Source organism: Diceros bicornis, chromosome 19, assembly GCF_020826845.1.
Source record: "Diceros bicornis minor isolate mBicDic1 chromosome 19, mDicBic1.mat.cur, whole genome shotgun sequence".
Taxonomy (NCBI): Eukaryota; Metazoa; Chordata; class Mammalia; order Perissodactyla; family Rhinocerotidae; genus Diceros; species Diceros bicornis.
Genome location: NC_080758.1, coordinates 49781442 through 49833638, shown reverse-complemented (window position 1 = coordinate 49833638; position 52197 = coordinate 49781442). Strand labels below are relative to the sequence as shown.

Sequence of the window (52197 nt, the reverse complement as noted above, 5' to 3'; positions counted from 1 at the left end):
AAGCCCTTATCAGAAGTATGGTTTGCAAATATCTTCTCCCAATTGTTAGGTTGTCTTCGTTTTGTTGATGGTTTCCTTTGCTGTGCAGAAGCTTTTTAGTTTGATGTAGTCTCATTTGTTTATTTTTTCTATTGTTTCTCTTGCCTGGTCAGACGTGGTGTTTGAAAAGATGTTGCTAAGACCGATGTCAAAGAGCGTACTGCCTATGTTTTCTTCTAGAAGTTTCACAGTTTCAGGTCTTACATTTAAGTCTTTAATCCATTTGGAGTTAATTTTTGTGTATGGTTTAAGGTAAGGGTCTACTTTCATTTTTTTGCATATGGCTATCCAGTTTTCCCAACACCATTTGTTGAAGAGACTTTCTTTTCCCCATTGTATGTTCTTGGCTCCTTTGTCAAAGATTAGCTGTCCATAGATGTGTGGGTTTATTTCTGGGCTTTCGATTCTATTCCATTGATCTGTGTGTCTGTTTTGTGCATTTTGGCTTACTATACTTACTATACTTACATGCTGTTTTGGTTACTATAGCTTTGTAGCATATTTTTAAATCGGGGAGTGTGATACCTCCAGCTTTGTTCTTTTTTCTCAGGATTCCTTTAGCTATTCGGGGTCTTTTGTTGTTCCATATAAATTTTAGGATTCTTTGTTCTATTTCTGTGAAAAATGTTGTTGGAACTTTGATAGGGATTGCATTGAATCTATAGATGGCTTTAGGAAGTATGGACATCTTAACTATGTTAATTCTTCCAATCCAAGAGCATGGAATATCTTTCCATTTCTTTGTGTCTTCTTCGATTTCTTTCAGAAATGTTTTATAGTTTTCGGTGTACAGATCTTTCACCTCTTTGGCTAAGTTTATTCCTAGGTATTTTATTCTTTTTGTTGCAATTGTAAATGGGATGGTATTCTTAATTTCTCTTTCTGCTACTTCATTGTTAGTGTACAGAAATGCAACTGATTTTTGTATGTTGATTTTGTATCCTGCAACTTTACCATGTTCGTTTATTACTTCTAAAAGTTTTCTGGTGGATTCTTTAGGGTTTTCTATATAGAAAATCATGTCATCTGCAAATAGTGACAATTTCACTTCTTCCTTTCCAATTTGGATCCCTTTTATTTCTTTCTCTTGCCTGATTGCTCTGGCTAGGACTTCCAGTACTATGTTAAATAGGAGTGGTGACAGTGGGCATCCTTGTCTGGTTCCTGTTCTTAGAGGGATACTGTTCAGTTTTTCACCATTGAGGATGATATTAGCTGTGGGTTTCTCATATATGGTCTTTATTATGTTGAGGTACTTTCCTTCCATACCCATTTTATTCAGAGTTTTTATCATAAATGGATGCTGTATCTTGTCAAACGCTTTCCGGGCATCTATTGAGATGATCATGTGATTTTTATTCTTCATTTTATTAATGTGGTGTATTACGTTGATTGATTTGCGAATGTTAAACCATCCCTGTATCCCTGGAATAAATCCCACTTGATCATGGTGTATAATCTTTTTAACGTATTGTTGTATGCGATTTGCTAGTATTTTGTTGAGGATTTTTGCATCGATGTTCATCAGTGACATTGGCCTGTAATTTTCTTTTTGTGTGTTGTCCTTGTCTGGTTTTGGTATCAGGGTAATGTCAGCTTCATAGAATGAGTTAGGGAGCTTCCCCCCCTCCTCAATTTTTTGGAAGAGTTTGAGAAGGATAGATATTAAGCCTTCTTTGAATGTTTGGTAGAATTCACCAGGGAAGCCATCTGGTCCTGGACTTTTATTCTTGGGGAGGTTTGTGATTACTGTTTCGATCTCCTTACTGGTGATTGGTCTATTCAAATTCTCTACTTCTTCTTGATCCAGTTTTGGAAGGTTGTATGATTCTAAGAATTTATCCATTTCTTCCAGATTGTCCAATTGGTTGGCATATAGCTTTTCATAGTATTCTCTTATAATCTTTTGTATTTCCGAGATGTCTGTTGTAACCTCTCCTCTTTCATTTCTGATTTTACTTATTTGTGCCTTCTCTCTTTTTTTCTTGGTGAGTCTAGCTAAAGGATTGTCAATTTTGTTGATCTTTTCAAAGAACCAGCTCTTGGTTTTATTAATTTTTTCTATTGTTTTTTTGGTCTCTATTTCATTTATTTCTGCTCTGATTTTTATTATTTCCCTTCTTCTACTGATTTGGGCTTTGTTTGTTCTTCTTTTTCCAGTTCCTTTAGGTGCATTGTTAGATTGTTTATTTGAGATTTTTCTTGTTTGTTGAGATAGGCCTGCATCGCTATAAACTTCCCTCTTAGAACCACTTTTGCTGTATCCCATAAATTCTGGTGTGTCATATTTTCATTTTCATGTCTCCAGGTATTTTTTGATTTCTTCTTTGATTTCTTCGTTAACCCAGTTGTTGTTCAGTAGCATTTTGTTTAATCTCCACGTATTTGTAGGTTTTCTGATTTTCTTCCTATAGTTGATTTCTAGTATCATACCGTTGTGGTCAGAAAAGATGCTTGGTATTATTTCAATCTTCTTAAATTTATGGAGACTTGTTTTGTGGCCTAATATGTGATCAATCCTGGAGAATGTTGCATGTGCATTTGAAAAGAACGTGTATTCTTCGGTTTTTGGATGGAACGCTCTGTATATATCTACTAGGTCCATCTGTTCTAGTGTGTCGTTTAAGGCCAATGTTTCCTTATTGATCTTCTGTTTGGATGATCTATCCGTTGGTGTAAGTGGAGTGTTAAAGTCCCCTACTATTATTGTGTTACTGTCTATTTCTGTTTTTATGTCTGTTAATAATTACTTTATATATTTAGGTGCACCTACATTGGGTGCGTAGATATTTACAAGTGTTATATCCTCTTGTTGGATTGTTCCCTTGATCATTATGTAATGCCCTTCTTTGTCTCTTGTTACAGTTTTTGTTTTAAAGTCTATTTTCTCTGATATGAGTACTGCTACCCCAGCTTTCTTTTCATTGCCATTTGCGTGGAGTATCTTTTTCCATCCCTTCACTTTCAGTTTGTGAGTGTCTTTAGGTCTGAAGTGTGTCTCTTGTATGCAGCATATATATGGGTCTTGTTTTTTTATCCAGTCAGCCACCCTATGCCTTTTAATGGGAGCATTTAGTCCATTGACGTTTAAAGTAGCTATTGATAAGTATGTACTTACTGCCATTTTTTAACTTTTTTTTTTCTCAGGGTTTTAGTAGTCCTTCTCTGTTCCTTTCTTCTTCTACACAGAATTGATAGTCACTTTAGTTTGACCTCTGTCTGAAAGCTGTACTCTTTAACTCCCCTCCTCCCTCCTTTTATGTTTTTGATATCATATCTAACCTCTTTGTTGTGCATTTGTATCCATTACCCTCTTATCATGGAAATTGGTAATTTTTCCTATTTGTGGTCTTCCCTTTTCCCCTTAAATCAGTCCCTTTAACATTTCTTGTAGCACTGGTTTCTTGGTGACAAACTCCTTTAATTTTTGCTTATCTGGGAAAATTTTGATCTCTCCTTCCATTTTGAATGATAACCTTGCTGGGTAGAGTATTCTTGGCTGTAAGTTTTTTCCTTTTAGCACTTTAAATATATCGTGCCATTCTCTTCTAGCCTGTAAGGTTTCTGTTGAGAAGTCAGCTGATAGCCTTATGGGGTTTCCTTTGTATGTAACTTGACATTCTCTTGCGGCTTTTAGGATTCTCTCTTTATCTTTAATTCTGGACATTTTGATTATGATGTGTCTTGGTGTGGGCCTCTTTGGGTTTATCTTGTTTGGGGCTCTCTGTGCTTCCTGTACCTGGATGTCTGTTTCCTTCCTTAGGTTAGGGAAGTTTTCATCTATTATTTCTTGAAATAGATTCTCTGCCCCCTTGTCTCACTCTTCTCCTTCCGGGACACATATAACACGGATGTTAGTGTGCTTGATGTTGTCCCAGAGGTCCCTTAGACTGTCCTCACTCTTTTTAATTCTTTTCTCTTTTACCTGTTCACCTTGGGTAATTTCTTCTAGTCTTTCGTCCAGCTCACAGATCTGTTCTTCTGTATCCTCTACTCTGCTTTTGAGTTCCTCTAATGAATTTTTCATTTCCAGTATTGTATTCTTCATTTCTGATTGGTTCTTTTTTATATCTTCCATTTCTTTGTTGACATTCTCACTGAGTTCATCTATTCTTAGTTTGAACTCTCTGTTGGGTAGGTTGCTCATTTCTGTTTCACTTAGTTCCTTTTCTGGCGTTTTGTCCTGTTCCCTTACTTGGAATGTATTCTTTTGCCTCCTCATGTTGCCTCTTTCCCTGTGCTTATGTCTACGTATTAGGTAGGTCAGCTATGTCTCCTGCTCTTGGATAGGTGACGTTATGTAAGTGATGCCTTAGGAGGCTTCCAGTGTGCTTCCCTCAGTTCTCAATGTTCCAGGGTTGACCCCTATGGGGGCTACGTGTGTCCTTCTGTTGTGGCCTATTTGCTCTCCCTGTAGGCGCCCAGGGAGGCTGAGTTATGCTCCTGGCCAGCTGTTGTAATGCTCAGCTGCTTGTAGTTGTTGTGGGCCCTTCAGTCTCTTTATCAGGTGTGGGGAGCCCCAGCACAATTGGCTGCAAGTTCCAATACCACATTTGTGTTGCAGTATTTCTTTTAAGTGAGTAGGCCCCCAGCATGGCAGGTTGTTAGGCTCAGCACCTTACAATTGCTGTAAGCCTCTAGTCTATTAGGTCTCCTTTTCAGCTCTCTGAGGATTGCAGCTAGGTGGGGCTGGCCTCAGGCACAGGAACACCCAATTGTTTCAGGCTTTGGAAGGTGGGGCAAACCTCCTATGTGGGTCTTTGAGAAGCACAAGTCTTCTGCAGCTGACAAGCCCTGCCGCCCACAGGTCCACACACACAGTCAACACAGTCCTGCCCCGTGTGCGCGCCCTGACCTCCCCAAGAGGACCCAGTCTCTCCACGGCGGGAGCCCCACACACTCCGCCACCGCCCCACACTCTCCACCCGCTCCTTGTGCACACCCTGCCCTGCTCAAGTTGGCTCAGTTGCCAGGCTGCAGAGAATCCGGTCACCAATCTATGCAGGCCCACAAGTTGCCTGAGGGCTTGTTGTTGGGTGGGGCCAGTCTCTAGGGTGGGCTGCCTGCCCTGGCTGAGCTGGATTAAATCGGTGCTCTAGCGGGTGGGGCAGACCCTGGGCTAGCAGGCCTCATGGAGAACTCCAATGGCGTCTGTGTTAGCACGCTCACACCAGGCCACAACAATGGCCGCCGCCAATGTCCCAGTCCCTGGAGAGGTCTCACCCCTCACCGAGATGCACACAGGGCCTGTCAGGTGAGTCTCTTGTCACCAAAGCACTGTGCACCTTTCTTTCTGGTGATTTTAGGATGCTTTCTGAAACAGGTGAGTTTGCGCGTGGGCCCATTAAGAGCCAGTTTTAGTTTCTTTGTGAACGGGGTTTTCTGGGGGTACTCCCCAATGCTTTAGTAGCAGGCAAAGTCAGATATTATGCCGCTGGTCTCGATTGTGCTGGGTCCACAAAATGCCCACAGCGGGGGCGCTCCCCGGCTCAGGGCCCCGCGCCTCCAGGGAGGGCTGTGGACCTGTGCGCTGCTCCCGGCGGCCGTGAAGCTGGTGGCTTGTGAAGGCGGCGTTTTTCCTCTCCGGAAGGGGGTCTCTGCCTCTTCCACCTCAGTTAGGATTGTCCGTTGTTGCAGGAGTTCCTCTTACCCAGTTTTCAGTTCTGTCTCAGGGGTAATTTTTCCACTAGTAGTTGTAAATTGGCTGTGTCCAGGGGAGGAGGTGAGTTCCGAGTCTGCTTACGCCGCCATCTTGACTCTGCCTCCCAGCTCCTCTTGTTTTCATCTTCTTGTTTATTCCCTCCATATCATTTATCATCATCTGCAGTCATTTATTCACGAATTTCTTTATTGTTTGTCTTTCCCCTCAAGAAATAAAATGGGCTTTCTAAGGACAGGGAATCTTTCAATTGCTCATCACTATGCCACCAGAGCCTGGAACAAGGCCAAGCATGGAGTATATGTTAACATTTGTTGAGTGAATGAACAATGATTTTGCCTTGATGAAAGAAAAAAATATTAATTTCTGATTTTTCTTTATATTTATATTTTTTCAAATTTTCTATATTTTATATGCATTACTTCAATAATTAGGGAAAAATAACCTTAGCATGGATATGATGGTATGTAAATAAAAACGGGGTTACATTAAAGAGCAGTTCATGTGCTTAAGACAGAAGGTTGAGGAGGAGCTCGGGGTGTGAGGGCCGTATATGGGCTGCACATTACTTTGATCATTTGTCACCTGTACAGAGTCAGCCGCATGGGCTCCTCTGTCCCTTTTCCTCCCACTCCTTCTGCCCCTGGGGTCAGGATGCCTCAGGCACCATCCACACAATGCCTGACTCAGGGGAGATGCTGCTTCCTGGGAGCACATCAAGCTCTAGAGACTGCAGCAGCCTCTTCCGTGGGGCCTGTGTTGCCACAGAGATCAGAGCATCTAGAGCCCTGTTCCCATTCTATCATAGCTGAAGGTGGCCCTTAAGCCAGGGACCTAATCTCTTGGAGAGCCAGCATCCATATCTGTAAAATGGAGACAAGCCTTCTCCTACCCCCAATGGTTCCCATGACTCAGCAAAATGGGGGTGAGTGGGGAGCCCCATGTAGGTTGGGACACGACTTGAGGCCCTCACTGAGCTCTGTTATACAAGTGCCATTCATTGCCCCTCAGGCCAAGAGGGTCATCAAGGACAAGCCCCAAGACACAGCCCAGCAGACACGGAGCTCACTTCAGAGGGTCTTCAGTGCCGGGAGTCCCACCACCCCGGGGCCCACCGAGCCCAGACTGCTGGAGTAACTCCACCACCGGCCCCTTAGCCCTTTCCTAGTTAACTACCAAGATCAAACCACCTGCTGGACTTTCTCTGACTATAGGGTGCATTTGAGTCTTTTGCTTGCTTACTTTTTTCTTTTCTTGTGAACACTAGTTTCCCAGAGTTTGACTTAAATGTCATCCTTTCCTTTGTTCATGCCTTTCCTTGCCTTTTCCAGCTTTTAGAGGCTGCCTAAATTCCTTGGCTCATTGTCCCTTCCTCCATCTTCAAAGCAAGACATGAAGCATCTTCAAATCTCTCTCTCTCCCTCTCTCTCTCAATCTATCTCTCCTCTGCTGCTTCCATCATCACATCTCTGTCTCTGACTCTGATTCTGACCCTCCTGCCTCACCCTTATAAGGACCTTTGTGGTTAGATTGGACCTACCCAGATAACCCAGGATAATCTCCCCATTTCAAGATCCTCAATCACATTTGCAAAGTCCTACATGCAAAATGCGTTCACCCCACCTCAACATTCCCAATAGTCTCAACCCATTACACCACCATACCAGGAGATTTGGGTGGGCTATGTAGCTGCCTGAAAGTAGATCCTTGATCCCACTGGTTTTCATCAACTCCTCTTGCTGGAAGGAATTTTGCACTGCCCTGTTACTACCCCAGGGCCCTGGTACCTAGAGCCTTGGAGGTTGCTGCCAGTTTCTGCGATGAAAAGGTAAATAATAATTGCCACAAAACAAGAGACACCCCAGGAGACTCATATGGTTTTTGTCTTGTTGTACTTTGCTGGTTACTGGAATTTAAGTTTCTCTCTCCTTTCTATAGTCTCTCTAGCACTGGTCCTGGGAGGGAGCCAGCAGCCTATGCTAATTCACCATCTTGACAGGAACCGGGAGCCCCATGGGTGAATAAGCATGAAAATGGCTCTCAAGTTGAAGGAACAATAACCCACAGAACAGATACAGAATGGAGCCAGGGAAGAAACTTCAATTTACCCATTGAAAAGCAGATTAGGAGGGCAAAAACATAAAATGAGAAAACACAGGAAATGAGATGTACTGAAAATGGCAGAGAAGACATCTAGTATAACAGTAATAAAAGTAACTCACTAAACAAAATGTTGAGACACAGATTAGATTTTTTAAAAAGACCTACAGCATGGTGTCTATGAAAGATACACTGAAAACAAAAAGACACAAAGAAGATAAAAATAAAAGGATGGAAAAATATTTAGGTAAATATGAAACAGAAAGAAAATTGGAGCATCAATCATAATAGATGACAAAATAAGGTTTAAGGCAAAAAAAAGCCATAAGGAACTATGGTGGGCAGAATTCTAACATGAACCCCAAGATATACCCCCTGGCATACACACGCTGTATCATCCCCTCCCATAGGTTGCGGGTGGGACATGGGAACACGATGGGATATTATTCTCATGATATGGTTGGGTTATAAGGCAAAGAGGAAGATATTTGCAGAAGTAATTAACATCCCTAATCAGCAAACTTTGAAATAATGTAAAGGGAAATTATCCTGGGTAGACCGGACCTAATCAAAAGAGTCCTTTAAAAGAAGGTCTAGAGAAGAGTTTCAGTGCCAAGACGGCAAAGTGAGGAGCTCCAAGGGCCCATTTACCAAGGAAATGCAAGGAACCCAGACTAGCCAAAACAATCTTGCAAAAGAAGAACAAAGTTGGAGAACTCACACTTTCTAATTTCAACATTTATTCCAAAATACATACAAAATTACTCCACAGTAACCATAACAGTGCGGTACTGACATAAGCATAGATATATAGATCAGTGGAATAGAATTGAGAGTCCAGAAATAAACTCACGTATTTATAGTCAACTGACTTTTGACAAGGGCCCCAAGGCAATTCAATAGGGAAAGAAGAGTTATTTCAATAAGTGGTGATGGGCAACACAACATCACATGACAAATAATGAAGTTGGACACCTACTTCACACCATATATAAAATTTAACTCAAAATGGATTAAAGACCTAAATGTAGGAGCTAAAACAATAAAACTCTCAGAAGAAAACATAGGCGTAAATCTTTGTGAGCTTCAATTAGGCAATGCTTTCTGGAGTACAATACCAAAAGCATAAGCAGCCAAAGAAAACATAGATGAACTGGGCATAATCAAAATGAAAAACTTTTGTGTTTCAGGGGACGCTATCAAGAAAGTGAATAGATAACCCACATAATGGTAGAAAATTTTTGAAAACTGTATATGACTCATGGGATTTGAATCTAGAATATATAAAAAACTGCTATAATTCAATAATAAAAAGACAAATAACCCAGTTAAAAGATGGGCAAAATATCTGAAGGGACATTTCTTCAAAGAAGATATGCAAATGGCCAATAAACACATGGAAAGATGTTCACCTTCATTAGTCGTCAGGGAAATGCAAATCAAAACCACAATGAGCGGCCAGCCCCGTCACGTAGTGCTTAAGTTTGGCGCGCTCCACTTCTGCAGCCCAGGTTTGGATCCCAGGTGCAAACCTATGCCAATTGTCAGCCATGAGGCAGCGACCCACATACAAAATATAGGAAGATTGGCACAGATGTTAGCTCAGGGTGAGTCTTCCTTGCAGAAAAAAAGAAAAAAAAAAAAAAAAAACACAATGAGCTACCACTTCATACCACTAGGATGACTAGAATCAAAAAGATGAATTATAACAAGTGTTGGCAAACATGTGGAGAAATTGGAACTCTCGTACACCCCTAGTGGGAATAGAAAGTGGTTGCACACTTTGGAAAACAGTCTGGTAGTTCTTGAAGTGGTTAAACATAGAATTACCATATGTTCCAGCCATATCACTCCTAAAGTGTATACCCAAGAGAAATGAAAAATTGTGTCCACACAAAAACCTATACACAAATGTTCACAGCAGCATTATTTATAATTGCTGAAAAGGGGACCCAACCCACATGTCCATCAACTGAGGAATGGATAACTACAATGTGGTATATCCATACAGTAGAATATTATTGGGCAATGAGAAGGAGTGAAATCCTGATACATGCGACAGCGTGAATGAACCTTGGAAGCATTATGCTAATTGAAAGATGCTGTCATTAACATCGTATGATTCCATTTATATGAAATGTCCACAATAGGCAAATCTGTATGACAGAAAGTTATTTGCTTGTAGGACTGGGGCAGGGAGAGATAGGGAATTAAAGAGTGATAGCTAAAAGGTGTTGCATTTCTTTTTGAGATAATGAAAATGTTCTAAGATTTATTCTGGTGATAGATACACAACTTTGTGAATATAGGGAAAGCCATTGAATTGTACGTGTTAAATAGGTGAATTGAATGGTATGTAAATTATATCTCAATAAAACTGTTTTGTTAAAAAAAGGATGGTCTAGAAGCAAGAGACAAGAAGCAGCAGAGACACTTGCTAGTTGGCCTTGAAGAAGCAAGCTGCCATGTTGCACAGAAGGCCCTGTGGCAGGGAACAGCAGCTGGCCTCTAGGGGCTGAGAGCCTCAGTCCTACAACCACAGGAACTGAATCCTGCCAACTACTACATGAGCTCAGATGAGGACCTCAGCCTCAGATGAGTCCCCAGTCTTGGCCAACATTTTGATTGCAGCCTGGAGAGACCCTAGTCAAAGGACCCAGATAAGTCTGAACCACAGACACTGTGAGATAATAAATGGGTGTTGTTTTAAGCTGCTAAATTTGTGGTTATTTGTTATGTAGCACAGAAAACTAATATAGGAATGAAAATAGACAAAAGGAAAAATAAGACAAGAAGATACAGTCATCAAAATATTTATAGGCCTAGCACTGCAGCCTAACACACACTAGCAAGAAATGAGAGGATTACAGGGGAAAATAGAGAAGTGGTTGGCTTTTTATCTGATAGATCTGAAGCCAAAACTTGATAGATCAAGAAGCCAAAAAGCAAGCAGAGATGCAACGGCCTGACGAGCACACTGACAATCTCCAGCATAAATGCCACACCCAGCATTAACACTCACAAACTCAAGGACGTCTGTTCAACAAAAGACACCGTTAACAAAAGTCGACAGACAGATTGCAATATAGATGAAGACATTTGCCATTTCTGAAACTAATAAGGAATTAATATCTAGAACAGAAAACAATGTGGAGATGAACCTAATCATCAATAGAACTTCCTGTGCTTCTCAAAATCTCTGTTGTGAAGGACCAGTTCTTTTTTTAATTATTATCATTATTCCTGTACTTATCTCAGAGCAGGCTGGTAACAAACAGGTGGGCACCAGTCCACAGACCATACTTTGATAGCAGTCACTTAGAAAACTTAAGAAAGGCAAAGACATTATCAGGAAAAAAAGAGCAATCTGAAAAAAGGAATTAAGGTTATAAGCCAGGAATTCTTGGAGGGGGCACATAAGAGACCGAGCACATCAAAAGATGTTCACACCCCTTAGTAACCAAAGTGCAAATAGGCATCATCAGTGATAGGCTACTCCTTTTCACCTACTAGACTATTAAAAATGAGAAAGCTCAATGAGACTGGCCATGGGGCTTGGGAAACCTGTGCTGCTAGTGGGGATGAGGACCGGTGCCCCCATTCTGGAGGGCAAATTGAGGGTTTGCAAACCCCGAGACACAATAAGTCCATTCCTGAGTACCAGTCCCAAGAATTTCTCCAGACATCCATAAGGGACCTAAAGAAAAAAGTTCACTGCAGCAAATTTGGCAGCAGAGAGTCAGAAACAATTTGTGGATAGAAGAAATGGTGGGTAAAATGGGCAGGCACTCCCCCACAGAGCGCTGTGCAGGAGCTCGAAGCTAGACTGGATGGACACAGAGAAACAAGAAGGGATCTTTTAAAAGATAATGTTAGCTGGAAAAAGTAAAATTTAAGAGACATAACATGACATAATTACATAAATATCATGCACGCAAAATAACACTACCCATTCTTCAAGAGCACCGACATAAAGCTACACATAAAAGGCGTAAGAATGGTTGTCTAAGAAGACTGGAGTCTGAAAAAGAGAATGAATGAATGAATGAATGGGAAGCAAATAAACCAGAGAGGACCCTGGGGCCCTGGGGAGGACGAGGGGGAGGGGGAGTGAGAAAGTACTGAGAACTGAGTCGGAGTGGAGAAAAGTGTCTCCGAGTGCCCCTCCTCCTTAGAAGGTCCCCCCTAAGCAGTGTGTCCGTGGAGCACCTGCCCCATGAGAGGGAAGGGTGCGTGAGTCCGTGCTGGCAGCCCTCTCCAGAGGATGCAAAATGTGTGCACAAGTCTCATGTGGGGGGTAGATTCGCCCATGAAGCCGGCCAGGCAGAGCCTTTGTTTTTACCCGTGGTCAGGCCTGAAAGTTTACACATGAGATTTTGCCCTGGAACAGGAGAGAGCCCTCAACAGTATCTCTCTCTTAGCAGCACATCCTCCAACTCCATCCCGCTTAATCTTGGGCTCCCTGCAAGGAGGGAGCCAACTCCAGGGATGGAAAAGCTCTGCAGGAACGCATGAGGGAAGCCTCTTCTAAGCTCAGGAAGTCTCTAACATTTTATTATTGATTTCTAGCTTAATTTCACTGTGGCTATAGAACAGTCTGCATGGTATCAGGTCTGTGAATTTTGTTGAGAATTATTTTTTGGTACACAATTGATCAATTCTGAAAATGTTTCCTGTGCACTTGAAAAGAGCACGTGTTCGCGTTCAGTGTTTCAGTGATGTTCCATATAAGTCAAAAAGGACAATTCGATATTGTGTCATTCAGAACTTCTGTATCAGAATTTTGGAACTTGACTGATTTGTTGTGTCGGGTTCATTTTTTCAGTCTGTGGAGTTGTGTTTTAGTCTCTCCCTATGATTGTGGATTTCATTATTTCTCCTTTTTATTCTTTCTTTTGTGCTTTAAATATTTTGAGACCGGTGTCTACACACTTAGAGTTGTTATATGTTCTTAGTAGATGGACATTTTCGTGAGTAAAATACCCATCTTTATTTCAGGCAGTGCTTCTTGTCTGAGTTTACTTTATTGGATATTATACTGGTCCATTGACATTTTTTGGTTAGCGTTGGCATAGTATACCTTAATCCAGCCTTATTTTTCCAAAATCTCTATGTTCTTGTATCTAACATGTGTTTCCTTTTTTGTGTGTGTTCTTTTACTTTTCCAACAGTCAACTAAATTTGTCTTTTAATTAGAGCATTCAGTCCATTTACATCATTCTAGCTACGTTTACTCCTCTCCCAGCTTTGTGCTGTTATTTTCATCTATACTAATTCCATATATACTTTACAATCTTCAACACAATATCATTTTTTATAGTCAATGTATCATCTAGGTTTATCTGCATATTTACTCTTTGGGGTGTTCTTTCTGTCTTCCTATCATACTATTTTTCCATCTGGGATTGTTTCCCTTCTGCCCAGAGAATTCCCTTTAGCATTTATTTTAGAACGATTATACTGGCAACAAAAACACCCCATTTTGTTTGTTTAAAATAACTTTGGTTTGTACGCGTATTTGAGAGAGAGTTTTGCTACCTGAGGAAGTCTAGGTGCGTGGTTAATTTCCTTCAGCACTTAGAAGATGCACGACAGTACCTTCTGACGTTCCTTCTGTCCCGCCTGAGCTCGGCTGAAAGCTTGATGGTTGCTTATTTGAAGATAAAATATCTTTTTATCTCTGGCTGATTTCAAGATTTTTATCCTAAAATTTGATTTTGAACTCTTTCATGCTCAGCTGTGGGTCTCTTTTATTATATCCAGCCTGTAGTTTGTGACACTGCTTAAATCAATGGCTTGATGTCTTTGGTTAGTTCTAGAAAACTCAGGCTTTACATTTTCAAGCCCTGCTTCTGCCGCCTTCTCTCCCTCTTGACCCTGCAGGCAGATCTCGCAGTGCCCTTCTCACGCTTTCCCTCCCGCACCATCTCCTCTGGACTGCCTCCTGGCGGCCCATTCTCCCCTCAGCTGTTCCTAACCTGAGGCCAACCTGCCTGTTGCATTCTTCATTTCATTTACGTATTTTTCAGTCCTAGGACTTTCTTTTCATTCTTTTTTGATACTTTCTACTCCTTTGCCAGTATTATCTATCTTTTAATTCTTTGAATCTATTCATCCTGAGTACGTTAAAGTCCATATCTAATTACTACAGTGTCTAAATATTTTTTGATATTTGTTTCTATTGTCTATTTTTGCTCTTGATTTATCCATCAAATCTTGTCTTTTTTTCTGACTGTTTCTGATTGAGTGCTGAACATTCTGTGTTTTAAAAATATAGAACTGATTTGAGGCTTTGCATGATTGGATAATATTTTATATTTATCTGACAGCTCTGCACAGGCTAGAAGCCACAGGAAAGAGCCTCATAAAATATAGACCATTTGGGAGATCACAGGTGTCATCATTTAAAGAAAAGCAGAGTCTGAAAGTGAGGTGCAGCAAAGAGACTGGGAGAGGAAGGAGAGGAGATTGTACAGGGTCTGTGGGGTGCTGGGAGAGACTGGGCCGATGCTGAGGGACGGCGCCCTAGTGTGGGGCACTTGGAGACAGAGGTGAGGGGCTCGTCCTGATGAATGTGATGGCTTGGGACACTGGTTTGCTGGTTTTGACCTGCTGATGCTATTCCTGGGCGGACAACGTGACTTCAGAAGAGAGGACAGGAAAGCCGATGAACAACAGCAGTTTCTGTAGCAGCTGATTCTGTTCTGAAAATGATGTTTGGAAAGCATCACAGAAATAACAAGTGGCCAGTTACAAGTGTTTCTTAGCCTTCGTTTCTTTGCTAATGCCTGTGGATGTTTGTGTTTGGAAACCAAAGAGTTAAAGGGAAATGGGTGATGGGGTGCTGGACTCGATCTTTGAGCTCACCTCCAGAAAATCACAGTAAGGAACCCTGAGACTTAGCTGCCAGTGCCCTGACATGGAAATGGGAAAGGGAGCTGGTGGGGAGGATTGGCAGAGATAATCGCATCACAACGGTTTTACCACAGACACCCCGCAGGGAGCACGGCTCTCCTCTTCCTCCTCCACCTTCTTCCCTCCCCCTTTGAAGCTTCTCCTGAGGAGCCCAGCGCTTTTGGGTTAAGCCCCAATTTCAGGAGGGGTCTCAGCAAATATATTCCAAAGAATCTTGCTCCTTCAAACCAAGTAATCCCATAAAACATTCTGGGTTTCGTGGAAATCAATGATTCCTGAAATACGTGTCAGTTTTTCTATTGTGTGATTGTATTATAACTTTCAAGTATATTTTCACTCCCTACTGATTTGGGACAACTAGTGACGGGGTTAATCTGGAGAGATCTCTCTAGAACACAATGACACAAGACAGGCTGCTCTTGGTTCTGACTGCCTTTAGAGAGTGATGCATCATTCAAAAACTACTAATGTGGGTTCATCAATGACAATAGTGGCAGGCACAAAATTTACCAACCCTACCGAAGACCCTTACACAGCCCATGCCCTGTGAGCATCAACTCAGTGAATGGGCCGTGTTTTTAATCCCATATTCTGTGAGAGCAGGAACCAGAGGAAAGACACAGGCCACAAACAAAATACACTAACTGCAATTTACACAATTTCTAAATATTGGAGCTCCCTAGAGAACCATTTCCAAACTGTGGCTACAAGTGCTAATCATCCGGGACTTCACGCATTTCTGACATTGGGTCACGGAGATTCTTCTGTAGTAGAGATGCCGTCAGGTAGGGCCTGATCTCTAGATTTGTAAAATGACACCAATGGGGTTTCAAGTGGATGAAGGTAGACAACAACTGACATATGGTGAAAAGAGCAGGACCTCCAGCCTTCCTGATGTGAAATAGGAGGTGGCAGTGACAGTGCTGCCACCTGCGAGGAATGCCACTTAGTGCTCAGGGAGGGCTGGCTGTCCTTGACCCATGAACAATGGCTCGACCCCTTGGAACCTGAGTGCTCTCATAGCCAAGGTGGGCAATAGGCCGGCTTTGCTGACCACACAGACAAACCCTTGTAAGTTTATACACACCCCTATCAATGTGTGGGGAGTTGTTACAAACTCTACACGCAGGTCGGTCAAAAGAACCAAAGCTGATCCAGGCCACTGTCTTTCTGCAGTGCCCAATGGAGCTGTCCCCAGCTGTCTTGGGAAACCCTGTCCCATCAGAGCATATGACCACTTCATGAGAACGGGTTGATCAGGAAAGGGGCAGACTTTCAACCAGGAATACTCAAATCAGGTCCCCAGTAACCCAGTGGGGAAGAGGGAAGACCCCTCAGCCCTCCATTCTGAAGTGTACCCCCAGATGGCATTGCCACTGCCTCTCTCTCCCAGTCATGCCCCCGTACGCTCCACGCCCTCCATCCCTCTGTCCCTCCAGGGCTGCTCCTCACCAGGACCCTACAAGAGAGACTTGCTCATTAGGGTGGGTGTCTGTCTCCACGGTGCCTGTCACAGGGGGAGTGATTGATGTTGACAGCCATGGAGGCCAGGCTGGCCCTGATGGGCGAATAAAGACCTCAGGGAGCATGTGGGGACATGGTGACTGGAGCTGCCACATCCTGAGCCATCCCCAGAGACCCTGGAGAAGACAATCTCGTCAGTCAGGCAGCTCCTGGTACAGATGCCCCTGATGGGCATCCAAGGAGGGCAGAGCCTCCATCAGCTTCAGTCACCCCCTCCCACCCCTGTGTCCGGGCATGGCTCAGCTGCAGAAGCACCTCCTCTGTGAGCCGGGCCCCGGAGATGGGAGCAGAGGGGAGGCAGGTGGCTGCTGCCTGGCAAAAGTGTCTGCATTCTTTTTGAGTGGAATGGATGAGGGGCAGGGAGGGATTGCAGAATGAATGAATGAACAAACGGAAGAGTGAATGAAGGAATGAGTCCACAAACCATCCAGCGGGGGCCCTACCAGAACCAGTAGGGGCAGGCTCGCATGAACTGGGGAGCTTGATTACTCAACACTCTGCACCTGCAGCCCAGGTAAGAGCTATAATGACAAATTCTCCACCACTTGTCACTGGCAGCGACATTCATGGAAAATAAACGATCCAGGAGAGTGCAAAACCGACAGGGACACAGAAAGTGCTCTGAGATGCCTTTATTTCCCCTGTTGCTGCACAGACCTGTGACTGCAGGCCGACTCTCACCCTCTAGCAGAAAAGGAACTTCTGCTGTGAGAAGCCACAGCTCCTGCCCCGTCTATTTCACACACAGGTGCTGTTCAGGAGGGTGAACTGGGAAAACCAGGGTCGAGTATCCACAACAAAAGTGCAGTCCACCTGAAAAACAGTAATCACAGGACATAAATCAGGACAATACAACACAGTGAGAGCACTTAGCATGAAGAACTGACCAGAGCTTGAGATGCATTAAAAACTACAAGAGGAAAGAAAAGCAAAAACAGTCATCTGGGGCAGGGTTGAGAAGCTCAAGTCTCCACCAGGATGATGGGCAGGGGTGGCTGGATCCACCCACCTAGGATGGGGGCTCCTGAGAGGGCGCCTGGTGGAGCCATCACCCGACCCTCAGGGTCCTCCCCGGTGTGCAAGATACTGCATGGATAGTCCCCGCACTGTGAGTGCTGAAGGAGCCAGCACACTGCCCAGGAGATGGTCCAGCTGGGCACCCCCCACTCAATGACAGCTGCAAACCCACCCAAGGGGAGGCTGCCCCAAGGCTGGGCTTGTGGGGAGACCAGTCCCACTGAGGGTGTCTCAGGCCCATCACACGTTGCCAGTCCTGTGGACCAGATGTCAGCTCATAGGATGTGACAGGAGAACTCAGACTGACAGGGACATGACCTTGAGAGACAGAGAGCATCCTCTGCCTGAGCCCTGAGCTCTCAGGAAGCTTCGAGGCTGGGACCTGGGGGACGGCACCATCCAGGCAGGAAGGTCATGTGGGTGTCTGCAGGATATCTCTGGTTGACCACCTGGGCTGTGAGCACAGGCTCAGCTCACTGCTCTGCTAGAAGCAGCTCTGTCTGCTTAGAATGACCTCCTTCTCCCTCCAGCGGGGAGCCTGGGACCTGGTGGGAGAGTGGCCAGGACCTTCATTCTGCCCCAGGAGCATCCCTGATGACTCTCCTAGCGTCCCCCGACAGATGCTCCTTGATATTATTTTTCATTCCCAGAATATTTGTGATGCTTTGGGTTGATTTTATTCTCCAACCTGTTTCTCGCCTGGGCCTTCTTGCAAGGGGCAGTTGTCGATGTCTTCATCGTGTTTTTTACAGACTGTGCGGCCCATCTCCAATTCCATTAAATATATCCAAGAATACTGCTGTCGAGAAGAAATTGGAGAGATTTCTGGGAAATACTTTGCAATAATGAGAAAAAGACAGAGAACCAAATAGAAAAGTGGGCAAAATATGTGAATGTGCATATGCATATAAATAGGGATAAACATATATGCAATTTCTCTTGTTTTTATTTGTTAATTGATTTATTATTTTGCTTTTTCCTCTTAATTCTCCATTTCTCTTACAAAACCATGTCCATATGTGCACCTAGAGCATGCACTGGAATCTTCTTTGCCACTCTCCTCCCGTGGCCTACACCTGGCGGTCACAGGGACAGTGCCATGAACACACAGGGTGGCACGTTCACAGGATTTCAGCTCCACAGCAGTGAGCCCACACACACTGCAGCAACACCTGACAGCATGCCCAGTCTCTCAGTCGACGCTTGAGCAGCATCAGCCAGACACAGCGCGCACGCAGAACGACGCCTTCTATAGAGAAGAGGATAACGAGTGGGTTGGCCCACTGATTAGCCCCCAGACCTGGGCTATCCCTTTCAGGGGAAGCATCTACGTGGGGATAGAGGGGGTCCCGGGGGCTAGGAGCACTCGGTCTCTTCGCGTGGGAAACGGCTGCACTCAAGGGCTCCTCTTGCAGACGTTCACTGAGGCGCAGATTTATGAATCAGGTGCTGTTCTGGGTGCTCATTAGGCCTCTATAAGAAGTTATTAAGAGGTGTGATTTCATTTCCCTAAATAGAAGTTCATAAAAATTTGGGAAGAACTCAAACATGGAGAGAAATCACCATGAGGAGGAACCCACCTCTACTGGACTGACCTGGACTTGTCTAGAAAGCTGATTTCGTTTGGGACTCAGGAATTCCTGCAGCTGACACCTGATACCCACTCGTGCCCCAACACACACACACACACACACACTCACACACGCCCAGCTCCCCTGCAGCTAGGACGGGGGCTCAGGGGCTGGGGCAGCAGCAGTAGCAGCAGTGCTCGAGGGTCTCCTGGGACCTCCCCAGGTCCAGGGCTGAGATGCAGCCCAAGGAAGAGGCAGAGGGTCAGGAAACAGGAAAGCCTGAAGGAAGCTGGTGCGCTGTGTGCAGAGAGGCGGTGATCCTCCAGTCTCCTCAGGAGTGTGGTGCAGAGGTGGGACCCCCCACATCAGAGCCCTGCTGACATGACACCTGCCTCAGGGCTGTCCATCCCAGGACCAGAATCCAGGCACGGACAGAATGACTCGTGGTCAATAGTCTTTATTCCATTCAAGGGAAGCAGGAAGTGGTCAGAATAAGCATCAGTGGGAAAGGTTGGCATAACCAGATGATAACGACACCTACATTTACATCAGGCCCAGTCTCTTCTCTACTCTTAAGACTCTATAACCCACTGCCTTCTGGACCATGGCTGTTTCAGGAATCCTAAATGTGGTGTGGCCTGCCCAGATCCTTTCATGTCCCCCCCTTACTCTATTGTCTTTTCAGTTGATAGAGTCACCATTCACCCATGTGCTCGGGGCAAACACCTGTGGCCCGTCCGTGACTCTGCTCTTCTCTCACACCCCACATCAGTGCACCCCACATCGACCTCCAAGCAGACTCAGAAGCCAGCATTTCTTATACCTCCTGATGACCAGGGGACCATCCCCTGCACCCTGGCCTCTGCTTGCCAGGAGGTTGTGGAGCCCACTGAGCCCACAGGGTCCAGAGAGATGCTTGCTAAAGCACCTGAGTGACTTCCCCCCATTGATCCCCATCACTCTAAGACTTTCAGGCCATCCTCCTGGGCACTCGTGGCTTTCCTGGTCCAGGGGCCTCTCTGTGGCTGCCTGTCCTTCTCCTCCCCAAACCTCCATGTGGCTGGGTCCTTCCAGGAGTGTCTGTCATACAGAGGCCTTCTGTGACCACTCCCCACGTTACTCACCTCCTCTCAGCCCTGGGTCCCTTCACTGACTGCTGTTGTCCCTGCCTTACACTATTTCACTCATGAACTTGGGGTCTGTTTGCCTCTTGTCACCAGCATAACAGTCCCATGAGAACACGTCTGTCGTCTCTGCCGCCTCCCACCCAGGCCCGGACCCACAGTGGCTGCGCAGCCAAGGCAAACGGCTTCATGCAGGAGCATCACCTCAGCATCGGGCCTCGCTGATGGGCCCCACAAGGCTCCCTGGAGCCCCGCGGAGGGCTGTGGTCAGCTATCCTCTGGGATGCTTTTCCTCCTCAGGTTTCTGTTTCGGCTACTGCTTCTCTGTCTTTCTCGTTACCGGTCTCTCTCTCTGTTCTCATTCTTTCCACCATCTCATAAGGGGCGCTGTTTTTCTCCCCACACACCACACCCGAATCTCTGACTTGAATGCTTTCCTTTCTGCTGACCTGCCTTCCTCTCTACCCTGTTTTTCAAGGACTCCACTCATTAAGGAAACAAAAGGAAACTTGGAACACATCTGATGATATCTTGTATTCTTAAAAAATATTTACCAAGTTAGAACATCCACTGTTGTTTCCTGCAGACCAAGGATTTGAACCCCCCCAGGCCTGGTTTTGGCGTGAATGTGGAGCCTAGGGAGGGGAGATGAGCCACTCACCTTGCGCTGGCTTCGCCGCACCCACAGCAGCTTGTAGGCATACTCATCCGGCTGGGCTTGGTTGAACTGAAACTTAGCAAACTCCACACACATGCGGAAGAAATCTGTGCTCTTGCTGATGTCCACAAAGCCCCAGCTGTCGACATGAGGCCCCAGCACAATGAGCCCCAGGAGCAGAGGCACCTGCAGGAGCATGGTGTCCAGCGTCAGCACCAGAGGCCAGCAGCACAAGGGCAGGCGGGGGTGGCGGCTGCTGCTGGGCCGCCCTCCACTGCTCCACGTCCCACTCCGCCCTGCCCCGCAGAGGCCTGGAGCTGCTGACCTGCGCCTCTGACCAGCTCCTCCTCTCCGCTCCCTGCCTTGTCCCTCCCATCGTCACCAAACGGAAGGCAGAACATGACTCACATTTTCCACCCCCTTGTCACATAAGCCTTGGACCCAGGGACATGCAAGCAACACACGCTGTTCCTTGAACATTTCCAGGGCTGCCTCCTCGTGCCCCAGCCCAACCCTGATGGGGCCTGGCTGGGGGTCTTGAGCCCATTTGCTTGCCCTCGTGGCAGTGCATCCCAAGACTGGCAGAGCCACAGAAATTCTTAGGAACACTGGTGAGCCCTGAGTCCTGGGGAGTTGAGGTAAAAACCAGGTCTACCTCTGACCTTGGCTGCAACCCACAACCTCAGCAGCATCAGGAGGGTACCAGGGCGGGGGGGGGGCGGGCACCATCTACCACCTCTGGCACCTGCTCACCTACTTGTCATGAGGCCTGGCTGTGCTTGGCAGAGGGGAGAGGGGTTTCTAACATCCTGAGGTGGGCAGAGAGACCAAAGGGAAGCTAGTCTGGGGCAAGCCTCTGCTGGAATGGAGGTGAATGGCAGCCACGGGCATGAGAAGGTGTCAGGGCAGGGAAAGGGAAGCCCTGCCTAGCCCAGCTGTTGTGCATTCTCACGCAGCTCTGTCACTTTGTGCTCCTGTGGCCTTTGCCATGTCGCCATGTCAAGTTCTCCTCAGAGGGACCGTGGTACCGATGCGTGCCCTGCCTGGTTCATGAACAAGGCAAGGGGAGCCAGTGGGCCGGGAATGCCTGACGTGTCATCCACGTGCGTGAGGGCGCTCTACTCTGCAACAGTTTTCCTGCCTCCAGCCTGGGGAAAACGGACACCTGTACTTTGGTGGAGGTCCCAGAAGGAGTACAGAGCCTGGGCCACGGTGGTGGGGAAGGACAGGACTGGGGCTAGCACGGGAAGAGAAGGGAGTGTAGACCGAATAGAGGACACCCTTGTGACCACCTTCGCGGTCACACATCAATGGATGGTGGTGGTGTGGGGTCTAAGGAACGCAGTGGACCCCTTCAGGGAGATCACCATGAGGATGCAGCAACCTGCTTCAAAGTGTGTCGCAGCCTAGGTGTTTGCTCCCACCCCAGAGGCTGCAGGCGCCCAGGGCTTGCTGCTCTTCACTGGGCCAGCAGCAGCTGGGCTATGGTGTTCACTGTCATCTTTCCAGATCTGCAGGACCTGTAATGAGGCTCCTTTTTCATTCCTGATGTGGGCTATGACTACCTTCTCCATTTCTAGAACTCTCTTTCCAGGGGTTAGCTATTTTATTAGACTTTCTAAAGGATCAACTGTTGGATTTCTTGATCCTCTATCAACTTCTGTTTCCTCTTTCACTCATTTACACTTTTTTTGTTATAATTTCCTTCCATTCTTGAAAGGAGAGACTTAGATTATGGGTCATCATCCTGTCCCTCCTCAGGCACGTGAGTGTCCAGGCACGTGTGCAGCCCTCGGAGCTGGACGTCAGCCATATCTCATGTGTTTGTTACACCACAAGATTTTAATGATTTACTTTAAAAATATACCCTAATCTGCAACGAGATTGCTTCTCCAGCCCACGTGTTATTTAGAGGTGTGTGGCTGAGTTTTCAAACATTTGTCTCCTTAATTTCTACCTAAACTTCACTGTGGCTGGAGAACCTGTTCTATGTGATATCAGTTCTTTGGAATTCGTTGAGATTTGCCTTATGGATCAGAATATACTCAATTTGGATAAATGTTCTATCAGCTCAAAATAATGCATGTAGTGCAGTTTTGGTAAATGTTCTATTTAGCTCTTATGAATTTGTCAAATTAACGCTTGTTAAGTGGCACAGAGTGCCTGATGGTGAGTCTGGGTTCAACAATGGACCACAGGAGAAACTGAAATAGAGAAGGTTGTTGCTCACAGGCCCTGGAGGAAGTACATGGCACACCTCCAGGAGCCACACGGGAAAGTCAAGACACAGTGCAGACAGGGAGAGGCAGGACCTGAGGCCCACGCCTTTATTAGTGTCCATGGGTGGGGTTCCCAGGTTAAGGCCAGATTGGTCAATTCAAACCAAAAAAGGAGAGCAGGATTTGATAAGCTCCACAACAATGATAAGCTCCCTTTTCTACTGTCACAAAGGGAAGCCCTGGGAGGCTGCTGCTCACAGGGCTGCTGGGAAGCCATACAGGAACTTACATTTGCTGTGACTGCCGGCTGCTTTCCAGGGCACGTGCTTGTACGAGGGGCCTGTGTCAGTTTCAGGCTGCTGCGGGCCACTTGGCCACACCAGGTGGTTGCTGAGGCAGCAACACCGTGGAGTAGCTTAGCTCAACTCCTGACGGTAACCAAAAATCAAATTTGTTAAATGGACTCCTAACTACTGTGTGTATCTGCTCATTTTTACCTGCAGGGTCTATCAGTTACTGACTACTGCTCTAAGCTCCCCCAGGGTCAGGGCTTTGACTGCTCTCCCACAGGCCCTGAGAAGTGTTGTTCCCCTTATCTTGACACCATGAGAAGAGGCGGCACCGTGAGTAGAACTATTGTAACTTCCGTAAAGAAGCAAAGCAGTGGCCTTCAGTTCGCAAAAGGCTATGTTTCTAATGCCACATTTGTTGAGAGCTGCAACCAGTGACAGACCACTGTCAGAATCTGGCACCTTCATTTATACCCTGGTGCCCAACAGGAGGCTCCCTGGGATCAGCAGTGGAGGATTTCAAATCGTCCAGCGTCTGGGTCCTAACGCTGAGAGTCATGGCGTGAACACAGGGAACATTTGTAAAGACCCCTGGTGCACTTAAGGTACATCTGAGCTCAAACCATGACAAATTGGAAAGAGTAAGACCCCAGGCCTGCCCGATGGAAGTGGGAGTTGAGGTATAGATGTCCACCTGTGAGCAGCACAGACTAGCACTCAGGGAGGGTCTGGCTGTCCTTGGCTAGCATGGGATCCGTGAACAACGGCTTGACCCCACTGAGCTCAAGTGTTCTCAAGTCAAGGGCAGGAAATAGGCCAGCTTTGCTGACAACACACCTACCCTTGTAAGTTTGTATATGCCCCTATCAAATTGTGGGGAGATGTTAGAAATCCTATTCACAGGTCAGTCAAAGGACCAAAGCTGGCTCAGGCCACCATCTGTGTGCTGGGCCCAAAGGTGTTGCCCACAGCTGTGTAGGGAAATCTATTGCATTAATGCTTACAGCAACATCATGGGAATATATCAGCCAGGAAAGGGACAGACTTTCAACCAGGGTCACTCAAATCAGGTCCCCAGTAACCCAGTGGGGAAGAGGGAAGACCCCTCAGCCCTCCATTCTGAAGTGTTCCCCCAGATGGCATTGCCACTGCCTCTCTCTCCCAGTCATGCCCCCATACGCTCCACGCCCTCCATCCCTCTGTCCCTCCAGGGCTGCTCCTCACCAGGACCCTACAAGAGAGACTTGCTCATTAGGGTGGGTGTCTGTCCCCACGGTGCCTGTCACAGGGGGAGTGATTGATGTTGACAGCCATGGAGGCCAGGCTGGCCCTGATGGGCGAATAAAGACCTCAGGGAGCATGTGGGGACATGGTGACTGGAGCTGCCACATCCTGAGCCATCCCCAGAGACCCTGGAGAAGACAATCTCATCAGTCAGGCAGCTCCTGGTACAGATGCCCCTGATGGGCATCCAAGGAGGGCAGAGCCTCCATCAGCTTCAGTCACCCCCTCCCACCCCTGTGTCCGGGCATGGCCCAGCTGCAGAAGCACCTCCTCTGTGAGCCGGGCCCCGGAGATGGGAGCAGAGGGGAGGCAGGTGGCTGCTGCCTGGCAAAAGTGTCTGCATTCTTTTTGAGTGGAATGGATGAGGGGCAGGGAGGGATTGCAGAATGAATGAATGAACAAACGGAAGAGTGAATGAAGGAATGAGTCCACAAACCATCCAGCGGGGGCCCTACCAGAACCAGTAGGGGCAGGCTCGCATGAACTGGGGAGCTTGATTACTCAACACTCTGCACCTGCAGCCCAGGTAAGAGCTATAATGACAAATTCTCCACCACTTGTCACTGGCAGCAACATTCATGGAAAATAAACGATCCAGGAGAGTGCAAAACCGACAGGGACATAGAAAGTGCTCTGAGATGCCTTTATTTCCCCTGTTGCTGCACAGACCTGTGACTGCAGGCCGACTCTCACCCTCTAGCAGAAAAGGAACTTCTGCTGTGAGAAGCCACAGCTCCTGCCCCGTCTATTTCTACACACAGGTGCTGTTCAGGAGGGTGAACTGGGAAAACCAGGGTCGAGCATCCACAATAAAAGTGCAGTCCACCTGAAAAACAGTAATCACAGGACATAAATCAGGACAGTACAACACAGTGAGAGCACTTAGCATGAAGAACTGACCAGAGCTTGAGATGCATTAAAAACTACAAGAGGAAAGAAAAGCAAAAACAGTCATCTGGGGCAGGGTTGAGAAGCTCAAGTCTCCACCAGGATGATGGGCAGGGGTGGCTGGATCCACCCACCTAGGACAGGGGCTCCTGGGAGGGCGCATAGTGGGGCCATCACCCGACCCTCAGGGTCCTCCCCGGTGTGCAAGATACTGCATGGATAGTCCCCGCACTGTGAGTGCTGAGGGAGCCAGCACACTGCCCAGGAGATGGTCCAGCTGGGCAGCCCCCCACTCAACAACAGCTGCAAACCCACCCAAGGGGAGGCTGCCCCAAGGCTGGGCTTGTGGGGAGACCAGTCCCACTGAGGGTGTCTCCCTGACTAAGGCCCATCCCACGTTGCCAGTCCTGTGGACCAGATGTCAGTTCATAGGATGTGACACGAGAACTCGAACTGACAGGGACATGACTTTGCAGTCCAGGAGACTAGAGGGAGAGGTGGGATGTCCAGACAAACTAAACAGTCCTCCCAACCCAAAATACAGGAGGAAAGGAGGAGGGCAGACCACAGGGAAATCATCCTCTGCCTGAGCCCTGAGCTCTCAGGAAGCTTCGAGGCTGGGACCTGGGGGAGGGCACCATCCAGGCAGGAAGGTCATGTGGGTGTCTGCAGGGTATCTCTGGTTGACCAGCTGGGCTGTGAGCACAGGCTCAGCTCACTGCTCTGCCAAAAGCAGCTCTGTCTGCTTAGAATGACCTCCTTCTCCCTCCAGCAGGGAGCCTGGGACCTGGTGGGAGAGTGGCCAGGACCTTCATTTTGCCCCAGGAGCATCCCTGATGACTCTCCTAGCCTCCTCCCTTAGACCTGATGTGAGAATATAAAAAATATATACATTGGTCTCTGCCCCCAGTTCCTGGCACAGAGCTCCTAAAACCCTTGTAAATCCCAAGTAATAAGAACACTAGGAGCATGTCTTGTTCTAATGAGGTGACTCTGGGTGGGCTCCTGGGTGGCTCCTGGATGGGGGCTGGTCACCAGAAAGACTAAGCCAAGATTAGAACTTGGAATTTTCGGCCTCCCCTCTCATCCTCCAGAGAGAGGAGAGGGGCTGGAAATGGAGTTAATAATTGATCATGCCTACATGAGGAAGCCTCCATAAAAATCCCAATAGCAGGGGTTTCGGGGAGCTTCCAGGTGGGTGAACACATCCACACAGCGAGGGTGACACACCCCCAGCTGCATAGGAACCGAAGCCCCTGTGCCTGGTGCCCTCCCAGACCTCGCCCTTTGCATCTCTTCATCTGGTCGTTCATTGGTCTCCTTTATCACAGCCTTTAATAAACTGGTAAACATTATAAATGTTTCCCTGAGTTCTGTGAGCTGCTCTCACAAATTAATCGAACCTGAGGTGGGGTCATGGGAACCTCTGTTTTGTAGCCAAGTTAGACAGATGTTGTGGGTAACCTGGGGACCCGCTACTTGAGATTGGTATCTGAATGGGGGGGGCGAGTTTTGTGGGACTGACCCCTTAACCTGTGGGATCTGACGCTATCTCCAGGTAGAGAGCTGGTGTCACAGATAATGACTTGGTGGGGGAAAAATCCCACGTATTTGGAGACGCGAAGTGTCCTGTATGAGGAGTAAAGGAGACACACAGGAGGACTGTAGGTTTTTCTAAGACACCTTCCTTGATATTATATTTCATTCCCAGAAGATTCGTGATGCTTTGGGTTGATTTTATTCTCAAACCTGTTTCTCCTCTGGGCCTTCTTTGAAGGGGCAGTTGTCAATGTCTTTACTGTGTTTCTTACAAATTGTGCGGCCGATCTCCAAGTCCATTAAAAATATCATTGTCCACCTCTGTCAAGAAGAAATTATAAAACAGCTGCTAAATATTTGCTTTTCATGAATGAGAAACAGGCAGAAAATCAAGTAGAAAAGTGGGCAAAAGACTAGAACATGCGTATACATAGCATGTACAAATCATGTGCAATTTCTCTATAAGCACATAATCAACAGAAAGGTGTCCCTACATGCACCTAGAGCATGCACTGGAATCTTCCTTGCCACTCTCCTCCCGTGGCCTACACCTGGCGGTCACAGGGACAGTGCCATGAACACACAGGGTGGCACGTTCACAGGATTTCAGCTCCACAGCAGTGAGCCCACACACACTGCAGCAACACCTGACAGCATGCCCAGTCTCTCAGTCGACGCTTGAGCAGCATCAGCCAGACACAGCGCGCACGCAGAACGACGCCTTCTATAGAGAAGAAGATAACGAGTGGGTTGGCCCACTGATTAGCCCCCAGACCTGGGCTATCCCTTTCAGGGGAAGCATCTACGTGGGGATAGAGGGGGTCCCGGGGGCTGGGAGCACTCGGTCTCTTCGCGTGGGAAACGGCTGCACTCAAGGGCTCCTCTTGCAGACGTTCACTGAGGCGCAGATTTATGAATCAGGTGCTGTTCTGGGTGCTCATTAGGCCTCTATAAGAAGTTATTAAGAGGTGTGATTTCGTTTCCCTAAATAGAAGTTCATAAAAATTTGGGAAGAACTCAAACATGAAGAGAAATCACCATGAGGAGGAACCCACCTCTACTGGACTGACCTGGAATTGTCTAGAAAGCTGATTTCATTTGGGACTCAGGAATTTCTGCAGCTGACACCTGATACCCACTCGTGCCCCAACACACACACACACACACACACTCACACACGCCCAGCTCCCCTGCAGCTAGGACGGGGGCTCAGGGGCTGGGGCAGCAGCAGTAGCAGCAGTGCTTGAGGGTCTCCTGGGACCTCCCCGGGTCCAGGGCTGAGATGCAGCCCAAGGAAGAGGCAGAGGGTCAGGAAATAGGAAAGCCTGAAGGAAGCTGGTGCGCTGTGTGCAGAGAGGCGGTGATCCTCCAGTCTCCTCAGGAGTGTGGTGCAGAGGTGGGACCCCCCACATCAGAGCCCTGCTGACATCACACCTGCCTCAGGGCTGTTCATCCCGGGACCAGAATCCGGGCATGGACATAATTACTGCCACTTACCTTTTGCTGGGCTCGCCCGACCTCCAGCAACCTGTATGCATTCTCTTCCATATTGTCATCATTGAACCGAGCCACAGCAAACTCCACAGATGCCACAAAATAATCGTGGTTCTTATTAACATTTACAAATTCCTTTTGAATGGTCCAGACGTGAGTGCCCAGCACAGCGAGCCCTAGAAGCAGCAGCACCTTCAGGAGCATGCTGTCCAGCGTCGGCAGAGAAGGCTGGCCACGCACGGGGGAAGGGGGCGGTAGCTGCTGCTGGGCCGCCCTCCATGGCTCCACATCCCACACAGCCCTGCCCCGCGGAGGCCCTCAGCTGCTGACCTCTCGTCTTAGACTGGTGCCTCTGTCCAGCCCCTCCTCTCCATCACCCTGCCTTGTCCCTTCCATTATCACCAAACAGAAGGCAGTACAGGGGGGTCGCATTTTCCACCCTCTTGTCACAAAAATCTTGGACTCAAGGTAATGCATGCAACATGCTCTGTTCCCTGCACATTTCCAGGGCTGCTTGCCTGAGCTTCATCCGGAGGGGTTCCCTCCCGCTGCTGCAGCCCCACTCCTGCAGGGCCTTGCGAACCCCTCGCTTGCCCTCATGACAGTGTAGGCAAGGACTGCCAGAATCACACCAATTCCTGGGAACGCTGGTGAGCCTGTGCCTGGGAAGTGGAGGCCACGGCCGAACCTGACTGTGACCTTGGCTGGAGCCCACAGCCCCAGCCAGGCCCAGGGGAGTACAAGGTGTGTGGCCAGCAATGCGGCAGCAGGGATGGCTATCCAATTCACCATCGCCCTGACCCTCCTCTGCCAGAAGGTACATCTGGCCTCATCCTCCCAGTCTGACGTGCCTATTATTAGTTTCCCTCACTTTAAACCATGCTCTCTTTTCCACTGTGACTTCATTCTTGACCTGTGGGCTATTATAGCTGTATTGTTTAATTTCTAACCATAGCCAATTTTCTAATTATTTTTTCCCTTATTGACTACCTGCTCAGGTCCACTATGGTCAGAGAACATCTTTTCTATTATTTGTCTTCTTTGAAATTTGTTGAGATTTCTTCTATTGCCCAGAATATGGCCAATATTCTATATGTTCTTGAAAAGAATGTGTATTCCGCATTTTTAGGTGCAGAGTTAGATGTCTACGTATCTCAGTACACCATTTTGTTCAAATCCTCCACGTATTTACTCTTTTTACTTTTTTTGTTTTATCAAATTTGGTTTGGTTGGGTTTGGGTTTGGGTTTGGGTCTTGTTCTCTGTCAGTTACTGGGAGATGTGTTAAAATCTTTCACCATGATTATGATTGTGAATTTGCCTGTTCCTTTTTTTCTCACAATTCTTGCTTTACGTATTTTGAGACTCTGTCATTAAGTGCTTATACGAATAGAACTGTTACACCTTTTTGGTGGTCAACCATTTTTACCATTATGAGTTGTACCTTTCTATCCCAAGGAATGCTTCTTTCTCTAAAGTCCACTTTGTCCAATGTCAGACTAGCTGCATCAGCTTTGTTCGCATGAGACATCTTCATCCATCTTTTTACCTGCAGATGGTAGCTTACTAATTCAGATGGCTTTGAAGCACCAAATAGTGTTTTAAATCAATCTAACAGTCTTTCACTTGAAGTATTTATTCCATTTACAAAGACTCATATTACTGATCACTGATAATTAGTATTACCATAACTGGTATGTCAGTGTTCAAATCCACAGTACTACTATTTGTTTTCTATTCATTTCATTTGTCTCTGTTCCTTCTTTTCTCCTTTCTTGCAATCTTTCGGATTATTCAAGATCTTTTACTATTCCGTTTCTTCCTCTCAATGGCTTTATTTACCATTCCTTTTACTCTTCTTTTAGTGGTAATTCTAGTGATTGTAACGAACATCATTGACTTAATTGAGTCTACAGTAAATTAGTACCATTACCATTTCAAGGATGATGGGAAGACCTTAGAACACTATTACTCCTAACCCCCCTCTGCCTGGGTGTTATTGTTGTCATGTGTTAAATTCTACATATTTGAAAGCCCATAAAACAATATGATTGCTGTTTTATACTTTCATTATTCGATTGAATTTAGCAACATATTTACCCTTCTGCTGGGCATCATTCCTTCAACACTACCTTGCTTCCACTGGGATCATTTCCCTTCCCCCTAAAGAACTCTCTTAAGGATTTATTTTGGGCTGGATCTTGTTGATACTTCTTTTAGTTTTTTTTAAAAAACTGCCTGCTTACTAAACAGTGCTACTTCCATGGGTGCCCTTGTCCTAGGGGTTCAGCCAAGTCTCCATCCTCTCTCTTCTCAGTGTTCTGCAATCATTCTAACATATGGATTTAAGACTATGAATTTTTCTCTAAAGCCCTGCTTTGGCTGCATCTCAGAAGTTTTGCTACATCATATGTTAATTATCTTTTAATTCAAAGTATTTTCTTATTTCCTATATGATTTCATCTTTGATCTTAGATTGTTTGGAAATATACTATTAAATTTACAGGCAGCTAGACGTTTTCAAATTAAATTTTTGTTGCAGTCATCTACCATGAACAGAGAACATACTCTGAACCATTTTAATTTTTTGAAATTTATGAGAGTTCTCTCCTTTTTGATTGTTTGAAAATATTTTTATTTTGCCTTCATTTTTGAAGAATATTTTTGCTAGTTATAGAATACTAGGTTGTTAATTATTTTATTTCAGTTCTTTGAAGATTTGAAGCAGAGCTTCTGAAAGTGGTCTGTTTCCAGGTGACTTTTACTCATGGATGTAGCCCTTCATGGTCTCAACTGACATCCTGGGATATTTACCACAGCCCTTCTTCTTGGCAGATGCTGAACGCCAGTGTTTGTCCCCCGAGTTGGAGCAAAGAAAATGCCTTTTCTCCAGTGGTAATGAATGTGACCTCCTCTCACTCCTCCATCACACCACCAGTGCCCTCTCACTCTCTCCTCTCTCCCCTCTGGGTCTTGCTCTGAGTCAGGCAGGATGGGGATGAGACAGTTCCACACCAGGTGAGTGTCCATCCCCACACATCTCTCCCAGGGGCAGTGAGTAGTGCCTGCAGCCCAAGTCCTCACCATGGAGACTGGGCTGGGTCCACGTGGGGGAATTTAAGCATCAAGGAGCAGGTAGGGACATGCTGAGTTGAGTTGGGGCCTTCTGAGATCATCTGCAGTCTTGGTGAAGGGTTTCTTTCAATCCAGTGGCCCCCTGTGCAGTGCCCCCGGTGGATATCTACAGATGGACAGAACTACCCTTGGCCACCCTCTCCATCCTCTCAGGCCTGGGTGTTGCTCATTTAGAGGAGACCTGGGTCCTGTGAGCTCAGTGGCCTGAGCCTGAAGCAAAAGTGACATGTTCCTTGCTTCCTGAGAAACTCTTCCACAATCTTTGAATTTCAGGAGCTTTATGTTGAAAGGAAGAAAATTTGGGTTCCACTTGAAACAGCATTGAATTTTGTGACCTGGCTCTGCCTTAAAGCGTTCTTCAGTCTGTCCATGACCTCTGGTCCATGGTCCAGCACTGCCCCTGGAAGAGTCAGCAGGGCCATTTCCCCTCTTCCCTGTGGAGGTCAGGCCCCCAGAGACAGGGCCGTGTGGTTATAACCACTGGAGGCTCATGGACAAAGCAAAGAGCTACCCAGGTGGTCAGGGCCCCTGGGAGTTCTGCTGGAGCCCAGCAGTTACTGCCCCAGGGTGGGGCTTAGGACTGAACAGATACATTCACACCCATGTTCACAGTGGCATTAGTCATAGAAGCCAAAAGGCAGAAGCAATTTGTGGCCATCAACGGACACATGGATAAACAAAATATTATATATACATACAATGGAATACTATTTAGCCTTAAAAAAGGAAAGCGGTGCTGGCCTGGTGGCATAGTGGTTAAGTTCATGAGCTCTGCTTCGACAGCCCAGGGTTCACAGGTTTGGATCCTGGGCACAGACCTACGCACCGCTCATCAAGCCATGCTGTGGCGGTGTCCCACATATAAAGTAGAGAAAGATGGGCACCGATGTTGGCCCAGGGCCAATCTTTCTCAACAAAAAGGGGAGGATTAGCAACAGATGTTAGCTCAGGGCTAATCCTCCTCACCAAAAAAAATAGGAAGGAAATCCTGTCATGCGCTATAACATGGATTAACCTTGAGGAATTATGTTAAATGAAATAAGCCAGTCACAGAAGGACAAATACTGTATGATTCCACTTATATGAAATATGTAGAAGAGTCAAATCCATACAGGCAGAAAGTAGAACAGTGGTTGCCAGGGGCTCTGGGGAGGGGGGATAAGGTGTTATTGTTTAACGGGTACAGAGTTTCAGTTTGGGAAGATGAGAAAGTTCTGGAGATGGATGGTGGTGATGGTTGCACAGTAATGTGAATGTACTTAATGCCACTGAACTGCACACTTAAAAATGATTAAAATGGTAAAATGTGTGTTTTGTATATTTTACCACAATAAAAAAAAAATCAGGGGCTCAGGAGAGTTCAGAATCACAAAAGAGAGAAGCATATGGTTTTGAAGGGCAAGTTGCTCCCATCATGCCCGCTGGCACTACCCTCTAGTGCCCATCTGTCAGCAGGGAGATTGGAAGGGAAGACAGCCCCTTCCCCAAACCCAACCCCAACTTTGATCCGCTCGCTCTCCTCTGGTCTCCCAGCTGGCCTGAGTGTTGCCACCTCTTTCTAAAGCGTTAGTGTTGCGCAAGAGTATAGGGGCTAATGTTGGCCACTCGTGGAGCTGTGTCACGTGTCTCAGAACATCTGATGCCTGCCAAGGGCGCCAGTTCTTTGTTATCTTTGAGACTGGTCATCCCCAAGGAACCATTGAAACAGCAGAACACAGCAGAGTTACCACCTGTTATCAGAATACATTATCCTCTTGAGAGCTCTGAAAAGCAGGTCTAGTTAGCAATTTTTTTTAAATGGTGCAAAGAAAAGGCCTTTTTCCCAATCGTTCAGCCACAAATCAGAATCAGGATCAAGCATCAGTGCCATTATTTCATCATTTGAAAAATGATGGGCATTTTCTTCCCGGCATCTGGCAAAGCCCTTTTGTGGGTGTCTTAGGGAACCTTGCTGGAAGGGAATGTGGGTGCAGGAAAACACAAAGATGCCGGCTAACGCTGCTCAAATGCCCAAGGAACCCAGAACAAGACTGAGAGGCCTCTGCTCTCCTGCCTCGTCCCACACCTCTGACCTTGTCCCTGGGATGATAAACCAGTGAATAAACATGCTTGCTACAGAGACGTTCCTATTCCTTATCTCTCAAAGGGTCTCATTGTTACTATTTCAGAAGTCAGGAGGAACCAAGACAGCTGGCAAGGCACCCACTGAAAGAACAGAGCTCCCCTTTCTCGGGGGATGAGGCCTGAGCCAGGGCCTGGAGTGGATGTGGGAGGTGCATTCACTGAGGCTGACAGGCACAGACCAGGAGAGATCTACCGACAGGCTTCTGCACTGGGAGAACACTGACCAGGATGCCATGCTAGTGTGCACATTAGACAAATACAAATTTAGGGAAATTCTACAATATCATGACCCTTAAAAAGTGTCAAGGTCTTGAAAGTCAAGGAAAGACTGAGATACCGTTCCAGATGGAAGAAGATCAAACACGACCTGTGATTCTGCACCCTTTTGTTATGGGGCACTTGGGAGAAGAAAAGTTTCCTTGTCCTGGGGAGGCCCAGCACACATGTCCTGGTGCTCTGTCATTGGCTGAGGCTGGGGGAGGCGTGCCCATCTCTTGACACTTGACTGGGTCAGGACCAGGCAGGAGGGATGGCTCTGTGTTCATTCCCTGCGTTCCACAGTTGCATTGAGGTTAGGCAGGAGAACGCATCTGTTTGTAGGAATTGCTCACTAACATATTCGGGGTGAAGAAGCATCATGTTGGCAACTTCCTCTCAAATCTTTCAGGGGAAAAGTGTTTCTGTCAGTTTAAGATTCTTTTGAAATAAAACTTATGTTTTAAAACTCTTCAGGACTGGGACACAGCAGTCCCCTCAGCACATGGAGATGGGTGAGAGAAGGGAGGAGATGAGCTCAGGAGGATAGAGCATTATCCCAGCATGGGGAGACACAAACTGCAGTGATGAGTGTGTCCCAGTGCAATACTGTGACACATCTCTCCAGATTCAGCAACAGGAAAATACTTTGTTGCCTCTGAGAAAGAATCGCACATTATTGCTGCTGAAGGTGTTTTAAATACAGACCAAGACCGTCCCTGTGGAGATGAGAGAGCTGAGATGCTGAGCAGCTGTCTCAAGCTGCAGAGATGGGGCTCCTAATTGCCCTTGCTCCGCGGGCAAGGGCTTAGCCAAAGTACCCCGGGGCCATCAGAAGGGAGACTTACATGGGGCTTCAGGCTGTCCTTTCTCACGCATGTGAAGGCCCCACGGTCTATCGGAAGTGTGGCACAGGGCAGGCACATAGCAGGTGCTATTGGTGCCAGGAAGCACAGTGAGAGAGGCAGGGAAGGAAGCCAGTTCAGGGGGTGCTAATAAGCAGTGACTGCTGAGGGCAACTGGGGCTCCGTTCCATTGGGGACATCTGGGAGACAGTACGGAGCACGTGCCTCAGAAGCTGCCCACCTGAGGGGCAAACAAGCTGGGATATTGAGTCCCCAGCTCCTGTCTGTCACATGTAGAGGCTGCTCCCGAGTACATAAATTGCCTGCTGCTTTTGGCCTCTTCCATCTTGGGCAGACGTTCCCTGTAGCCAGAGAAAGCCTCAGGCAAAGCCACAGGGCACGCAGTGGAAGGCCTATGGTCCACCCATGGCATCTGCCATACTCCCCTAAATGGGGAATGTGAGCAGAAGAGGACGAAGTCTGGCAGATTCTGCTGGAAGGCAGGCCCAGAGTCCTCTCCTCTCTGTTCCCCTGGGGGTTGGCCCTGTCCTATGGCCAGCAATGCCCTGGATAGCTGCACTGACTCAGCCTCATCTCCTTGCCCCACCCAGTACAAAGGGAGAAATGAGGGATCTTTGAGAAGTGACTGTGGAAGAGGGAGAAGAGCTTCCTTGCTCTGGGAGGCCCAACACACATCTCCTGAGCCTCCATCGTTGGCTGGTGTTGGAGAATGCGTGTCTGTCCCTGTATATATACAGGCAGGGCTGTGATCTGCGCTGATCAGCCTGGTTCAATCAGAGACCGTCCCTGGTGGCGGGTAGGCTCAGTCCTTCCTATGCACATGGCTAGAGACAAGGGAAGAAGCAAGTCCCTAAGTCAAGTCACAATTCTGCTTTTTCCTGAAGATATTGAGTGGGAAGAGAAGGGAAGGAGTCTTATACACTCTCTTCAGAGTAGTCAGTATCCAAAGCAAGGAAGACCAGCCTGAAGCCCCAGGATAGAGGCCTTTTAGACAGAGAGTGTTTAGTAAAAAAGAGACTTTTTACAAAAGGACAGGGGATGTTCTGGTTCCAGATAAGGCAAGGTAAACACATGACACCCTGACTCTCCCAAAGAATCAACTGTGAAACCTGGACAGACCACATGGAGCAGCACCTGGGGACTCTGGAACATAAATAGCAGCAGACAGACTGGAGAAGAACATAAGAATGTGAAACACCACAGAACGAAGTAGGGTTACCATTCCTTTTCCTCTGGTATCCCCCAGCCTGGACTCAAGAAGCCAGAAACCCAGAAGTGGGCATCAGGGTGCAGAGAAAGAGAGCCCTGGGAAAAGCCCTCTAGTCCTGCTTGAGAAGCAGGAAAGAGGACTCATAAGTTCCTGTTTTTCCTTTTCTGAGTTCTCTTTTGCCCCAGCCTCTAGGGAGTCCCACGGTGGCAGCAGTGACAGCACAGCAGTGGCTGTGGAGCCTACAGACACAAAAAATGCTGAGGAAGGAAAGCCTTCCTCTCTGATCAGAGCAGCTGTGAATCCAAGAAAGTAGGGCTAATCCTAGTTGCCTTTTTCCTTTTTCTGTCCTGCTATGTAGCCTCATAATTGGGTGTAGTTGTGGGCCTGCAGGGGAGGGGAGGTCCAGGAAACCAGAAAGTACTGGAGAGATCATGGGGAGTGAAAAGCTCAGGAAAGCAACCGCTGTCCTGAACCTTGAACTTCATAAGGGTGGATCTAATCCTAAACAGCACACCAAGGACTTGTAGAGAGACCATCACCTAGCCAGACTGGCCACTGGAAGACACACACTCAACACAGATCCAAACAGCACTGCGGAGGCTTTGACACAGAACTGACATTGAGACCACAATCCATAGAAGGCTGGTCAGAATTTGCAACCTGAACTCACGTGGGTCAAGTGCCTGCTGAAACAAAAATATCAACATTCCCCATAGCACTTAAATAAAATATAGAGTCTCATAACATAACTTTCAAAATGTCCAGGATGCAATCCAAAATTACTCAGCATGTGAAGAACCAAGAAAATTTCAACTCCCATGGGAAAAAACAATCAAAAGATACTAATGCTGAGATAACTCAGATGTTGAAAATATCTGACAAAGACTTTAAAGCAGCTATTATCAAAATATTTTAAGAAGTAAGGGTGAGTACTCTTGAATGGAAAGTCAGGAAATATCAGCAAGAAGTAAAAACTATAAATAAAAACTAAATGGAAATTTTACTGACTTCCCGAAAATACAAAAATAAAAATAAAAAACTCCTTGGATGAACTCAATAGAAGAAGACGTCAGAAGAAAGAGTCTGTGAACTTGAAGATAGATCAACAGAAATCACCCATTATGAACAATAAAGAGGAAAAAAAGATTGAGAAGAATGACTAGAGCTTCAGGTGCCTGTGGGACAATATCCAAAGGTCTAACATTCACATCATTGGACTCCCAGAAATAGAAGAGAAAGAATGTAGCACCAAAAAAAAAAAATGGAAAAGATAATGGCTGAAACTTTCCCAAATTTGTCAGACACAGATTTAAGAACCTTGGTGAATCCCAAAACAGATAAATCCCAAGAAATCCACATCAAGGCACATCATAATCAAACTCTGAAAACTAAAGATAAAGAAAAAACCTTGAAAGCCACTGGAGAAAATATTATTTGTAGAAGAATAAAGATAATAACAAAACTGATAAGTAAGATCAATCCCCAGCTCCTTCCTTCCACCAAAATAAGTTCCAGATGGGGTCAACTTTTTAAGTGTAGAAAAATGAGGCAATAAAGAACTAATAAAACCAAAGAACTAAATGAAACGTAGCCCTAACACATCTTTTTCCAGAAAGGAAATATCTCTAACCTCAAGCCATGAATATTTTTCTCTAAAACTTTTACAATTTTTACATTTTTATCAACTGTTCCATTTTGAGTTAATTTTTGTGTAACATACGAGGTTGAGTTTGAGATTCATTTCTACTGCGTAAGGAAGGTCAATTGTTCCAACACCATTTGTCGAAAAGACTGTTCTTTCTACATTGAATTGCCTTTATACCAATGTCATAAATCAGTAGGCTATCAACAGTTCTATTTCTTGACTATTCTGTCCATGTGCCTAGATTTAAATGACTGCAAATTTCTCACCAAAAATCATAGAAGCTAGAAGGAAGTAGAACAAGATTTTGAATGCTGAAAGATAAGAACTGCCAAACCAGAATCCTATATGCAGAGAAAATATATTTTAGAAATAATGGTGATATAAAGATGCTATCAGATGAAGAAAAGTTAAGATATTTCATTGCCAGTAGACCTGCTATAAAAAAGGGGCTAAAGGAAATTTGTCAACAGACAGCAAATAATCCCAAAAGTTAACTTGGAGCACAAGGAATACAGGAAAACACCATAATGTAAATATTTGGGTAAATATAATAAACAGTTATTCTCTTCTTGAGTTCTTTAAAATATATGACAGTTGAAAGCAAAACTTAAACATTTTTATGGAATTTTTGGTGTATATAATATAATAGGTAAGGCAACTCTAACATAAAAGGAGGAGGATAAAGGGATCATATATTGTGGTAGGATTTCTACATTCCACCTAATGTAGTGAATAGTGATGATAAGTTGTCTTTTAAAGGTTTTAAATGTATATTCCAATCTTTAGAGCAACCAACGAAAAACCATACAAAAAAGATATAGGCAAAAGCACAATAGATAAATTGAAATAAAATACCAAAAAGAAAAGTTCAAATAGCCCAAAAGAAGGCAGAAAATCAAAATGAGAGAATGAAAACAGAGGAAACAAACAAAAACAAATAATAAAACAGTAGGCTAAATCCAAACATACCAATAATTACATTAAATGTAAGTAATCTAAATTCAAAGAGATTGTCAAAATGAATAAATATACGACCCAGCTATATGTTCTCCCTATTTGCATACTATATGATTGTTAATGGCCTGAGGTTTAGACAAAACACCAAAAGCATGATCCTTTCTGTAAAAAATGATAAAGTGAACATCATCAAAAGTTACATTTCAACATATACCGTGTTGTAGTGTCTGAACTGTTATTTTTTTAGCATATGGGTGTCTGGTTTTATCAGCCTCATTTGTTGAATAATCATTTTTTCCCCACTAACTTGAAATCCCACCTCAATCAAATGCTAGATTCCCAGAGTATCTGGCTCTCTCCCTGGCCCCAGGTCTGTTCCACCCTGTGGCTGTGCTGGTCAGGGTGCCAGGCTGTGTAACTCCCACTGCGATCTATTACGCAGCCTCCCTGTCCCTGACCCTGGACTCCTGGCAGTGACACCCAGGCAGCTGTGCAGCCAGTGGCCCTGCCAATCTTCACAACTGGTAGTAGCTCTTGGAAATTTCACTCTCACTTCTGTTCTTCAGAAATTTACTGGCTCTTCTTTCATGTTTATTTTTCTACACGGATTTTGAAATTGGTTTGCCTACTTCCTAAAACATCCTGTTAATATTTTTCATTGAGATTACATTAAACATATCAATTTGGAGAAAATTGAATATTTATAATATTGAGCGTTATATACTTAGTTCTTTTTTTATATCTCTCAGAAGCCTTTAAAATATTTCTTCACATATATTTTTCTTATTTCTTTTTATTTCCTAGGTAGTTTTACTTTTCTGTCATTGCAAATAGGATATTCCATTGTATTTTCTAACTAGTTGTTGAAGATGTGGCTTTTGTGTAGACTCAGCCATTGTGCTGATTTCTCTTACTGAATTGTTTTTAACCATGAGCCAAGTTCCCTTAAAGGAAAAAAAGAGACATTAATCTCCAGAGACAACTCTAGACCTTATCAGACCGGTGACACTATCAGAGAATCTACATAACAAACCCTACTGACTAGTTCTTATCTATCACTAGTCTCCCCATATATTTACCTTCTCACAGTTTGCCCCCCAGAAGCTCAAAGTCCCTAATCTTTGTCTTGTCACTTCTCTACAAATTTATCATTGTTTTGTTAAGATGCTATCAAAGCCCAAGTTCTAACCATCCCTTTGAGTTACTCATCACTGGGTGCTCCCGTGTGTATGTGTGATGCACATGTTAATAAATTTCCATTTGTTTTTCTCTTGTTATTCTGTCTTTTGTCAGTCTAACTTGCAGGGCCTATGCTAAGATGGGTAGAGGAAATTTTTTTTTTTTCCTCGCCTCCAATACCGTAATGTACTTAAACATTCCCATCTTGGCACATATTTAGGCTGCCCAGTGTGTTTTCCTATTTTAAAAAATAAGTGAACATGCTTATTGAAATACCTGCTCTCTTAGTTTTTGTTTCCCTGAGGAGAGGACTTGAGTGCACATGGATTATTTAGGAGGTAGTCCCACCAAGCATGGGGAGGGGATCGAGGAATGAGACAGGACAGGAAGGCAGGCAGTACAAGTGTGTTAATGAGCAGGTGACCACAGTGGTCACCTGGGGCTCAGTCCTGCTGGGGACCATGGAAAACTGCAGAACACATAACTCTGAGTCAGCCGCCAAGAGGCATGAGGGAGCAGGAGTATTTATACACCCACTCCCCAGATGCTCCAGGGGCATCGACTCCCTGGCACTGATGGCCATCCTGCACAAAAGGGCAGAGTAAGCCCTAATGAGGCACTGGGGAAGCTTGGCTATATTGAGAGAGGGGGCTGGACTTCTGTTAGTGTGGGCATTGGGGGGGCTCAGATCTTCCAATAGGGAGCTACCATGTGCCTCCTAAGCTGTGAAGCAAAACTTTTTTTATGTTCATTCTCTGATAAGTATAAATGCATTTGAGGTGCTTACAATGGGTTTGGGAGACCAGCAGGGTTTGTGGAAAGGGCATTCCCATACACTGTTGGCAGAAGTGTGAACCAGGGAAATAGCAGAAGTGATGCTGTCAACACAGCTGTCTCTTGAGTTTGTCCCTCCTTTGCTAGGCCGCAGGGACCTCTGGAGATGTGGGAGCAAGCTGCAGTCATGGCAAAGCTGATTGCGTGTGCAGAGAGAGGCCAGAGTGGCCACTGCACGAGCAGGTAGAACATTACAAGAGTCCAAACAGAAGCAATAAAGAACAGGCTGGGAGGTAGCCAGGCATGGGAATGCAGTCTGGAGGGACAGGATTTCATTCTTTCATTCATTAATTCATTCATGTGTTCATGCATTCATTCATTCAATATATTTTTGAGCAATGACTCTATACCAGGCCCTGGGGATATAGCCGTGAATAAAACAAAGTCCTGCTCTGTGGCACTTCCATGCCAGGGATCTTTGAGAGGTATTCTGAAGAATGACCCAGTGGGACCTGGTGACTGACTGGGCAGCACAAAGGATGCACAAGAGGAGAGAAGCAAGGCTTAACCCTTGTGAATGTGTGTGTGTGTGTGTGCATGTGAGTGTGAACACTGCCAGCCACTCACATGTCAAGAACCGCACTAGGTGTCAAGGATGGTGATAATAATGACGACCATAACAACAGCCATAATCATAACAGCTGACGTGTGTTGAACACCTTTATAGGCTCTTTGCCTGAATTACCTCATTTAATTACCAGAACCACTACATAGATGGGAACTATTTTATACCCACTTTCCAGACGAGAAGACTGAGGCACATCAAATGACTCTAACTTGCCCACAGTCATCATTACCACCCAAGTGGTAAATGATGAAGCCAGATGTGCATTCAAACAATCTGGCTTTGCTGTCCTGAGGGGCTTAAAGTCAGGTGCCAGATGTAGACAGGAAAAGCAAGAAAGGAGGACGGCCTTGCAGGCTTTGATGGAAGGATGCCCAAAGAAGTGGCATCCATAGCAGCCTGGGCAGAGGGGAGGGCCAAGCAGTCAAAGAAACTTCCTAGAGGAGATGACGCTTGAGCAGAGTCCAGGAAGATGAGTAGATGTTAACAAAGTGAAGAAAAGGTAAGCATATTCTCCAGAGGGTTTGCCCCGGGACTGAGCTAAGGCAGGTACGTGGGAGACCTGGGCAGGAGGCTGCATGCTTTAGGGAAGGTGGACAAGGGGAATCTCTGCCTGACAGTCAGCCTCTCCTCTGTGGCTCAGCCATTCCAGCCTGCCCCCAGACCCACAAAATGAGACCTAGCCAAATCAAAGTCCCAAAGGGTACTGGAGCCTCCAAGGGTTTAGGACCATCCCTTCTGAGAAGAGTCCGGATAAATGTGACTTCCTCACTCCCACCATAATGCAGGGATATGCTCATGCTCCCAGAAGACTGGCACCCTGGGCAGCTACTTGGCTGATTCCCCATGTCCATCTGCTCTGAATCCAGTGAGCTGTTCTGTTGGCTGGAGAGGCCATGTTTATGGGACATGAGGATGAATCAACTGGTGAGGAGATGTATCCACCTGAACTACAGGGAACCATGAAGAGACGTTAGCAGGGCAGGAACATTCATGGATTGCAGCCAGAGAACTTACAAAATCTCTGGAGTTGCAGAGTGCGTGAGGAGTTTTAGAAACCGCCAGTCAAACTTCCTCAGCGTGTCCATCAATCTGAGATAACAGTTTGGTGATCAGATAACATCTTCCAGCAGAGCAAGTCCAAGCCCGTGGCCACAAGCACATTAGGCAAATCCATGTAAACTTGAGGCTAAGTGTTCTGTCCAAGGTTGAGCAGGAAGCCTTTCTGACAGCTGGCAATTACCATCCCTTCTGCTTTCAATCTCAGCATCTAAACCAACTGTCAGTGGGATGTGGAAAGCCTGCTGCCAGGAAGAACAGATTTTTTTATAAGATAAATATGCTAGAGGGTACACCCACAGATGCATGTCTCTTAGCAATAAACCCAATGGTCCATGTCACCCATGAAGGATCCATGCAGGAGGTGAAACAGAAACAATGAATGAGGATTGGGTGGACCTTGGTGACTGACTTTGTGGCTTCCAAGACACAGAATGGGAACCCTGGAGTGGCAGCCTAGGGGAGTGAAGACAATGAGCTGATGCTTGGTTTGAGGAGTTTCAGTTCACAATGGGATTTTCAAAGAAATTTGCAGAAACCGGGTAGAAATATAGGATCAGACCTCAAAATAGGGATGTGGAATAAAGGCAAATATATGGAAGGACCTCCATGGAAGCATTGAACATAGCCAAATTCTTAGTAGCTTTGAGAGTAGAAAAGGGGTTCTTAATTCAGGGCCCATGCCAGGGGGTGTGATTTAGGGATCTATAACCCCCTAAAGTTATATGCAACATTTTATATAAATGTTACCGAACACTAAAATGGGATTTTTGATTGAGACAGACTTCAAAGAGATGTGCCAGAAAAGAATGCAAAATTTCTCGTAGTAGGTGAAGACACATAAATAACTTACCAGTGTGAGAAAATGAAATGGTCAGGAGTTGGAGAGCAGAGGGGAAGCTTTCAGTGAGGTGGTCTTGTGTCTGACCCTCGCCAAAACTGTGAGCAGCGACCAACTCACTGCTCCCCAGCCAGGCCACCGAAAGAGACTGCTGAGGTGGGAGCGACGCCAAGAGCATTCCACCCTCAGCCAAAGGAAACCAGAGGATGCCCAGGGCTGAGGAGAGAGCAAACAGGCAGCCGCAGGAGAGAGACACTGTGCTGTTATGGCCAGGAGAATAATGTCCCAAAGATGTCCCTGTCCTAACCCCTGGAACCTGTGAATAGGCTGCCGTAAAGGAAAAAGGGGACTTTTCAGATGTGACTAAGTTAAGGATTTTGAGATGGAGAGATTGTCCTCAGTTGTCTGAGTGGGTTGGACGTAATCACAAGGGTCCTTGTGAGAGTCAGGGAGAGGCTGCAAGATGCTGCACTGCTGGCTTTGACGATGGAGGAAGGGGCATGGGCTGAGCAACACAGGCAGCCTCCAGAGGCTGGAAAAGGCAAGGAAAGGGGATCTTCCCTAGAGTCTCCAGAAGGAAGGCAGCCCTGCCAACACCTTGATTTTAGGACTTCAGATCTCCAGAACTGTGAGATAGTTCATTCTTGTTGTTTTACCCCTGTTGGTGGTACCTTGTTGCAGCAGCCATAGGAATCTAACACAGCTGCCAGAGAGCTGCAGAGGAGAGGTTCCCAGCAGCAGAGGCTGGGGGGCAGCCAGGAAGGGACCCGCAGAACAGGTAGCTTTAAAATTCCACCAAGTCCAGGAGCACTGCAGCTGGAGCCAAGTAGGAACTTTCCAGTCCCCCCACCCCAGCCTCTTCCCCTAGTCCCAGCACTAGAAAGGTCCTAAGACCTGTGCTTGGTGAGAAGGGGGAGGTGGAGTAGATGGGGGGAAAGAAAGAGAAGCACTCCCTCCTCCTTGCCACATGCAGGCCTCCAGGAGGGAGAAGAACAGCTTCAGACCACGTTCAAAGCTCTGACCATCCGGAGAGACCGACAACTTAACTACTGGATTGAGGCTGTGTGTATTGTCTGAGAGTGCCACAAAAGGTTGCAGGGGACAAAGAGCATGGCTAATCCATCCAAAGGGACAGTGGAAAGTGAAAATAAAACCAGAGCATGACTACACCCACAAGTGGAGCCTGCTCCCCACATGCGGCACAGCCTCTATTTTCTGCAGGGCGTCGGCTTCTCCGAGAGGGACCATGCACCACCCAAGGTTAAGAACTGTTAACAAGGAGGAGAAGGAGGCCAAGGTTTGGGCTTGAGGGAGAGCATGTATTCCGGCCAGCCAAGGAAGTGGGAGGGGATGACAGGAAGAATCAGAGGGAAGGTCAAGAAGACAGGAAGGATATGGTGTTTGCCCGGCTTACTTGTTCATGCTCCACTGCCCTGGGATCCAGCATCCCCTGTGTCTCCGTCGCTTCCTGTTGCTCCAGACCTCCCACGGCCCTGGCAGAGGTGAGCTCAGTGGCAGAGGCCCCTGGCCTGGCTTCCACCCAGATACTGCTAGGGCAGCAGGAGGCGTGTGTTGCTGAGAGAGCAGCCCCCCAAAAGAGAAGAGATGGGTGTTTGCATGAGTATATGTGTGTGAGACACAAACCTATGCGAGAAGAATGAGAGCAAGTGGGAGTGGGCTTGCCGACCGTTGCAAAGTCTCCCCTGCTCTCCCACCAAGTCCAGCTGCAGAGGAAGAGGGAGGGGAGGAGAGCTGTGGGCGTCCACCACAGTCTGGCTTAAATCCTGCCAGGCTGGATGGGGTCGGTGGGAACCAACCAGCCTCCAGCCTGCCTGGGAGGGAGCTCTTCCTATTCCCCCCCAGTTGAGGGATGATGGCCGGATCCTGGCAGGCCCCACGGCTCCTGCTGGCTATTCTGGCAGCCTTGGTGGCCTTCACCTTCCAAACAAGGAGGAAAACCTTTATGAGTGTCCAAGAAGTGCCTGTGTCAGAACCCTACGTGATAGCCACCATGCGGTTTGTGACCAACGAGTTCAACAAGGAGAGTGACGACAAGTACAGTTTCCGGATTGTGCGAGTCCTGAAGGTCCAGAAGCGGGTCAGCGTGGTTCCTCTCCTCTCTCCTCACCACGCCCCTAGGCCAGGGTACTGCGGGAGTTCGGGGGAAGTCCACTCAAGTGAAATTCAGCCTCATTTAGTGTGAAGTGGGCATTTTAAGAAAAATGTAAATTCACTGGGTGGATGAAGTTGTCACTTAAGTGATAGCCAGGACCAGAGGTCAGCACATTACACTCCAAGAGCCAAATCTGCCTGCTGCCTACTGTTGTAAGTAGTTTTATGGGCACCCAGCTGCATCGCGTGTGTTCACGTCATCTAGGGCTGCTTTCAGTGCTACAGTGGCAGAGTTGAGTACTTTACTATCTGGCCCCTTGCAGACAAAATTTACAGATCCTTGCCCAAAAATAATTAGCATCATTTGGATTATCCAGGGGCAACTTTACCCACCAAGTGGTTTCTGGTGAATTCTCCTCGAAGGACACAAGGAGGCATGGGAGCCAGATAGGAAGGGGAGAGAGGAGCTCACCAATCTGTCCAGGACGGGGTCCTCGACCTTAGGCACCACATAAAGGATTTCCCACCACCCGAAGATACAGACTAGGGAGATAAAGTCCTTTTATCTCCTTGCCACCTGCTTCCCACAGGTTACTGACCATATGGAGTATCACGTGAACTTGGAGATGCGGCGGACCACCTGCCAAAAGCTGGAGACTGAAAACTGCACCTTACAGGAAGGGGAGCTTTACAAGGTACTGGGTGAAGGCACGTTCACTCAGAAAGAACTCATTTTTCAATGGGGTTTTCCATGGTTTTAAGATGGGGGGGTAGAATTATTGGGGATATATTCAAGCTTTCTTGAAAAGAACGCATGGATAACACCTCCTTTCTCAAAGTGAGAAAGTGAAGGTGACACTGACCAGCTCCTGCCTGGCAGGGACTGCTCCTTTGTTGCTGAAAAAATTGTGAGGAGGTTGGAGGTGTCCAGAGAGAGGGAGGAGCCAAGTGGCTGAGCTGCAGGGGGACACTCTGGAGCCAAATGAAGTAGTTAATTATGAATACTATTTTAGCAGCCAGTGGGACCTTGCTGGTGTACCCAGCTGAATATCTGAACATCGTCCTGACGAGAACGTGCAATCACTAGGCTACCAGCCTCTGTTCCTTTCCTACAGCAGTGTTTGGGCAAAGAGGAGAAGGAGACGAGAAAATGAGTTCAGAAATAGTTCAATTGGTAGTAGGAGTGGGTCGGGGGGGAGAGGGGACAAATCTGCATGTGTGTGATCTGCTGAGGAGCCACCACCCCCAACAGTGGCTTGGTCCCCTCATGCTTCATCCCCATCCAGTATTGTCACAACCGAGGGAGGCTGGCCAGACCATCATCACTGCAGTGTCATAGGGTGGGCCCACGTGCACAGGGGCCTTGAAGGTCTCAAATCCTACAGGCCCTGCAAGTCACTTCTCTTTACCCAAATGAATTAAAGTGAGGATGATCATACGTCCCACCTCGCCTGGAATAGTCCAGATTTATGCCTAGCTTTTTAGTGTAATCATTAGTAGCATCCCTGTTTGCTTACAAAGTATCTTGGTTCATAAATTATATAGTCACCCTAGTTATAAGGCCTGGATATTCTCAACACAGAAACGTGTCCATCCATGGGATCTCTCTTCACTTTTTACGCAGTAATTCTTCAAAAGCTAGCAAGGTAGGCTTTTTTGGTTCTTCCCTGGGGGAGATGATGAAATCTGTGAAAAGAATAACTGAAGATAACAGTAAAGTAAAAATAGAATTAAATAAATAAATAAATAAAATAAAAATAGTAAAAAAAATCTTGGGCCAGCCCCAGTGGCCTAGTGGTTAAGTTCGGAGCACTCTGCTTCAGTAGCCCCGATTCAGTTCACAGGCACAGACCTACACCACTTGTCTGTCGGTGGCCATGCTGTGGCAGTGGCTCACATACAAAAGGAGGAAGATTGGCAACAGATGATAGCTCAGGGCAATGCTTCCTCAAGAAAAAAAAAATAGAGGATCTTATTGATGTGTGAGATTGAATTGGTAGAGTTAGTATTCTTATTTCTATTTTAGGAGAAATGTAAATGTTTAAACCTCCCACCCCACCCCACCACCCCACCCTTGGCTTTCAAATGAAGAGCAGGAAAACAACATTACAATAAGAAATGATAATTAATAATATGCAAAATATGTTTATTGATTTCTCATTACGGGAGAAGAGGGAGATGAAAAATAAAAAGGAAAACTTGGGAGAGAATGAGGACAGGGAATGAGAGAGAGGATATGATGGATGGACAAAGGAAGGAAGGAAAGATGATGGAGATGGATGAGAGGGTGCGTGGATGAATGGGTAGGTGGATAGATGGACAAATGAAGGAAGGATGGAAGGAAGAAAAGATTGATCCATTGGGTAAAAAGAAGGTGAAAGGAAGGAGGGATAGATGGATGGAAAGAAGGATGCAATGGAGATGGATGAGAGGGTGGGAGGGTGGGTGGATGGATGGATGGATGGATGGATGGATGGATGGATGGAGCCAGTAGAGGCCAAGTAAGGAAAAGTGTGAAGTAAATGAAGAGGAAAAAGAATCACTAGTTCCCATAGTGAATGTGGGTAGGGTAGAAACTTTATTTCTAGTCTCCAATTCTAATCACAAACAGAAGGACATTTTCTGGGATGATCTCAGCCCTAATAATAACAAATGATGGAAATAGAAATAAAGATCAAACCATATCTGGATTGGAGGCATGGTGAAGTGGTGTCATCTTCCCTATCCACATGTCTTATATCCTCCTTTCCCCTCTTAAATTTTTACCTTGCATGATCTCGTTTAAATATTGTTTTTCTTTTTGTTTTTTAGCAAATTGAGTGCTTCTACTCAGTGTTTGTTGTTCCCTGGTTTGAAAAGTACAAAATTCTGAACAAAAACTGCACCAATGGCTAGGTGTCCTGGAGCATACACCTGCAGTCACTATATGTGAAAGTATCCTGCAATAAGCAGTAATTATCACTATAGAAAATAAATGTTTGTCAACCTATCCTCTTAATGCTCTTAGTGTGAATGATTCCACTTTTCTTTTTTCCAAATTCTTCAGCTCATAATAATATAATCCGAAGGTCCTCTGGGCCAGGGCAGTTTTGGGATACAAATGAGGTGACATGAATGTTTCCTGGCCTTATAGCCTATACTTGCATGATAGCAAAACTTCAACCCCATCCTTATATCAAGTAGGATTCTTTAGATTTTAAAACAAGAAGGAGAAGATGAGAAGAAGGAGGAGGGAAGAAGCTCTGAGTTACTTACTTGAACAGCCAAGAGATATTTGAAATTATGGCCTATGGTGGCATCTCTGAGGGGGTCCAATGAAGAGTAACCCCTTCCTTGTCTAAAGTGCAAAACATGGAGTAATAATATAAGCAGTTAAAAAAGACAAGGGCCTGTGTTACTGATAAGGACTAGGTTGAGAGATGTGCCTTATTTTTGCTGACAAGTGTACTTTCTAATACCAAACTCGAGAATTAGACTTACACCCCAGCATCAGCAACATTGGACCAGAGCAGGTGTTTTCACAGAGGGATTCCTTTCCTGGAGTTACCTAGGAAAATCTGTGCCTCCTATGGGATGGCCTGGGCTACAATACCCCGTTTATTCTCCCCAAATAGACCAATCAGATTAACTCCTCCAGGAGAGGAATCCTATGGGATGGCCTGGGCTACAATACCCCGTTTATTCTCCCCAAATAGACCAATCAGATTAACTCCTCCAGGAGAGGAATGATTGAGGACAGAGAGAAACTGGGAATACTATGTTAAAGGGGCTCCCTTTTCACGGATGGCACAGTAGCAGTGAGGATTAAGCATCTCACACACAACAGCTTGATTCAGAATTTTAGACAATGTCACCAGGCTCATCTCTCCACTCCACTTCCTCAGTGTGGTCTCAAGAGGGCTGCCAGCAGCTCACTGGGTCACCTGTCCTCATTCACATCCAGTAGGAGAGAGGAAGATCTTGTCCTCAAGAGCTCAGGCAAAAGCCTTGGGGTTTAATACCACTGGGAAATTCTAGGGACGCTGTGGAACACACACGCACGCGCGCGCAGACACACACACACACACACACACACACACACACGGCATTTACCTAACTGAAGGGAGAGGGGGCTAGGGTGTTTATCCAATAGCTCCAGTCAGTGATTGGCAGCGGGGCAGCTCCTGGGGGTTTTAGTTCCCTGTAACCTCTGTTCTGGGGTGGCTCGAGGGCAGAGCAAGCAAGCAGAGGAAAAAGGGCACAGGTGCTGGCATTTGAAACTCCAGCTGGTGTGCACAGAAGGATAAGAGGCACAGGATACATACAGAGTGCCAACAGGATACTCCTTGCACATATGAATTGTGAACTGATATGCATGGTAGCCACACAAAGTCTCTACAAGTTGAAGATAGCTGGGAGCTTGGAAAGAACAATTTTTTTCACCTCCTACTCTCCCTACCAAAGCTCTGGAGTGCACAAGACCCTGTTTCAGGTGGGACCCAGGTGGGATTCCCCTCTGCCAACTATCTGGGAAAATGCTAACCTACAATTTCCTCATCTTTAACTGAGAATAACAGTACCTATTCCTTGGGGTAGTTATAAAGATTAATAACGATAATGCATGTAAATTGCTCAACACAGTGCCTAACACAAAGCAGATATTCAAATAAATGTTAACAGTTAGTAAGAATACTGGCAGCAGCAATGGCAGTTTAATAGTGATCAATTCTCTTCTGGCACTTTGGCTACTTTGCAGGCAGGGGTTATTATCCTGGGGGAGACTAAAGGGAAGATAGAACATTTGTGCCCATTGGTCTTTTGGATTTCTCAGCCCAAGGGGGTTTTAAATTTTTTTTTATCTTGAAATAATTGTAGATTCACAGGAAGTTACAAAGACAGTACAGAGAGATCTCTTGTACCCTTCATCTAGTTTCCTCCCCCCTTGTTATATCTTATGTAATTATAGAAAACTATCACAACCAGAAAATTGACCCTGGTACAATGTGCATGTGTGTCATTTTGTCACATGTGTAGATTCATGTGACTACCACCACAATCCCACCACGAACTATCCCATCACCACAAAGATATTCTTTACTACCCCTTCACAGTCACATCATCCTTTCCTCCACCATCTCAAACTCCTGGCAACCACTAATTTATTCTCCATCTCTATAATTGTGCCAATTTGAGAATGTTATATGAATGGAATCATACAGCAAGTGACCTTTGAGATTGGTCATAATGCCCTTAGGATCCATCCAAGTTGTTTCATGTATCAGTAGTTTGTTCCTTTTAATTACTGTGTAGGATTCTATGGTCTATCGCAGTACCACAGTTTTCTTAACTATTTACCTATTTTAGGATATGTTTGTTGTTTTCAAGTTTTGGGCTATTACAAATAAAGCTTTATGAACAATCATGTACAAGTTTTTGTTTGGACATAAGTTTCCATTTCGCTGGGTTAAATGCCCAGGAGTGAAATTGCTGCATTACATGGTAAAGTATATTTTAGAGTTTTTTTAAGAAACAGCCAATCTATTTTCCAGAGTGGATGTATCACTATATAATGTCCCTCTCTATTGCAGGTAATTTTATTTGCTCTGAGATCTACTTTACCTGATATTAGTATAGCCTCTTTTACTTTTTTTTGATTAATGTTTGTATAATATAACTTTTTTTATGCTTTTACTTTCAGCCTACCCATATCATTATATTTGAAGTAAGTTTCTTGTAGACAGCATATAGTTGGGTCGTGTTTTTTTTAATCCATTCTACCAATCTCTGTCTTTAATTGGCTTATTTAGACCATTTACTTGTAGTTTGCACATACCATTTATTGTAAATAATGATATGTTAGGGCTTAAGTGTCATTTAACTTTTTGTCCTCTGTTCTGTCTGCTTTTTGTTTCTGTTTTTTTCTTTTACTCTTCCTTCCTGTGAGTTACTTGAACATTCTTTAAAGAATTCCATTTTTATGTATCTATACTGTTTTTGAGTGTGTCTCTTTGCATAGCCTTTTTAGTGGTTGCTCTAGATATTATATTATATATACATAACTTAGCAGTCTATTGGTGTCAATATTTTACCAGTTTGAATGAAATGTAAAATGTTTATCTCCTTTTACATCTTTTTATCATTCCTCATTTACAAATGTCTTAAATATTTCTTCTACTTACATTGAAAACCACATCAGACAACGATATAATTTTTGCTTTAACCATGAAACATAATTTAGAAAACTCAAGAGAAAGAAAGCCTATTGTATTTACCCATATTTTTGCTTTTTATGTTCTTCTTTTCTGATGTTCTAAAATTTCTTCTTTTATAATTTCCTTTCTATTTAGAGAAATTCTTTTAACTATTCTTTTAGGGTAGGTCTTCTGGTGCAAATTCTCTTGGTTTCCCTTCATCTGAGAATGGCTTGATTTCCCCTTCATTCCTAAGGGATATTTTTTTTGGGGGGTGGGGGGTGAGAAAGACTGGCTCTGAGCCAACATCCATTTTGCCAATCCTCTTTTTGCTGAGGAAGATTAGCCCTGAGCTAACATCTGTGCTCCTCCTCCTCCACTTTGTATGTGGGATGCCACCACAGCATGGCTTGATGAGCAGAGCATAGGCCCATGCCCAGGATCCGAGCCCACGAACCATGGGCTGCCAAAGTGGAGTGCATGAACCCAACCACTATACCAGCAGGCCAGCCCCCTGAGGGATATTTTCTATGGATATAGGATTCTGAGTTGACAGATTTTTTTTTCCTTCATGACCTTAAAAATGTTGTGCTACTTCTGGCCTCCATAGTTTTTGATGACAGATCTGCTGTCATTCAAACTGTTGGAGGTTTTTTCCCCTAAAGGTAAGGTGTCTTTTCTCTTTCATGTTTTTCTTCTTTGTCTTTAATTTTCAGAAGTTTGACTCTGATGTGTCTTTGTGTGGATTTTTTTGGGGTTACCCTGTTTAGGATTCACTCTGTTTCTTGAATCTGTATGTTTATGTCTTTTGCCAAATTTGGGGACTTCTCAGCCATTATTTCTTCAAATAGTTTTTCAGCCCGTCTCTCTCCTCTCCTTCTGGAACTTCAGCGTGTTAGATCTTTCGTAATAGTCTCACAAATCT

General features: G+C 45.8%; 3 protein-coding genes across 4 annotated transcripts; 1 reads left to right on the top strand and 2 right to left on the bottom strand.

Annotated features, from left to right (window-relative positions):
* Nucleotides 1-16975: 16975 nt before the first annotated feature.
* Nucleotides 16976-20828, bottom strand: LOC131418219 (probable cystatin-15). The gene is made up of 3 exons (XM_058562211.1): nt 20611-20828; nt 17943-18053; nt 16976-17050 (listed from the first exon to the last, which is right to left on the bottom strand). Exons 1-3 carry the CDS (start codon nt 20803-20805, stop codon nt 16976-16978), a joined length of 381 nt encoding a protein of 126 aa, XP_058418194.1. The 5' UTR covers nt 20806-20828.
* Nucleotides 20829-25029: 4201 nt separating this feature from the next.
* On the bottom strand, nt 25030-28526 carry LOC131418172 (probable cystatin-16). The gene is made up of 3 exons (XM_058562169.1): nt 28325-28526; nt 27038-27148; nt 25030-25226 (listed from the first exon to the last, which is right to left on the bottom strand). Exons 1-3 carry the CDS (start codon nt 28523-28525, stop codon nt 25152-25154), a joined length of 387 nt encoding a protein of 128 aa, XP_058418152.1. The 5' UTR covers nt 28526; the 3' UTR covers nt 25030-25151.
* Nucleotides 28527-44860: 16334 nt separating this feature from the next.
* Nucleotides 44861-48039, top strand: CST11 (cystatin 11). 2 transcript variants are annotated; one of them, XM_058562167.1, is made up of 3 exons: nt 44861-45088; nt 45693-45797; nt 47914-48039. In XM_058562167.1, the coding sequence occupies exons 1-3, from the start codon at nt 44861-44863 to the stop codon at nt 47995-47997; spliced, it is 417 nt and encodes a 138-aa protein (XP_058418150.1). In that variant the 3' UTR covers nt 47998-48039. The 2 variants fall into 2 exon arrangements, with proteins under 2 accessions (XP_058418150.1, XP_058418151.1); XM_058562168.1 differs by lacking the exon at nt 45693-45797.
* Nucleotides 48040-52197: the final 4158 nt, after the last annotated feature.

What these genes read in the sequence shown, in the direction of transcription:
- LOC131418172 (XM_058562169.1), bottom strand. Translation starts at nt 28,525, where the DNA reads ATGCTCCTGAAGGTGCTGCTGCTTCTAGGGCTCGCTGTGCTGGGCACT. An exon ending in TCGGGCGAGCCCAGCAAAAG is followed by an intron (nt 27,149 to 28,324) that starts GTAAGTGGCAGT and finishes TCTTCTTGACAG; the next exon opens with AGGTGGACAATGATATTTTT. An exon ending in AAGGCCCAGAGGAGAAACAG is followed by an intron (nt 25,227 to 27,037) that starts GTTTGAGAATAA and finishes ACTGTTTTTCAG; the next exon opens with GTGGACTGCACTTTTATTGT.
- CST11 (XM_058562167.1), top strand. Translation starts at nt 44,861, where the DNA reads ATGATGGCCGGATCCTGGCAGGCCCCACGGCTCCTGCTGGCTATTCTG. An exon ending in TCCTGAAGGTCCAGAAGCGG is followed by an intron (nt 45,089 to 45,692) that starts GTCAGCGTGGTT and finishes TGCTTCCCACAG; the next exon opens with GTTACTGACCATATGGAGTA. An exon ending in AGGAAGGGGAGCTTTACAAG is followed by an intron (nt 45,798 to 47,913) that starts GTACTGGGTGAA and finishes TTTGTTTTTTAG; the next exon opens with CAAATTGAGTGCTTCTACTC.
- LOC131418219 (XM_058562211.1), bottom strand. Translation starts at nt 20,805, where the DNA reads ATGCTCCTGCAGGTGCCTCTGCTCCTGGGGCTCATTGTGCTGGGGCCT. An exon ending in TGCGGCGAAGCCAGCGCAAG is followed by an intron (nt 18,054 to 20,610) that starts GTGAGTGGCTCA and finishes TCTTCTCGACAG; the next exon opens with CAGTATTCTTGGATATATTT. An exon ending in AAGGCCCAGGCGAGAAACAG is followed by an intron (nt 17,051 to 17,942) that starts GTTGGAGAATAA and finishes ACTGTTTTTCAG; the next exon opens with GTGGACTGCACTTTTGTTGT.